This window comes from Babylonia areolata, chromosome 1 (genome assembly GCF_041734735.1).
Source record: "Babylonia areolata isolate BAREFJ2019XMU chromosome 1, ASM4173473v1, whole genome shotgun sequence".
NCBI lineage: Eukaryota > Metazoa > Mollusca > Gastropoda > Neogastropoda > Buccinidae > Babylonia > Babylonia areolata.
Window position 1 is genome coordinate 83,039,613 of NC_134876.1, and position 72,089 is coordinate 83,111,701.

The 72,089-nt window shown below is 39.7% G+C and overlaps 5 protein-coding genes across 6 annotated transcripts in view; 4 read left to right on the forward strand and 1 right to left on the reverse strand.

Annotated features, from left to right (window-relative positions):
- Window positions 1–1,589: 1,589 nt before the first annotated feature.
- On the reverse strand, window positions 1,590–17,338 carry LOC143288442 (cyclin-Y-like protein 1). Its single transcript, XM_076596934.1, has 8 exons — window positions 16,420–17,338; window positions 15,394–15,471; window positions 14,703–14,761; window positions 13,650–13,865; window positions 12,863–12,982; window positions 11,785–11,951; window positions 10,990–11,152; window positions 1,590–9,594 (listed from the first exon to the last, which is right to left on the reverse strand). Exons 1-8 carry the CDS (start codon window positions 16,628–16,630, stop codon window positions 9,472–9,474), a joined length of 1,137 nt encoding a protein of 378 aa, XP_076453049.1. The 5' UTR covers window positions 16,631–17,338; the 3' UTR covers window positions 1,590–9,471.
- A 1,517-nt stretch (window positions 17,339–18,855) lies between these two features.
- Window positions 18,856–21,915, forward strand: LOC143290195 (uncharacterized). The gene is made up of 6 exons (XM_076599550.1): window positions 18,856–18,987; window positions 19,780–19,911; window positions 20,305–20,439; window positions 20,909–21,044; window positions 21,338–21,473; window positions 21,911–21,915. The coding sequence occupies exons 1-6, from the start codon at window positions 18,884–18,886 to the stop codon at window positions 21,913–21,915; spliced, it is 648 nt and encodes a 215-aa protein (XP_076455665.1). The 5' UTR covers window positions 18,856–18,883.
- Window positions 21,916–22,191: 276 nt separating this feature from the next.
- LOC143293863 (uncharacterized) lies at window positions 22,192–29,913 on the forward strand. The gene is made up of 5 exons (XM_076605175.1): window positions 22,192–23,013; window positions 24,551–24,616; window positions 27,685–27,810; window positions 28,602–28,751; window positions 29,517–29,913. Exons 1-5 carry the CDS (start codon window positions 22,193–22,195, stop codon window positions 29,689–29,691), a joined length of 1,338 nt encoding a protein of 445 aa, XP_076461290.1. The 5' UTR covers window position 22,192; the 3' UTR covers window positions 29,692–29,913.
- Window positions 29,585–51,319, forward strand: LOC143293856 (uncharacterized). 2 transcript variants are annotated; one of them, XM_076605151.1, is made up of 11 exons: window positions 29,585–29,639; window positions 30,593–30,671; window positions 31,275–31,488; window positions 36,113–36,274; window positions 39,335–39,691; window positions 40,689–40,826; window positions 41,991–42,374; window positions 43,604–44,214; window positions 45,598–45,664; window positions 46,274–46,406; window positions 49,799–51,319. In XM_076605151.1, exons 2-11 carry the CDS (start codon window positions 30,657–30,659, stop codon window positions 49,908–49,910), a joined length of 2,193 nt encoding a protein of 730 aa, XP_076461266.1. In that variant the 5' UTR covers window positions 29,585–29,639; window positions 30,593–30,656; the 3' UTR covers window positions 49,911–51,319. The 2 variants fall into 2 exon arrangements, with proteins under 2 accessions (XP_076461266.1, XP_076461275.1); XM_076605160.1 differs by lacking the exon at window positions 49,799–51,319 and having other exon boundaries at window positions 45,598–45,624; window positions 46,274–46,357.
- Window positions 51,320–66,760: 15,441 nt separating this feature from the next.
- Window positions 66,761–72,089, forward strand: part of LOC143290282 (uncharacterized) — a 5,715-nt gene continuing 386 nt past the window's right edge. The window contains exons 1-4 of the mRNA XM_076599664.1: window positions 66,761–66,870; window positions 67,911–68,175; window positions 69,485–69,613; window positions 71,216–72,089. The exon at window positions 71,216–72,089 is cut by the window's right edge and continues 386 nt beyond it. Coding sequence (XP_076455779.1) covers window positions 66,782–66,870; window positions 67,911–68,175; window positions 69,485–69,613; window positions 71,216–72,089 — 1,357 coding nt within the window. The 5' untranslated portion in view covers window positions 66,761–66,781. The remainder of the gene's footprint in view (window positions 66,871–67,910; window positions 68,176–69,484; window positions 69,614–71,215) is intronic.

The window sequence follows — 72,089 nt, forward strand, 5'->3', positions numbered from 1 at the left end:
CTGCAAGGATCATACCTCTGTCTGACTGGAGTACTGTCACTGTCATGCTCAGATTTGTTTCTGCTCTTTTTCCACAATAAGAAGTTGGGAGTTTTGTGAGATGCGAATAATGTCATCTTGAGATAACCTGCTTGTGTGCATTTGTTTGGTTATAATCTATTTTTGTTGCTTGCTGATGATGAAGTGTTACCCACATTTGTCTGGATATTATCTATTATTGACAATTTATTTGTATTTGTTGCTTGTTGATTATGAAGCATTAGCCTTGCAAGTTATTATTCCTGAATATTTCTTTCAGTCTGATCTTGTGTTTATATTGGAAGTTGTTTATTCCAAAATGCAAGATTTTTTTAAAAGATCAAAACAAAGAGTAATTAAATAGCATTACTTCTTGCTGTATTTTACCTGAACTAATTGACTGTAATCCCTGTTCTAACCAAGCCTCTTTAAATGCATTGAATGTGCTACATTTTGCTCGTGGCACTTATTAAATGCAGCACACCAGAAATGGTAATGATTTATCTGCTTTCATTCATATATACAATTCTAAAATCCTGTGTATGATAGATGTATACTGACCATTCAGCATATGGATGTAATTGGTTAATGGTGCCAGTTGCCATTGATCAACCATGAAAGGTGGTTGATCCACCACAATTTATCAGTTTGTTTGCCATGTTTTTGTATCAGGTAGATATTGAAGGCAATTGTATGCATGGTTTTGCTAAGAAAAATCTTATGCCTATATCAGAATTTACACTTTAATATTAGTATCAGAATATGAATTCGTAATTTATTATCAGGTGGACATTTCACATTTTGAATCTATTCTCATTTAAGTTTGTCATTTTGATTTTCAATGTTATGTGTGCTCTCTATTAGTAAAAGTTATGAATCAATCCAGATGTTTTTGTACATATTGTATGTATGTGTTTGAGTGAATGGTATGCAGGAATTCTGTGTTTAACACCTTTCTGTGTATGTTTATATGTGAGTAATGTAATTCCTGTGTTGTGTGTGGTAAGCACTTACTGTTTCAAACAATGGCACTCACCAAACCCTCCCCCTGTTACTGCTCTGTCATTTTCAGGGTCCACTGGACTTCAAAATGAAAGAGAAACACAAAGGATGGAACTGATAAGTGCGTCATGCTGTGATTATCTAGCATTATTATTATTGATACTTATATATAGCTCCTGTCCTTGGTCAGAGACCAAGCACTTAGCACTTTTCAAAGTCATTTGCAGAACAGGTGACCGTTTGGGTAGAACTGATTGAGAGCTTCCTTTGGGCGCTATCATTCATTCCTTTTAGTGAGGCTGGCCTCACCTCTGTGTGTGCATGGGCACTACACATACGTATAGAAGTGATGTATTTCTGAGATGTGCCTCAGCGTTAGCTACCTGAAAGTGAAACTGTGAGCACACAGTAAATTGGCCACTGATGACTTGCTGCTGTCTGACTAGTGTCACTCACTGAACAGGGATTTGGAATTGTAATACACTGCTGCTGACATATATATTTATTTGATATTTTTTAAATTAAAAAACCAACAAAAAACAAATTTACAAGACACTGTCCATTTCTTTTGAACAATTTTATTTAACAAGGTACAACTGAAAAATGGCATGAATGAAACAAACTTATGACATACAGGTTCATATTATACACGCATAAATGCACATTTGTTTGTCATCAAAACGTTTGGGTCACACAGGCTTTCACATTTGATGAGCCATGATTTTTTTCCCTTCCAAATCTTTCTACTCATGTCAGTCACACAAACTTTCAGTTTCACACTTATTGCATTTTTCCCCCTTCTCCCTTTTTGCTAGCAGAAACCGGCAGATTTTACCACATTCATGAAACACACAACCCTTGTGACAAACACAAACTCACAAACCTCTATAAAAAAGAAAAACAGTCAAACATAGCCACATCGAGTTAAACTGATCGATACTAGTTAACTGCCCACAGTTGGTAATATAAGAAATACACAGAAATACAGTCTATCTGGTGTCAAGTTCAACTGGTTTTGTAATATATTAATAAAACTGAAGGCAATACCTCTTGCAGTTAAGACAAGCAATAGATCATATGCATTTGCAGAGAAAAAAACAAAACAAAAACATAAAAACTCGTGGTAATTTAGAAACAGGGAAGATCAGTTTTCTGCCTTCCTTCCAAACCAGTCACCTTCAAAAGGTCTAAGGGTAGGGTGGTGCTTTAGCGGGAGTTGCAAATGTGAATGAGCTTTGAAACATACTGAATAATGAACTCTGAAACATACTGAACTCAGTCCCAACACAGTAGCTTGTTTAAAGTAAAACCCTAATAAAAATAAATGCACAAACAGGACATCAAAGATATTTGAGTAAAAAAACAAAAAAACCCAGAAAAAAAACCAAAACACCCAAAAATCAATCTTGCTATGCCCACACCCAGAATTGATCTTGCAGTCTCTTTATTTCCTTGAGCTTTCATCTCCCAGACAATAAGATTTACCTTTCTTCACACTTCTTTGAGCAACAGCCAATGAACATGATCAGTCGATGGTTGCACCTCTTAGAAATTTCCACCAACTGCATTTCTGTAAGAAATAGATCCAGTCCAATTTTGCCTACAACCTGACAGATGTCAAAGCTGGTCAAACAACTTTTGAGACTGGTTGAATAAGTGGGTGTATAGATAGATGTATGTTGTATGGCAAGTATAAAATTACTCATCTGGAAAAGAAGGTGAAGGGATTAATCCTGGTCCACAAGGCGAATCCAACACAAAAGCCTTTTACCGACAAACACTATATACTCCCTCTTCAACAGAAATCCCCCACACTTCTATTCCCTTTGAAAGCTCCCTCCACCCATCCCCCCTTTGACAGACTTATAAAGATGAAAGGATGTGTGTCAAGTTGCTGAAACAAAGACATAGACAAATGGTGAAGCTTTTTTTATTTTTATTTTTTTTATATCAAACAAATGGAGAATAGAAAAAAAAAGGCTTAGATAGAATGCAAACAGGATGGAATTGAATAGTTTTATAATCTGACACTTAATGTACATTGGTACTTGAATGCATGTCTGTGATTGTTAATGCCACAAGCTCCGTGTCAGGAAAGGTTTGAGTGTCAGCCTTCAAAACACGGAAATGTGGCATGATTCAGTGACCAACTGCTTAAAATATATGACAAAGAGTATCAGTACAGAATGCCTCACAGACTGTCAAAACATTGATAAATTATCACCTCCTTCAAACATAGTGTCTGCTCTCTTATATGCAGTGATTTCAAAATCTTCTCTCTCCACAGCTGTCATGGCTTATTGACACAGATAATATTATACATATATGCGAAACATACAACCTTCAAGCTTTGAAAAATAAGAACTTCTTCAGTGGCGCTGTTATTGTAGCAAAATGAATACTTGCTGCACTCTATACTGTCCACATCAATATGCCCCCTTAGAATATAGAAGGGCAAGTAGAAAGACAATACCAGGAACATCAAACTGTGACAAGCAACTTCTGTACAAAGACATATCACATTCAGCTTTTGGCAGCCATATTGATGACAATCTACAGCAACAAAACGAAACAACAAAGATGATCTGTTCCCAATACTGCAATGGAAAATGGTCCACCGAAGCATACAGAAGCAGTAATTCAGCTTCCTTTCTTTTTGTAAGAGCGTATCAACATCAGAAACCCACACACACATAGAGAATCCCTACACAAGCAAACACTTCTGTCACTGCTCTGCATACATGCATACCGTTCATATACACACATTTAGTTAGTGTGTCATTTTACATAACATAAACCAAAGCCTGTGACAAAGTCAGAAACAGTTGATGAAAAAATGTTAATCCACAGATGGCCTGATTAAAAGCTGATTTGCAAGGAAGTTTTACTTTCAAAGACAGTCATTCCGTATCTCAACATGTGACTATCCTGTGAACTACCTGTAAAAATATTAATGAATTTCACCTTTTTCTTTTATTTCCCAGGATGCCACAAGCAGCGCATGTTCCAGATGATAATCTCAACATTTCAAGATGTTATGGTTATCTTGCAACTGTCAAATTTCTTCAAACATGATCACAAGATTACATTTCTAACAAATGTAAAATGATTCATGACTTTATTTGAACCTTGATTAGTACATGTGAAGTGTGGCAAGCAGCAACAGTGACAAAAATACACATATGTGTGTGTATATCTATGTCAGATCATACAATGGCATTCTATCATACAATACATTAACAAATGACTAGCCAATTCACATCAATCTATTACTTAACAAGGCAAATCTTATGCACACTGTCCACATAGTTTCTAAGAAGTACAACCACATGAAATCAAAATTACAAAGCATAATGCTGAGACTCTAAGAAAATACAATATTGCCTCCTATGTCAGCACTCTGTGTGTTACAGCATTACTGTAAGCTGCAGTCTTTAAGGTCCTGCAGCATAAAGAGTACACTCCCTTGAATGTTAAATTTAGTTGTGACGTTCCAGCTACATGCATCCAATAATAATAAACTGCAAAGTATTCAATTGTTTAATTTGCCCTGGGTCTTTTTTTCCCCAAAGCAAATATGACATTTTCAAATCAGTGTGAACCAGTCTGGGCCAAGTAACAAGGACAATATGTGGTCTGCCCTCAGTCTGGGATGCACATGTGTTTTGATGAAAGACTGAAGTGTGTCAGTGATGCTCAACACCCACCATTGTGAAACTGCAGTGAAACCAACAAGACAGCTATATTTCGTAACCATGCCAATAAATAATTTACACAGAATATGAAAATGAAATGAAAAATATTTAATCAAAATAAATCAAGAAAAACAACAACAAAACAAAACGCCAAAAATGACTACAACATGAAACAGTGTTATTACATTGACTCACCTAGTTTACACATGTGAGCCAAAAAGAGACATCCACTTCCCTGCCACCTATCAAGAAGCTAAATTACAGTAGAAATTTTGTCAAATGAGATCAAGTGTGTTGTCAAGTAGTGGAAGCACAATTACTTAAAAACTTTTCACAAATGTCATGTGAAACTAAAAGAATTAAAGAGACAGACTGAAACAGTCTGCTTTTGGATGTGAAAGCTGATAATGGCATTCAATAGAATCACTTTTAGGTATGGATATAGTGCTGGAGCTTAACAGCTGAATATCTTCAGCAATAGACTTGGTTTTGAAAACAAATGAATTACACCCTACAGCCTGACATTGAAGTGGATGTTGAAGTAATGAGCAGAAGAGGGAGCTGGGATCTTTGCATCTACTGGGGACGAATAAAGATGCAGAGGGGTTAAAAACAAGACAGGCAAAGCCAGTGTCGACTCTCAAGTTAAATCCACTACAGAAATAATTGTGTGTACAACCCTACTCATGCCCCCTGTTCCCTCCCCCCACCCAAAATAAAAACACACACATGCACAAAGCAAAAATTATAACAAAAATTCCAAACAATCTGGTTTGGTGTTCGTTAACAGTTTTTCATCACTTTCAGCGTGGAACCTAAGTGATATACCTATATACTCTTTGAAGACTATGAAGATTTGGAGAGAAGTGTGTTAACACTCACACATATAGAAAATGCCAGACCCAAACTTAAACAGTGTGCCGTCAAGCCATACCATCATGCTGCCTTACCAAGTCCCTCAACATACTTTCAGCATAACTGCATGCTAAAAAACATTTCTCTTAAACAGCTAAGAAATTCTTGTGGACGGATTTTATTTTATTTTATTTTATTTTTAAACACACACACCTTTCCTGTTGATCTGACTCATTCCCTCTTGCTTAAAAAAACAAAACAAAAACAAAAACAAAAAAAAAGAGAAAAAAAGAAAAGTGTAAAACCAAACAAAGAAAAAACCACCACCCAAAACATTAACAAATCATTATAATCACCAAACAAAATCACAACCACAGCAAAGGAACACAGCCCATCAGCTACCATGGCAAAGTGATTGGCGTTGTGGACTGATGACTGTGAGGACATTGGTTTGAACCCCATCAGTGGTGGATTTTTTACTGGCCCATGCGCTATGGGCTCCGATGGAGAGACAGGACCACAAACTTGACGGTCATAACTCATCCTCTTTACAGATACGTCTTTAGGAGTGTTGCTCAAATTGCCTGATCTCCTGACCAACACTGCAGGTGTCTGCGTCTCTCAGCCTGGTTGACACCAGCATGTGTTATGATGGTACAGCCATGTCAAGTTGTTCCAAAGCTAAAAAGACCCAAATGGCAGCATCTTCATCACCCCTGTATTCATTCATCATCTATGAAATACAGAAAACAAAATTAATGTTCTTGGGGAAAAAAACTCACCCCCCCCCACCTCCCCCCACAAAAACCCAGAAACCAAGCTCCTTCAAACATGAAGCAAGCATTGAAGCTGTTTTTTTGCGTTTCATGGTGCACTGAAAACTCATAGTTTTCAGCCAACAATATACATCCTGCACACACACTTTAAAATTCAAATGCAAGTACAATCCACGCCTTTTAACCAAGACACCAACAGTAAGCAAATGCTTTATAAAGTAGACTGTTTGAACAAAGAACGTTTTCGACACAAAGCAGAAGGATAAATGCTTGCAGACTGAAAATCCATTTTCCAGAGATCATGATTTAAAATGACATTAAATAACAACAACATTCAACAGTAGAAAGTATAAAGGATTCTACAATTATACATTTACAGCAACAAAAAACAACGTTCTGAAAAAATAAAATCAATACTGGCCCAGTCTCATTCAACCAGGTCACCTCTTACCCCATATCCATCTCTGACTGTGACAGACCTTTCTCTCAGTGTGTTGGAAACCTTGGGATCTTCTTTGAGGAACCACTCTGCACAATCAAATACTTACACCACACTCTGTTCTGTCAGTTATGTAGGCTAGGCAAAATTTGCTTCTTCCTTTCCACTGTTACTGCCATCAAACTCACTGTCTCCTTCATACTATCTGGATTAGACTAATGTAAATCTCTCTTAGCTGGTTGTCCTTGATAAACTAAGTAAACTTCAATGCATTCAGAATCATGCAGCCCGACTCCTGCCCTGTAAACCCAGGCACAAAGTTGCAACATCACTGCTTAGAACAATTTACTGGCTCCTTGTGAAGATGTGAATTCAATACAAAATTCCTTGTCTATTATATATATATACCCATCCTTCTACACATTTAGGTTCTAACAAATCCACAAAAATGCTCTAAGATTCATTTCACTGAAAAACTATGTCCCTCTCTCTCTGCACTCACTCTTCCAGACATTTATACAAACACAAACATTTTACTCTGAAGGAACTCAAGCAACTGTCCCTTTCTTTCGTTAAAAATAACTTTCCAAAATACCTCTCTTTTCATAAAACGCCAGATGCTACCCTGATTTTGGCTTCAAACAAAACTAATTTGAAACCATACAATAAAAAAGGTAACAACTCAAAAAAACAATGAAAATGTAGTCTGACTACAACAGGAATGACAATAAATCGTTTGACATGTTCAAGCCATGATTCCCATTGTTTTTGAAAACAGGGCAGAAAAAGCTTATTTTTTCATGAAACTTCTCTTTGTGATTAAAGGTCCCATAGCCTTGTACAAATGAAGGGGCAGTGAAATCACGTTCACTGACCTCAGCAACGGATGGCGGGGCCCTGTCCTCTGCTCTATTCTTTCCCTAAGTCAGATACCCATTCACATCAGGGTGGAGTGAGGAAAAGGAAATTTTCTATCTAAAATTACGTTTAAATAACATACTTACCGTGACCCAACTAGTGCAGACTCCGGCAGGGGTCTGACATTCCTGCCTGTGCAAACTACTATCCGCCTATGCGGAGAAAACGAAACTACGGCCGATAACCTCCCGGAAGTAGGTAACCTCCCCTTTGTCCTGCTGGTTAGAGCCCTCTTTTGACGGCAGCCATTATGACTCCTGTTCCTGTGCTCTCCATACAGCTAAGTTTTTTTTCGTATTTTCTGTCTGCCAATCTCAAGAGCACATGACCGTGCAGAAACGGAGCCTCAAACCCTAATCACTGGTGAACACTGGATCAGAAATCTAATACCTAACTGATTCTACCATGGCACCTCCCTGTCCCCCAAGTGATAATACATACATATCTCAATAAAAAAAAAAACACACATAAAAGATGACTACAACCTGATTCTGTAAGCTGCATATTAATATCAAGAATCAGTCTGAACACTTCTGTGGGTGATATGTACAGCTAGGATTAACTTCATAACTGATTAATTATGGGCCATTCCTCCCCAGCCAATGATCGACTGATGGACAACAGACCTGTCAGTGATCTCCGTCAGGATTAAAGATAGCTGTAAATCTTAACAACTGCAAGAACTGAAACGGTTATTTCATGCACAAAATAAAACCACTTTATTGTGGTAAATGGAATACCTCTTTGATGGCAATTACTCAGCCATAATCACTTTTATCTTGACTACATCAACAGGCAATGCCCCAACACACTGGAAAATCATAATGAAGCTTGGTGCATATCAAGAACTATACCTATTCTAAGGATGTGTGCGCAGAAGTGTGTTGCATACTAAAAAATAAAAGAAAAAAAGAAAAAAGAAAAAGAAAGCAACATACAACATGGTGAGAAACACTGAAGATTACCAAAGGGTGTTAACCATTGAAGCAAAATTATTCTCAGGCCAAGTGTTGCCCTTTGCTGGACACCAGACGGAAAAGCTTGCAAGAAAGACCAAGGGAGACATGGCGTAGAACAGCTGAAAAAGAAATGAAGAACAGCCATACCTGGAGGAAGCTAGCTATAACAGCACACGGCAGGCAGCTGTAGAATCTCTATGGTAGCAGACTTATGTGCCACAGGGCACAGAGAAGATTAAGTGAGTTAGTTCTCAGGCTGGGTCAAAGCATGGCAAAAACCTCTGCAAAGTTACACACTGACGTCCACACAGACATGTCTAGCTGAACTTGTCACTCTCTCACTGAGTTGATATCGATCATGAAATATGTAACAACACTGTGCAAATCAAACCAACCAGTTCAAACATAAATAGGAAGACCAAATAGTTGCAGGCCATTATTCTAAAACTCCTAATACATCTGCTCAATGTACTCACCAATAGCTGTACAAACTGTGACAAACATTGCACAAATGTGCTTGTAACTTGGTGTAAAAAAAACAAAAAAAACAAAAAAAAAAAAACGGAACAAAAAACTGTACACAACTTGTTCCCATCATCATGTATTCAGCACCTTGACGCAAACTACACTGTTCCTATATACACACAATAAAATCCGTGGAAGTAAAAAAATTTTTCCTAAGTACACAGGTGACGTTGAAGCTGGCTGGCTACTCTACTCAGCAGATCATACAAGGCATCACAGAGCATGTAATGTCTGAAAACATGTATTGGAAGTTTCTCTCCAAAACTGTGCACAAGGAAACAATGTCAGGACAGAACAGCACGAGACCCCCCATGACCTCGTCCCATGAAGCCGTCTAGACTGTAAGAGCGATGCATCCGAGACTTCTGCCAGAACTTCATCTTGTCGTCACAAATCCTGGACATGGCCTGAAACACAAGAACATAGACTGATATGTGTGTGTGTGTGTGTGTGTGTGTGTGTGTGTGTGTGTGTGTGTGTGTAGTGTGTAAGAGTGTGTGTGAGCGTATGTATAGTGTATGTATAGTGTGTGTTTTGTGTGTGTGTGTGAAAGAGTGTGCATCATGTGTAAATGTGTGTGTATTTGTGTGGGGGTGCATGTGCATTTATGTGCACATATGTATCATTTTCTGTTCATGTAACATTTTTTTCCATTCTTGTACATGAGATACTGGATATTACTATTTTTACATTTAAAAAGAAATTTCAATTCTTTCAAGGAAAGAGGGATGCAAGTCCACGATTTCTCACAATCCCATGATTTCTGTCACTTTGAGAGAAATCGGGGATTGCAAGAAATCGTGGAAGTGAGACAAATCATGGGATTGTAAGAAATTGTGGCCGTTCCCCTCCTATCTTTCTCTCAATTGCGAGAAATCATGGAGGGCGCCCCCATGATTTCTTGCAATCCCACGATTCTCTCAAAGTGAGAGAAATCATGGGACTGCGAGAAATGTGGGCTTACAGGGGATGAGGGGTGGGACGGGTTTGACAGAATCCATGAAAGAGAGATAAAAAGGAAAGAGGTTTGCAAAAGCAAACATGAAGTACATTGATCTTTGTTGCAAAACAGAATGTTTTCAAACCACTGTTCAACAACAACAACAAAAATAAAAAGACTCTCACTAATTGGATTTCATATTTGCTGGTCTCACTCTGTTTTCACCAGATGGAATACAGTCCTTGCTAGATAATTTTTCAAAAGTACACACATACACACACACAAGTAGATGCAGAAAGGGACACAGAAACTGGCAACACAGCTCAACAGTTTATTTCATTCAGGTCTATTTCCTCAACTGTGCATGAAAAAGCCATGAATGCAGATGTTCTCCTTCCCACAGAACTATTCTCCAAAGAGAAACGATAGTATATATTGTGTTGCATTGCATTGCACTGGACTGTATTGTTTTTTTAATATTCTATTAGTTTTAGTCACAACAGATACATTTCTCTGTGTGAAATTTCCACTGCTCTACAACACTGCAGCGCCATTTCCCCTCCTTTTTTCTGTCTGCCAGTGTATTCGTTTTCTAATATCAATGTTGATTTTTCTATAAACAACATTTTTCCTGGGTCAACTCTTTTGTTGCTGTGGGTTCTTTACAGGCATCTAAGAGCATGCAACACACAGGACCTTGGTTTATCATTTCATCCGAATGACTTGCACCCAGACCACCACCACTCAAGATCTAGAGGAGGGAAAGTAAATTCTGGCAACTGTGGGATTTGATCTTGCATGTTCAGATTCTTTTGCTTCCTATGTGGCCGCATTACCACCAGGCCACCACTTTGTGTCCTACCTCCAGTTTCAGAGCCCTGTCTTTGCTGAGTGGCTGTGAGGGGATGATGAGGTCATGGGCATCGGCCAGTGAGCGCAGGTGGAAGTAGTACTTGGCGTACACACTGGAGGGCACGTTGATGTTGAACTGCAGCAGTTCCAACACCTGTCGCTCTAGCTCATTCCTGAAAACAAATCAACCTAACTGTTTATCAACGTAAATTTTGAAAAAAAATGATGTCGCCCAAGTAAAATCATAAAACTTACGTCTGTGAAGATCTTTCTATACAAGTCTCCACATTCACCCTTGTGATATTTAGGTTTGTTCAGTGTCCAGAAAATTCAAGTTTTTCTTGGGCATTTTATTTTCCCATAGTTTTCCAACAGAAGGAAATCTCTAAAATACACCATGATCAAGGTATATATATATATATCCATACAGTGAAATGCATATAAAAAATCCTAGGCAGATGTGTACAATCACACCAAAATCACCTACAGACCATTAATGCTTCTTGAATTCCTTATCATTGTTGAAGATGACAGGTTTTCAATCTTCTGGTCATCAAAGACCTTTACAAGAATCTTACACAGCTGAACGAAACAGCTGACACAACAGAAACAACAACAGTACCAGCTTGACAAAACATAACATATTTTCAAAAAACCCCAACTGCCATCTATTAAAAAAACAAAACAATTAAAAGTAAAGACAGAAACAGATTTTTATATGCCTCAGTTGCATGTAAGTCCACAGAGCACTGTTTTGTTCTGTGTTTCTTTTTTTATTTTTTAGAAACAAACTGATGATACATACATATCATCCACCTGGATGTCTTTCAGTATCTGGCAAAAATCAACGTTCCACACGGCTTGATCGTCCCACACTTTGGAAGCCAGAATGATAGCTCCAAGCACTAGACGTTTCCAGTTACTGGGGTCAATATCAATCTCTGCGTAGGTCAGCAGTCGTTCCAGATACACCTGATGCACAATGCAAGCTGTGGTTATCATCACACCTGATCATGAAATCCAGTGACTGTATCATCATTATAATGAACTTGGTTATCTATGAAAACAATGTGAATGTGATAACAAAAATTTCAAAGAAAAAAAATTAAAAACAAAAATCTGAACTTCAGTCATTCTTCTGGTGATGTAGTGAGTTGTAAACTTTATCTTGCTTTCTTCCTCAGATATCTTAGTAAGCCATTTTCATTCAGAAATAGAAGCTAAATAAAGAAGTTAGAGCTCAAAACCTTTCCTTCCTATAATACAATTAACAATATTCCATAAGATGTATGCCAGTAAAAAAAAAAAAGTTCTAAAAATAAAACTCATGGAAAAAGGTATCGTTTGGCTTGATAAAAACATACAGATGCTCAATACTGGATTTCGTAAGTCTCCTTTGAGAATGGTTTATTGAAATAAGTTTAATTCTACCAAAAGTATTTTGCCGAATAAATATAATCTAACATATACATAAAATAAAAAAAAAGAAAAAAAGAAGGAGACCAAGAAAATAATCTCTTAACTTTCATTCTTTTGCCCGTCAACTTAAATCAGTACATCTTCTCCCAATCAAATCTGCCAATGAAATGATTCAGACCAAAGTTGTCAATGATTTATCAAAATTAATGGCACTGGGATCTGCCTCTGAAACATTCAGATACCTACAATCACATGCATTTCACACACTGGAACCACATTTTTTAGCAGGTTTATTTCCATCAGATATATTTTGCTGTGCAATGCTCGGTCCAAATCATTTTCTCTTAGCTTTTGAATTTGATTTTACTGTATGCAATTTCACTTTTTTGGTATCATTTCAAGGGAAAAAACATACACATTAACTGATTAAAGCAAAAAAGTAAACACTAATCACCATGACTTACCAAGGTAACAATGGCACATTCTGCAGTCAGCTGAGCTGCACTGAAGAGGTTTCTAACAAACCGATAGATGATCTTGTGTTCTGGATCCCTCCTGTTATAGTCCTCAGGCACTGGTTCCTTCTACAATGAGAAATAAATTCAGAAATTCAGAAACAAGAGTATGACAGAAACGATATGCTGCAAGTCAGGATAAACGGAGGTGTAAAATTACACTTATGTAAACTGGTGGTTGCCTAATTTTTTCAACAAAAAAGCTATCATTCAAAATCTATAAATGAATTTTCTCTTCTTCACCATCAACACGTCTGGGTAATTCCACAGGTGTGACAAAGCAGTGGTTCACTGAGAGAATATATATAAAATATATCAATTTTTAACTTTCAAGATATGAATCTGTGACAAGACAAAGATACATACATCTAGAAACACAGAAAGTGAGACAGAGAGATAAACAGACACACAGATAAACAAACATATACGCATGCAGACAGAACAAGTTGACAGAACAAACAGATAACTACAGCTGACTATGGATGACATCAGTACAAGTTATGGCAAATGTACTAATGACAGGCAATAGAGTGTTGAAAGGTGGGTCCAGAAAGATCTAGTATTTCTAACATCATTATAAATTGAAATATCTTGTAATATTCTGTTCATTCACAATGAATGTGAAGCCACTGTAATCCTACATTTTCTTAGCACAAGCACACATACTTGTTCAGATATTCTAGACATTTGATTGCAATTAAATGTATTTAACAATGAGAGCTCAATAACAACTTACAGACAATGGATGAAGTTTTTCATCAAAGATATCCAAAATATGACGATCAATGTGGTTGTTTCTTCCAGCTGAGCGATCCCTGTTTCGTATGTGAAAATAGATGGCAAGTGCAACAGTTTTGATCGTGTTCTTCAGGTTAGGTTGTGACACTGTTGAGTCATCAATAAGGATGGTTGAACAGGAGCTGAACTTTTTCAGCTGACCAAATTCATCAACCTGCAAAACAAAAACACACAATTTTCATGTCTGAGAGTGAGATGAAACAAACTCAGCAAAATACCTATGGTCAAACAGGCCAGCTTTTCATTAAAGTTTCAATGAGGATAAAACTAGAAAGTATAAGAACAACTTCATATTCAAAAACTGATCATGCACAAGCACACACGTTTAGTTTAGTTTAAAATCAGAATCAAAATATGTCTGATTATGTGAATATGTCTCTACCATACCAGAAATAAAATGGAAGGCCATAACTTACATTCAGTAATGAAATGGAAGGCCATAACTTACATTCAGTAAGCATGGACATGGCCACTGTTAGTTTCATAAGGATTAAGGGGATATCGAACATGGTCAGTTTTCAGGCTGGGTGTCTAAAAGGGCACAAATCCACTCTCTCTCTACACATGCACACCAACAAATAAAAGCTCAGTACTAATATCATTATGTCAGAGGCACAGCAGTATCTATCATCTGTGGATGTATTTTGCAGTCATCTGATGTGAAATGCACTTACCAGTAATGAATTAATCACCAAATTGTATTCCATATTATTTTTATCTCTAACATTGAACTAAAGACTAAAAGAGTGCATGATAAAGACTCATTCTGATAGCAGTGTTCAATCTTAATTCTTATTCAGGAGAAAGAATTATATTTCTTTCTTTTTTTTTTTTTTTTTTTTTTACACATTTCCTCTTTCCTTTTTTTTTGTCAATGATACATCTTTGTTCAGAACAATTTAAAGCATTTCCCCTCTAGTAATGTGATACATATACATATACATCTGATATATATACAGTTTGCACATTCATCAATCAAAATAATGCTTACAAATTGAGGATGCCCTTCTGGAGACATGATCATCTGACTTCTCCGCCGCATCTTGTTATCTAGATACACAACAGAAATTGAATATGTAGAACATGTTAACTGGACCACTATAAAAACAAACAAAAAAAAAAACTTTGAAAGGATCTGCTTCTGATCAGTCACTGGTCACTGACAAATTCTACATGAAAAGACACGAGAATCAGGTGACTGACTGTGCAGTTTTACCTTTATACACATACATGTACGAAGAATTAGCTGACCTGAATCTTATTCCAATTTCTTTTGACTGTTTCATTCCAAAAGATTTTCCTTTTTTTTTTAATTACCAAATATTCATTAATTCAGACATTTTGCTATCACAAGTTTCATGCTTTTCATCTAGCATGATTACACAAAATCTATCTTTTCATGTAATTTTAGGTTTACCATTAGCAGGAATAATAACATAACACAAATAGAGGGATTATGAGATTTGTAATGGTACAGTATTATTCATGACTTGGTGGTGGTTGTTTTTTGCTGTTGTTTTTTTAATTACATAACAAACCATAGTAAATGTACTCCAACCTTCTATTCACATGTAAGTTATAATGCAGCTTCAAAGGACAATTAACTGTGACAAAAAAAGAGCAATACAACAACACCTACAAAAGATTCTATCATACTAAGAAGTGATGACAAGAGCACTTACTCCTTTGTATTTCACTCTCAGATCTTGCTGAAAATAATGGTTTGGCAACCGGGTTGTTTGAGGGATCAAAATCCATGTCTGAAAAGCGAAACCAAGGAACGACATGAATGAAAAATCTTTATTTTCAATCATCACTCACCTTCTTAAAAAAAATCGACATATGAGCACATTTTAATCATCAAATCACACTCACAGCCCTGTAAATTCATTCTGCTATAGTGTATAGAAGAAAAGAGAAAAGGGAGTTCACAGCAAAAGAGAGTGAGCCAGAGAGAGGGTTGAAAGGGTGGGAGGGCTTGAGTTGGAATGGTTGATGTGTCTTTACTTCACTAACAGTGCTTGTATACTGGTTTAGCCCTGCAGAAAATTTTGCACGTAAATAATACACTGGAAACATCAAAGCACATGCTTTTTTTCTGCATTTGTGGGATACACCTCCCATCTTCACAGGTAGACATGGGTGGTGGGGTAGAGATGGCAATTAAAGTGATTTGTTCACATGTGATGTATCATTTATGTATTGTGATTATTTGTATGCAACAATTAGTACAGAAACATATTGTTTCCTTCTGATTTCTCTTCTGATTCACAGAAAAGACAGATGCATGTGTTTGTGTTTGTGTGTGTGTGTGTGTGTGTGTGTGTGCATAAATCATATTAGACAAAACAACATTTTATATAATTTCTAGATTGAAAGAGAATGAATGCATCAGAGACAAAACGAATGAGAGAGAGAGAGAGAGAGAGAGAGAGAGAGAGAGAGAGAGAGACAGACAGACAGAGAGACAGAGAGAGAGAGAAGGTGGAAGAATGTCATGTGTTATGTAAGCATGTGTACACAACTGTGTGCATACATGTATACATATGAAATAGGAATCCATGTGCATATGAGTGTGTGCTTATACATGTGTAACTGTCAGCAGGTCTGTATGTGTACTGATATATGTTCATGTATGGACACACACATATACACATCTAGCAAATAATATATCATGACACACTTCCCAATATTTTTAATCTTATTACCTTCAGGTTCACGCTCACTGATGTGCTGAGGAACAGAGAGCGAGCCAATGCTGTGCTGAGACTGCTGCATCTCCCCATGGTGTTGTGCAGTCTGCTGGCCATCCTCCTCTTGAAGTTGCTGTGGCGTCTGATAGTGATAGGTGTCCTGTTTCTTTTTACTGCCCCGGTTCTTTGGACTTTGATAAATGCAACATGACTGACTGTTCCCCATCTTGAAGTATAAGATATCACCTTAGATTAAAAGTGAATGGGTGATTTTTTCTTCCATGTGACACAGCAGCTGTTTGTGCACGACTGGTGTGTTTTGTTCAATGGTTAAATATACTTAAGTGGTGCAGCTAAACTATCCTGGCTCTTTTCTGTCTACAGCTGCTTTAACTGAATTTCTCCAGACACATTTTTAAGTGTCCTATCACTTAGTATCTAAACATGCCTGTGTCTCTTCACTCTGACTACCACTGGCAAATCTCACTGAATATTCCATCGCACACCAACCATCCACCACACTAATGACAGTGGTTATATCTTTTTGTTGTTGTTTCGTCAGTGTGTGGAATTGTTCAGACATGCATTCAGTTCACTCGTACTCGTAAAACGTCGCACAGTTCTGTTCCATTTCTTCCAGCATAACACATTTGAGCTTCAAAGATAGTTATTAAGATAAATCATTATTACTTTAAAAAGTTATTTGCTATTTCCAGACTGTCCTGTGCAGAAGTTTCGTCTGAACAAAGACTAAAAAAAGCCTTCAAGTGGTGGTTATTTCTGGATAAAGTTTGCGTCTAAAAAGCAATCGGTAGGGGAAAATACCGAGAAAAATGTGTATCAATGCTTTCAATTTACCTTGCTGAAAAATTACCCTTCTAACAGATTTCACAAACAATGAACTCAGTCCGAAAGACAATTAGGCATGTCTCGAATCATAGCAGACACCATTTCTCGTATCAGACTGCCTTGGCCCGGTCAGAAAACGGAAGTGCTGAAGAAATAATCTGTGAAATTTGTTTTCATTGGCTGAGGGGGAAAAAAAAAGAAGTTAAAGTGCCTGTTTTTTCCGGCCGGGTGTCCCGCGAAAGTTCGTCTGCTGTAAGCAGCTGTTGAGATCAGTACGATGCGTTCACAACGTCGAAGTGGCAGAAAGTAAGAAAATGACATGAACAGTTAATTGGCATTTTTCTTCTTCCCCTTTTGATAAGTGTTTTTGATAAAGATGTGTGCGTTTAATGCAGTTGACAAATATATACAGTTTTCTTTCCGTAACTGAACTTGAACCATCCCGTTCCCACTGGTGCTCACTGTCTGGGCACTTGAATGTTATATTTGATAAAAAAAAAAAAAAAAAAAAAAAAAAAAAAAGAGAAAAAAAAAAAAGAAAAGAAAAGAAAAAAGAGACAGAAATATAATTGAGCACAAAATACACCAGTTTTCAAGATTTAATATAAACTGGACTGACCGCGTGATTTTGTACACATTATGATACCACACGAAAACATGTTGACAAACTTTTCAGTGTTTTTATTTGTATTAAGCACAATGCGAAAGTGGGCTTTTTTTCACATTTCTTCCCCTCTACTCTTCTGTGTGACTGGCGTCTTGGTTGTGAACACTACTCATTCCGTCACGTGGGAAATAATGTGGATATTGCCAGAATATGTTGGTACTAGACTCAAAATAAATGTTTTTAATTTGTTCCACTCCGACCCCACTGAGCATCTTGAGCAGGCCGATTCTATGTGGATAAGCCACCAGTACAAAAAAGAGAGTCTTCTGGATAAGCCACCAGTTAAAAAAAAAAAGTGAGTAGCTCCACATCCTGAGTTTGCATTCAGAAGGATATGAGTTCGAAGCACAGACATTTAAGAAAAACAAGTTTATCCAGACGCAGACTTAAGACATGTCTTGTTTTTGGTTGCAAAGTATATGTTTTGGTTGCAAAGTATGTGAATCCCAGGAGTGGCTGTTGGAGTAATGCCACTCGAATGGTGCTGACACTAGGGCAGCAAAAGTATATAAATAAAGTGTAATATGAACTGTATGTTAGAAATGACAACTTCAGTTTGCAAAGATATTAAAATATTTTCTTATTGTGCATGTTCTTGAGTTTTGATAATGATCTGACTATAATTTACATTGCAGACCTGTTATTCCAGGTTTTAGACACGCAATGCAAATGTAACTTCAGTGCCATTTTTCCTTTGGAGATCTGACCATGTCTTCACTGGTGAAAATGCCTGTCTGTACCTTGGAACATTTATTTGTGGTGATTTCTTGATTTTGTTGCAGAAGAGGAGGGTGTGTAGTTTTTGTTTGTTTTTGGTTTCAGGTAAGTGCAAGACATTAGTATACCATTAATTGTTGTGACATCTTTTTGTGCCAGGAATCGAGGATAACAATGCAAAACGAGAGGAAGATGACAATTTGTCCTGCAACAACAGACTGTCAGGCCACATCTGGTGGCGTAACAATGAATGGACTAGATGAAGTTCCAGAAACACTGTCATTGCCTTCTGCTCGCTTGCCTGACAATGGAAAACATCCAGAGCGGCCTCCTGGCTTTGGGACAGCAATGTAGGTTTTCTGACAGTTTGAATGGAAAGATAAATGTGGTTTGTTTGCACACACACACACATGATCACACACACATGATCACACACACACACACACACACACACACACACACACACACACACACACACACACACACACACTCTGCCCCCCCTCATCCTCCTCCCCCTCTTCGCCTCCACCCCCACCCCTAACACACTCATACACACAGAGATATTCTCCTTGTCTGCTTGTCTCTTATTGTTTCTGACACAGTATGTCCACTTGAGTGAGGATTTCTTATTGTTATAAATTTCCATTCACTTATGGATGTGTGTGTGTGTGAGGTTTCATGGTGCACAACAGTTCTGTTGATTTCAATTGCATTAAATGAATGGTGCCAGCACCTGTTACTTTTTCAGTCAATGAATCGTATGTATTTTCTTGTCAAAGATGTACATATTTTAGTCATGTGTGTGGCATTTTGATGACACATAGATACATACTATACAAAAACAACTGTTCAATGTTTTTAGTTTGTTGTCGGGCAGACTTTTATTTTTGGTTCAGTATTGCCTGATAGTTTCGTCCTTTTTCCAAGCATACTCATACTGCCTGCTCACACTTCAGTTTTGATTTTGACAATGAAAGTGATGTTTCTAATTTATGAATTTTAAGTTTCTGGATACAAACAGTGGTTTAAAAACTGTTTTGTTTTCCATTACCTATCTGTGGTTGAATGACATAATTTAATTTGATATGCTTTGACGCATGTTTTGACTATTTTTGTTCAAATTATTGTTACTTTATGTGCAGAGACCATCTGGACAAGACAAGACACATCACTGAGAACAGGGATTCATCTGTGGATTTGAAAAAGGATTCTGACCTCACTAGTTTGACTGTTGATACAAATTACTGGAACTGGAATGGAGATCATCCACTGCGGTAAAAGACAGAACATTCTGGCTTGGGTTTTTGTTTTGTTTTTTGTCCTGTTTTCCTTTCACATTTGTATTCATTTATGTGATCACGTACTTCCAGTCTTTCCATCAAACTGGCTTCAGTGCATATGTATTGCTACGGTGGAAATGATGAACAGTCCTGGATGGGTTAACCTGGCTATCATGCTGGACTGCTGACAAACAGTTATCACTGGTCATGTGCAGAAGACAGAACTTCCATTTTATCTGTGGAATATGATAGATGTCATAGTTACCAGCTCAGGTACTTTTAAGAGGTGATTGATACATATGTTAATATATTGCTCTGTGAATTTCCTTCCGCAGGCAATCATGTTTTGTTTCATTTGTGAAATAAATACCACTGATTATGTTTCAGATTTGAAAACTTTGGCATGTCCTGTTACATGAATTCAGTTCTTCAGTCACTGTTATGTCTGAAAACATTCACAGCGGATCTTCTCAAGGTACATAAATGCCACCAGACGACTGTCAGCCAGGAGTCCTTGACAGTGTATGTTTTTTGTAAGTTTTTAAATCCTTAGTGAATGCATGCACTAAGTCTTTGTTGGCATGTATTTGTAGGAAAGTTTGCATGCATACATGCATCACATGCTCATGAATACATGCACACGTCCATGTACTTATTGATAATAGTGCACTTGTATGGTGCTTTTAAACATCTGAAAGTGATCTTCATTGACACGTCAGTCATACACAGACCACAGAAGAGCATGCACACAAACCTGGGACTATGTTTTTACTTTTTGTTTTTCTCTTTTCAGAAGAGTTCAACCCAAGGACACTTCCTTGAGCCTCAAGTGATTTGTATTTTCAGACACACTTACGAATTAGTGAGGTAGCCACGAGAACCAAGAACTAATTCTTGAGTTTCGGTGTTTATCCTGAGACACAGTATTAAGAGAACCACCATTGTTACATATGGAATACAGGACTGATTTCATGGTATGACTGTGTGGCAGGACGATCACAGAGCTGATCATGAAGAGGCAGCAGCAGCATGAAGTGGTGTCTCTAAGAGACTTGAGCCCCATGCTGAAGCAAGTTCTGAGGGCAGTGTCCACCCCGGGCAAGATCTTCACCCACTACGTGCAGCAGGTAACAGATACTGATGACAATACAGCAGAATTTGAACATTGACTTAATGGTTTTATTCTAATGCAGCGGAATCAGCATCTCTTCCATATGCACTTGAAAAGGAAACAAAAAATAAACCATGCATGCATTCATACATGTGCACAATCACAACAAAAAACAGACCACTTGCCACACAGAAATCGCACACACTGTACAGGAAACACGAACGCATGCACAACACAACAGAAAACAGACAAAATGCAACACACCAAACACACATACACACACAACCTTTTTTTTGTGTGTGTTTCCAGGATGCCCATGAATTTCTGAACTGTGTGCTTGAGAAGTTGAATGAGGAAGCCAAACAACTGGACAAGGAGGCTGAAGGAAGAGAAGGAACTTGTGTCAAAACTGTGGAACATTCTGAAGGTTGCCAAGAAAAGGAAAGTATAGGAAGTGAAGTTCCACAGCTTGCAGATTCAGAGGAAAAGGAGGACATTTCAACTGATATGGACACAAGAGACCGCATATCAAAAAAAGCATTTCTGACTCCAGCTGAGAAGACTAGTATTTCTGAACAAGAAAGAAAACTTCCCAGTTCACAGAAATCAGATATCAAGACAGACACCATGCATACAGCAAGCGTCAAGATAGACGATAGTACAGGTCCTGAGCTGAGAGAGGCAGGGGGAAATGGTGAAATTGAATTATCAGACATGTCTTTTCAGAGTAGAAAAAGGATAGGCTCAGTCAGATCTGAGACAGGGGGAAATGGTGAAACTGAATTATCAGACATGTCTTTTCAGAGTAGAAAAAGGATAGGCTCAGTCAGATCTGAGACAGGGGTTAATGGTGAAATTGAATTATCAGACATGTCTTTTCAGAGTAGAAAAAGGATAGGCTCAGTCGGATCTGAGATAGGGGGAAATGGTGAAATGAAATTATCAGACATGTCTTTTCAGAGTAGAAAAAGGATAGGCTCAGTCGGATCTGAGATAGGGGGAAATGGTGAAATGAAATTATCAGACATGTCTTTTCAGAGTAGAAAAAGGATAGGCTCAGTTGTATCTGTTGATGTGAATCCCAGAAAAGTCCAGCGTAACGGTGGTGAAACTTGTCTGGAGAGTTCTTGGACATCCTCATCTCATAATCTTTTTGTTCCTGGCATGCCAGATGTTGTGCCAGTGAATGACAAGGATGAAATATCTGTGAAAGGGAAAAGCTTGGAGAACAACACATCTACAGTTACTTTGAACAAAGAAAGACCTTTGGTAGATTTTGATGCAAACAATAACAAAAATACTGCTTCAGCTGAGGTGATAAATTATGTTCATGAACAGCAGCCAACTATCAGTATAACAGAACCCCAAGATGTTCCTTCTTGGGACAACTGCACATCAGCATGTGCCCTGGGACATCATTCAGAGGGTGATACAAAGGACAGTGTCACATTTTCTGTAGACAAAGTGGGCATGGACAAGATGCCAACCAGAGAGCATGTTTCTCAATCTGCTAAGGTAACCACAGAGTCTAGAAAGAAAACAGTGCGTTTTTCAGTTGTCCGTACCAGGACTGAAGACCGTGGAACTGTGGAAGATGAAAAGGGATCTTTTGAAGAGCAAATGGAAGTTCCTTCTAAGGATAAACAAGAACCCTCTGAAATTAACATGGAAACTTCAGCAGAAGAGAGTTCTGTAGATGATGAGAACCTGGAAAATGAAGGTGAGACATCCAGGGACTGTGCAGATAACTTTATAAAGAAGTGTAGTTATTCTAGTGAAGGTGCAGAATGTAAGAAACTGTGTTCCAATGAGCCTGAGGACTGTGTGAGTGGACAAGCTGAACCCAATGCAGAAGACAAGTCTGTTCTCACAGGAGATAATGCTGTTGCTGCAGGTAAATCTTCAGTGAAACCAGGGAGAGATCTGCACAACCCGATCAGTGTCAACTTTGAATTTGAAGTGGTGCAGACCATGGAGTGTCTCAGGTTAGACTTTTCATCCATATTCTGTCATGTTCACTTTAAAAAAAAGTTACATTACAGGAGAAAAGAGAAATTTTGTTAACATTTCTTTTATTTATATATATGGAGAGGTATGGTGGGCAGGTGGATACAGCACACGCCTTGAAAGTCGGTCCTGGGTTTGATTTAGGCAAGAACCATGATCTACCCCTCCCCCACCCAACCCCACAAGATATCAGTGATATATGTGCTCGTCCAGTGATATATGTGCTCATCCACATGGACCCATTTGCAGCATACATTTAGTGCATGTAAAAAAAAATCCATGACAACAAGAGCTGACTTGGGCAAAATTTATATCAACTTTATTAGTAAACAAATATACGACAGAGGAAAAAGAAGAAAAATGAGTGACACTTCACTGTAGTGGCATACTATCCATTTGGAGAGCAGCCCATATTTCACAGAGATCAATCAGTTGTGATCAGAAAACCATTAGTAAATCTCTTATATCTGAAGCTGGTGTAATTCATTGAATAACACTGACAACAGTAAAATTTCATGTCATAAAAGTATTTAAATTACTCATGACGTCTGAAGCTTGTATAATTCATTGAATAACACTAACAAGAGTAAAAGCTTATGTCATAAAAGTATCTTTAACAAATAAATGATTGAACTAGGTAATTGACACAACATTGTGCAAGAATTGCTTGTGTGCAAATGTGACATTTGTGTACATGCTTTGAGGTTCACTAGCAATGGAATGTACAAAATTTATGAACACTAAATTAGATTGTATTGAAATGATTTTCAACTTCTTTGGAAAAAGGTGATAGGTGGGGGGCTCTGAGAGAGGGCTGAAATGAGAATATATATACAAATACAAATCACATATAATGTCAATTTTATTTTATTGGTTTTCAATTACCAGTTCAGTTACTTTGATATTTATTTTTCAGTTGAATGTATTTTATTCTTGTGAAAATAGGTTGTGAATTAGCTGCGTTTTAGCAGTTGTGAACAGATTTAAGTTTTATTAGGTTACTGTTATGATTTATTATGAGCTTCCAGCTCTGTTGCCTGTTGAAAAGCAATGAGCCATCAGTGAATTTCATGGTGGTTTTGATAAATCATACATCACTGTCATCTAGCTTAGCCAGTGCAAGGAAGAACATAGTTCACACATGATAGTCCAGCCCCCATGACAGCTGTTTGTAAAGTGGGAATATAGAAGAGGGGGTATGGGCAGGTTATCCACAATTTCAGCAACAGACTATGCACAGCATAATTATTATATATACATAAACAGATAGTATATGGATATGTCTATCATTTGATTGGATGCAGTTTATACTCAGTTTCTTTTCAAGGGTATACTACCTTTCAAGCTTCTAGATATCTCTTTAAATTCACCTGAAAGTATTGGTTGGTTTGTGCATGATGCTTTTCTTTTCTGTCATTTTTGACAGGAAAAAAAATGGACTACAACTGGGCTTTAAACAGTGAGATTAAGGAAAAAAACTTGTTCATGACATTGACCATGAGTAAATCTGTGCAGTTGCCATGCCTTAACACGGATGACAGAACGCTTCACTTGCCTTATGCTGGACATTCCAGAGAAAATGTAAGTTGGTCATTTGCAGATGCCAGTCTCCCAAACATGTACTGAAAGGCAATTAAGGAAATATAAACCAAAGTCTTTACTAGAAAGGGGTACCCTTATATGAAGCTTGTTTTTAAAGAAAATTATTTATTTATTTATTTATTTAATTTTTTTTTTTTTAGGGAAATCAGACATTTTCTTCATCAGGGATGACTGGTCTATACTGAGACCATTCTTATTTTGTTACGGCTGTAATGTACCTTGTATTTGGTTATGTCCACTTTTATCTGTTAATGATTCTAAGCTGACTCTGCTGTTGTATGTTTCTGTATGTCTGTGGAGTTTTTCCTTGTGTTTTCTGTCATTGTCACTTGTCCTTTTGGTTCGTCGCCTTTTATCTTCTGACTTCATCTTCAGAACTGCAGCTTGTTTTTTTTTGTTTTTTGTTTTTTGTTTTTGTTTTTTTTGTTGCTGTCTTGGGTTTATTCTTCCATCCTGCAGATACATTTAATCTTCTTCCTCTCGTTCTTCCACTGGTTGTTGCCAGGTGTCCTCTTTTCATCGTACTGCGTTCTTCTGTCCATCTCCTCTTCTTTGATTTCTTCACATTAGGTGGCAGGCCAGGGAGGGTGTCTGGTCATTCATGTATTGCCATTAGTATGTGAATGTGCACGCATGTGTAAAGTTGTGTGTGTGAATGTGTGGGATGAATGAGTGCGCGCGTGCGCCTGTATGTGTGTGTCTGACATATCCTATTTTTGTTTGCCATCATTTTTCCCTTTTTGTCCCTAAATCTACTTTATTTCCTTGTATATAATGTTTATCTCAGTATCAAATATAAGTTCTAGTGTTTACATTTTCCATATTTGAACTTCGGAGCTTGTTAGTCGTGCTATTAGTAAGACATGATTAGTTTGGTTTGAGATTTGTTTTCAGTGTAAAGGAGCTGGGAAGTCCAAAAACAGCAACTTTTTCACTAATGTTGATCTGCTGCTCAAAATGTGTTGAGATATATTGTTGTACCATTTTCCAAAAAGATCACAATTTTGGACAGTGATAAAAGGCGTGTTCAGTGAAGTCAACCTCTTGACACCACATGCATTTGTTTGAATTTGCTACCCCCATTTTATGCAACATAATGTTGGTTGGGTAAATATTATGAATAAACTTAAAATGAAGAAGTCTTAGTCTTGTTTCTTTGATACAGTCACGAGCTGTGTTAAAGTAATCGTTTATATTTATATCTAGCTTTCCTTTTTCAGAACTGACTTGCGCATATGTCATGGTTTTGTTTTTTGTTTATCATTTCTCTGATCGTTTTATTATGTAATGTACTCATGAACCCTCTGTCTGTGTTGATTTCATGTCCAACTGTGTATTGTGTATGGTCTCTATTCATTTGGGCTTTCCATGCATTTGGTTTAGCATTGATCAGGGCATTGTACTCCAACGGAAGGCCAGCGTGAGAACCAACCATGTCTTTTATTTGTTTGTATGTCATTAGGTTTCCAGTTGTCCACAAATCTTGTTGTTAGTTTATTCTGGTCATAGAATTAAGGAGGGGACTCTGCTGATTGGTACTTCCCTTATGTTCATAATAGATGGCGATACTTTCCCAAAAAGAAAGCTGAAAAACAGAAAAGAAAAAAGAGAATTGAAAGCAAAAGAGTGATGCTGTGCTTCGGGGTACTTTGACAGAATTTGCATGAGGATTGTTGTGTATTGTGTAACACGAACGTTTTGTTGATATCAGTGCTTGTTTGTTATTGTTTTTTTACATGCAGATCTGATGGAAACTTGTGTATCCAAAATGTACATGTTTCAATAAAGATACTAAAATGAGGTCATCATTACTATGACAGTGTGCTTAAAAAAAAGAAGAAGAAAAATATAAAGAGCGCTCCCAAGGCATTTTCCAGTATAAAAAAAGGATAGTTTTTGATTCACCTCCATGATGAACACTCAAATTACTTAACCTTCAACTTATTTCATAGGCTTAATAGACCCATTTTTGTCTTTAAAAGATCGCACAAAAAATAATCATATTGACACTAGATTTCATGTATTTCTCAAATTCTATATGGGGATTGTTTTTGCTGACCTCTCTGTTGTTGAGACTAAGCAGTAAATAAACATGTCTTGTAAATAGCAACTCCGACTTTCTAAAGAACAACATAACACTCTCCATTCTTGTTGTGCATGTCACTGACCCACACTTTCTGAAGCATTACAGCTGAACTGTTTTGTTAGCAAGTATGGCTCTGACAGACCTATGATGTAGGAATGAGTGAGTGAGTGACGAAGCACAGTGAAGGTTAACCGACTTAGTACTGTCAGTTTACTCCCCTGACTTCCCACAGGCGGCCCTTTTGTATGGGTTCATACAAAAAACCCACTAAGAAAATAATGTTGCAAGTTATGAACTGAAATTTTTTAAACTTATCGGTGACACAAAGAGTTTTGGACAAAGCATAAAATTCCATCCCTTATGCTATCTTCCTGAGAGATGATGGAAGCATTCATAATTTTTGTTTGAAATTTGCACACACTGATGATTTGTAAATGAATCTAAGAAAGCACTGAGTCTGAAACAGTTTGAACTCTTGTCGTTATATAGCCCCGATTGGGCTCCTTCATCAGAAACAGTTGTCTGCCTTGTGACTGGGAAGAAAAGGGCCAGTTGCTGTTGTTGACATGCACTGTTCATTTGAATCCGTCATATTGAAAATGACTCTCCTGCTCACAAAGACAGCAACACACAGCATTTATTGGTCACAGTGGATAGCGGAAATATCAGTTAAGATATTTTTAGCTTATGACGTCGTTATGTATATAAAGTCCCAATCTAAAAATTCAGAATTGATAAAACCCTGATTGGGCTCCGTCGTCTAAAACAGTTGTAAACAGTAGGACCTCGATCAGGGCCCATCGTCCAGAGAGAGTTAACAAAAATATGAATGAGCCATCATAGCAACTTGCATTTTCTGTTTTAGTTTCGTTTCTCTTTTCTTTCATGTGAATTGGGTTGTGTAGGAATTGCCAAAGAGAGAGGGAGGTGTGCACTAATATCAATTTCTATTGCTTTCCAGTGATGGTGCATCACTTCAAGATGCAGTTGAGGGCTTTTTCAAGAAAGAGGAAGTAGACTTCAAATGTGACCATTGTCAACAGCACCAGAAAGCTGAAGTTTCAAGAAAATTTCAAAGCCTTCCCAGGTAATTTTCAGTGCGTTCCTTTTAGCATGCAGAACTGTATTTCAAAAAGTAAATTCTGTTGCACATGAATTATTGATAGCAGTAATTCCTTGTAGTAGAATAACCAGTCCATGCTGGTATGCTTTTGGTTGAGTTTAATCGCACATAAAGTTATCACAGTAGTTTTCCATACTTGAGTGTTTCCATGTCATATTTGAAGACAGACTGGATGGATCTGTGTTTGATAATGCACCGTGGAATTTTGTTTCAATGATTTTTTGCTCACACACAGGACACATGCACACACACACACACACACACACAAACACAAACACACACATACACACACACACACACGCACACACACACACACACACACACACACACACACACACACACACACACACACACAAACACACACAAAGTACATATCACAGCATGTAGGCTGGTTGGATAGTGCTGACAGGTAGTATGCCGTCAACCTCCTTTTAATGTTTACATGACAAGGCTGATAATGATCTCGGCATGATGAGAAAAAAGAACACAATAAAAAGGCGCTGACTGAATTTTACAGTAAATTGGAGTATGTGAAGGCATAGTTGCCATCAACTTTGTTCTTCATTTGCTTGTTAGCTAAGGATGTTTCATTTTCAAGTGGATTTTTCTCCAAATAAGAAAAATAATATTCCATATATCTCAACATTCTAATTCTAAGACAGTATAAGTTTGGGGGAAGGAGGGAGGCAATAGAGGGTGTAAAGCACTGATGATTTTTTTTCTTACAGATTGTGTTTAATCTTTCCCTTGTACAGGGTACTGATTGTGTACCTCAAACGCTACAATGAGCTGATGGAAAAAGTGCTAACTCCCATAAGGCTGCCTCCCAGGATTTCTTTGCGAGACTTCTGTTGTCGTAACCATGAACCACCACCCTCTTTTCACATAGACCGGTCCTGGTTCAGGTATGGATACATGTCTACACCTGTATGGTTCAGAATATCATTTTCTTTGCTTTTATGTATTCTCTGTGGCCTGTTTTACATTGACAACATGATTTCTGTAAAATGTTCTGTAGCTGATTGTTTGCTTGTAGTGTTCCACTTTTTCACTGCTGAAATGGCCTGTGTGGTCATCTGGGCTGTAAGCAACAAGAGATAAAGACAAACTGTTGTTTGTCTGTTGCTTGTGTTTTAAATCCTACCAAACATGGTCTACATAAGGACTAATCTTTCACATGCTCTGCATCAGTATGTATGTAGGGACAAAATTGTGATTGTTTTGTAAAATTTCTTTGAAGACAGCAGGCAACTGGGTGCTTAAAGGGTAGAATGTGATGGTTTGACACACTGGGAAAGGTAGTGGTTGAAAAAACAATTTTCTTTTCCCATCTTTTGTATGGTGTTACACCTGTGCATCAGTGGACATACAGAAAACAGTATTTATGTTCTTTTCTACTTCCCATCTTTAAAAAAAAAAAAAAAAAAAAAAGGGTGGGGGAGGAGGGGGTAGGGGTGGGGGAGTCATTCTTCAGTCTTCTCCATCAAAATTCTCTGGCATTTAAGTTTTTATTGTTTTGACAGTTTTGACTGGCTTTGTTTTTTGTGTTGTTAAAGATTATTGTTGGCCACATGTAAATTGTTTGTGTTATTTATGACTCGCTATATATGTATTTACTGCTGTTTGTGAGTGGCTGCCTTACTGTTGTTGATGATGATTGGCTGTTTCAGATCTGTGAAGTGTCCAGTGACCAACCATTTGCCATTCAGGATACTTAAACCACATGAATTTGTTCCTGAATCTCTGAAAACATATCCAGAAGTAGAAAAGGGTTGTGATGGACTTGGAGACTGGTGTGTGGTGATTTACATATTCTCTCAGGCATATCTGCTTTTTTTACTTTGAATAATGATAATTCTAATGAAACATATTCAGCGCTTTTTCCCATATACAGCTCAGAGCTCTTTACATGCGTAAAACCAAATAAACTGTAAATGACAAAATAATCAGTTGACACTCAATGCAGACATAACACCACTGATCAAACTCACTTGCATGTACATGCATGCTCACACGCATGCACACGTGTGTGCGCGCACACACACACAGACGCACGCACACACACGCATGCACGCACACCCCCACACCCCCACACCCACACCCGCACCCACATCCCCTCCCCCCGACCCACACCCAACCCCTCCCCCCCGCACCCCTCCCCCCGCAACCCCCCCCCACACACACACCCTAGTCTGCCACCCCCACCCATACCCACACACACACACGCAGTCTCATACACATACACAAAACATTCATGGCATGGATGAACAGCAGTTTGGTAGTGTTTAGATAGATAGGTCTTTAGAGAAGATTTGAAAGAGGCTGTGAAAGAGGAGTGTCTAATGTTAAATAGAAGCATATTCCAGATTTTGGACCTTGAAAGGAAAGAGTACACTGACCAAAGAAATTTGTTATGACAGATGGAACACAGAGGATACAGTTATCGAAGAAGAGCAGATTTTGAGATGGGGTAGTGAAGAAGAATGTAAGAGATTCACTGCCAGTGACAGAGTTTGAATGAAATCCTGGACTGAACAGAAAGCCAAGTGTATATTTTAGTGTGTGTGCACACATGTGCACATGCAAATGCACTCGCACTGAGCTGAGTATGCCTGGACACGCATAGAATGCATTCACATGTACATATACTTTGGCAATGAAATGTTTATGGTCTGTGTTTAATTGCTCAGACATGCTTTTTTTATGTTGTCATTATTGGTGAAAAGAGGAGCCAAACTAATTTCAGATCAAAGTGGTGTTGCAGTTTAACTTTTGAAAACTGTGCTGATGATCCACCCAAGGAGGCAGCCATGCCAGCCACTGAGGTAATGGTGCAGGTAGTGAGGTGTGCCTGTCTGTGTGGATGAGCAGAGATTGGCATGTTTTCTTATCATTTGGCACTTATCAGGCAAACAGTCATCTGGCCCAGTGCTCAGTTTATATCACAGATTGACATAAGCTTACAGCAAAATGAGAGCTGTATGATCAATGGTTTCTTCATTGCAGCTTAGTCTTTAGTGAAGGACTATGAGGCAAGATTACACTGGTTTTTAGAGCTTCAGCTTTGGGGGCCGGTTAGCCTTTGGGAACCAACCCAACACTGACTATCCTGAAACCCTCATGGCCGAGGGAGTGGGAATGTAACTTGGGCAAGACGCTCTCCACTATAATCAAATTCTACAGAATTCTACATATGCAATGCATGTGTTGAATGCTTGCATGATAGGTATTATTGGCAGTGATGGGAGCTGTAATGTCTTCAGAACAGGGAAGTGGTCGATAATGTTGGCAGTGAAAAGGAAGAGGACCAGCAAAATGCAGAGTATCAAGTTTGAGCAGTGTGTTTGCATTTGTATGCTGTATGACCTGACTGTGTTCATGTTGAGCTGCAACACTTCCTGGACTCTTCTGTTTCTTCCTGATCCCAGATCCCCTCTGTGAAACCCAATCATCCTGACAGAAGACCCACATCTGCTGAACCAGACACCATTGTTCATCTCTTTAACCCGATCATTCCTGGACAGAACGAAAACCAACCCTACCACACAAACACTCCCACAGTGGTCCAAGATACCATGGAAAAGGGGACATCTGCGAATACCATGGGAAAGATGCTATTCAGCAAGACTTTAACAGATCCAGGTGAGATTACTCTTGTTCATTTGGGTGTCTGTTTTGTTATTCACTGATCTGACGAGAGTGTGGTATTATAGCTCTGACTTAAGTGTGGGCATCACTAGCATAGTTCTCACTGTAGCATGGTATGACTTACATTGTTCTTCCTGAAGTTTGGGTATCACTAGCATTTGTTCTTACCTTTGGGCATCACTAGCATTGTTCTGACTTTAGTATGGGTATCGCTGACATTGCTCTATAATGTGCGCATCACTAGCATTGTTCTGACTGTAGTGTGGGCACCACTTAGCTTGCTCTGATTGTACTATGGCATCGCTAACATTCTAACATTGTTCTGACTTTAGTATGGGTATCACTAGCATTGTTCTGTTATGTGCACATCATTTGTGTAGCTCTGACTGTAGTGTGGCATCACTTGCATTGTTCTGACTGTAGTGTGGGCATCACTAACATTGTTCTGACTGTAGTGTGAATCTCACTAGCATTATTCTTACTTTTGTGTGAAAATTACTGGCATAGTTCTGACTGTAGTGTGGGTATCACTAGCATTTGTTCTGACTTAAGTATGGGTAACACTAGCATTGTTCTATCATGTGTGCATCACTAGCATTGTTCTGACTCTAGTGTGAGCATCACTAGCATTGTTTTGACTGAAGTGTAGGCATCACTAGCATTATTCTGGTGTAGTGTGGGCATCACTAGCATTGCTCTGATGTAGTGTGGACATCACTAGCATTGTTCTGACTGCAATGCGGGCATCACTAGCATTGTTCTGACTTTAGTATGGGTATCACTAGTATGGGTATCACTAGTGTTTGTTCCGACTTTAGTATGGGTATCACTAGCATTGTTCTGTTATGTGCACATCACTTGCATAGCTCCGACTGTAGTGTGGCATCACCAGCATTGTTCTGGTGTCGTGTGGGCATCACTAGCATTGTTCTGACTGTAGTATGGGTATCACTAGCATTGTTTTGACTGGGCATCACTAGCGTTGCTCTGGTGTAGTGTGGCTTCACTAGCATTGTTCTGGTGTAGTGTGGGCATCACTAGCATTGTTTTGACTGGAATGTGGGCATCACTAGCGTTGCTCTGATGTAGTGTGGGCATCACTAGCATTGCTCTGATGTAGTGTGGCATCACTAGCATTGTTCTGACTGTAGTGCTGGCATCACTAGCATTGTTCTGACTGTAGTGTGGGCATCACTAGCATTGTTCTGACTGTAGTGCTGGCATCACTAGCATTGTTCTGACTGTAGTGTGAGCATCACTAGCATTGTTCTGGTGTAGTGTGGCATCACTAGCATTGTTCTGACTGTAGTGTGAGCATCACTAGCATTGTTCTGACTGTAGTGTGGGCATCACTAGCATTGTTCTGACTGAAGTGTAGGCATCATTAGCATCGTTCTGGTGTAGTGTGGGCATCACTAGCATTGTTCTGACTGTAGTATGGGCATCATTAGCATTGCTTTGACTGAAGTGTAGGCATCACTAGCATTGTTCTGACTGTAGTGTGAGCATCACTAGCATTGTTCTCTTTCCAGTTCAGTCAGGAACCTCGGCGTTGTCCTTGACAACACACTGTCCATGCAAAAATTTATCAGTCAGACATGTCAATCCTGCTACTGTCAACTGCGGCGCATCGGCTCCATCTGGAAATATCTGTCCATTGACACAACATCTAGACTTGTCATTTCTCTCATTCTCTCTCACCTTGACTACTGTAACTCTCTATTGTCTGGTTTGCCTGGTTCATCCATTCAGTCCCTTCAGCGCATACAAAACTCTGCTGCCCGACTCGTCCTCAGAAAGAAAAGATCTGAGTACATCACTCCTCTTTTGCAACATCTCCACTGGCTCCCTGTCTCACACTGAGTAAAGTAAAAGATCAGCACTCTATGTTACAAATGTATTCACAATCAGCCCCTTCCTATCTGTGTGGCTGCCTTCACCTCTACACTCCATCTCGCTCACTACGATCAGCTTCGGATCCACTCCATTTACGCATACCCAGATTCAAACTCTTGACTGTTGGCCGCCGTTCTTTCTCTGTCTCTGGACCTTGCAATTGGAATGAACTTCCTCTTTCGCTTCGCCAAGTCTCCACACTCAGCTCTTTCAAGTCTGGCTTTAAAACCCACCTCTTCCCAAAATAGCCTCCCTTCCCTGCCTCTTCCCTGTCTTCAGTTTCTCCAGTTTTAGAGTTATGCGTGCGTGAAAATGACTGGTGTGAAAGCGCTTAGATTTGTCTATGCGCAAGATTCAGCGCTATATACATACCATTATTATTATTATTATGTATTGTGGCATCACTAGCATTGTTCTGACTAGTGTGAGCATCACTAGCATTGTTCTGACTGTAATGTGGGCATCACTAACATTGTTCTGACTGTAGTGTGAGCATCACTAGCATTGTTCTGGTGCAGTGTGAGCATCACTAGCATTGTTCTGACTGTAGTGTGGGCATCACTAGCATTGTTCTGACTGTAGTGTGGGCATCACTAGCATTGTTCTGACTGTAGTGTGAGCATCACTAGCATTGTTCTGACTGTAGTGTGGGCATCACTAGCATTGTTCTGACTGTAGTGTGGGCATCATTAGCATTGTTCTGATGTAGTGTGAGCATCACTAGCATTGTTCTGATTCTAGTTTGAGCATTGCGAGCATTGTTTTTGACTTGTATGTGAGCATCACTAACATTGTTCTGATTCTGGTGTGAGCATCACTAGCGTCATGCTGACTGTAGTGTGGGCATCACTACCATTGTGCTGACAGCAGTGTGGGCATCGCTACCATTGTGCTGACAGCAGTGTGGATATCACAAGCATTGTTCTGACTGTAGTGTGGGCATCACTAGCATTATAATGACAGCAGTGTAGATATCACAGCATTGTTCTGACTTGATTGTGGGCATCACTAAAATTGTTCTTGTATACTATCACTAGCATTGTTGTGACATGAATATAGCAGCACTGGTATTGTTCTGACCAGTGTGCCATCACTGGCATTGTTCTCACTGTGGTGCGTCATCAACAGCATTGTTATGAGTGTGCCATCACTGGCATTGTTCTCACTGTGGTGCGTCATCAACAGCATTGTTATGAGTGTGCCATCACTGGCATTGTTCTCACTGTGGTGTGTCATCAATAGCATTGTTATGAGTGTGCCATCACTGGCATTGTTCTGATATGGGTGTGTCATCAACAGCATTGTTATGAGTGTGCCATCACTGGCATTGTTCTCACTGTGGTGCGTCATCAACAGCATTGTTATGAGTGTGCCATCACTGGCATTGTTCTCACTGTGGTGTGTCATCAACAGCATTGTTATGAGTGTGCCATCACTGGCATTGTTCTGATATGGGTGTGTCATCAACAGCATTGTTATGAGTGTGCCATCTCTGGCATTGTTCTCACTGTGGTGTGTCATCAATAGCATTGTTATGAGTGTGCCATCACTGGCATTGTTCTCATTGTGGTGTGTCATCAACATCATTGTTATGAGTGTGCCATCACTGGCTTTGTTCTGATATGGGTATGTCATCAATAGCATTGTTATGAGTGTGCCATCACTAGCAATGTTCTGATATGGGTATGCCATTATTGGCAGTTCTGACTATAGTGAGAGATACAGACACCAGCAGTAGTGGTAAGGAAATTTGAGCAACACCCCCAAAGGCACATCCATGAAGTGGATGAATCTCAACTGTGTGGCCCCATTTGGGACCATAGCACACCAGCTTCAGGGTAATAGCCAGCTGTGGACAAAAAAACCCAACAAAAAACAAAAACAAACCCAACCGACCTCAGGTGGGGATAGAACCCACATCAGGGAGAGCAATGGTTTTTATTCTGCTCTGAAGGATGTACCACAGTGATATACCACAGACCAGTTGTTGGTGTGTTGATCGGTGTCCTTGTTAATACTTTAGATGTAGAACTCAAGTTTGAGTTGTTGCTTGGGTCAATAAAAAGAACATTAGATTTGAAAATCACATTGCCAAGTATATACAATATTACATTTGATAATCAAATTGTAAAACAAAATACAGGATGTTGTATCTTTGCACATGAAGACAGGGTTTATTTTTGCAATGGTATTGTGATTAGAAGTCTAACATATGTGTAACAGACTTTACATGCATAATGAAAGTAACAGTGGCCGTACTTGTTTCATTGAAAAGAAAGAAAATAAGAGAAGGAAAAGAATGGCTGTGTTGCACTGTATGTTGCTAGTAATCATTGGGACTTTTTCCTGGCAAGTCTATACATTTTATTTTTATGATTTAGTAGATTTGTTTGCTCACTATGACGGTACATATGAAATTCTGTTTTGTTAGTAACGGCCAACATACCATTGAAGATAGAATGCGTTAGGTCTGGTTAGTTGATGTTCTCTTTTAGTAATGTGTTTTGCATGTTAGATGACAATTTCCATGTGAACATCCTGTCATAAGATGCACTGTTCGCTTCAGCCATGATGTGGAGTGAATGTGATGATGACATTACAAAGGTACTGGACACTTTCAACACAACTGCTCCTCATGCTGAGGACAGAAATAATTATATTAATTGGACTAGCAGTTCATACCAGACATTCATTAATAAGAATATAGATTATGTTTTATCAGAGCAAAGTCATCCAAGTTCCCGGGACCAAAGCTCTCTTCTCACCGTCAATGACGGCACCAGTGAGGAGAGGAAAAGTGCAGTGGAGGGCAGAGAACAAGGTGAACCAGGCCAGGAGATAGGTGACAGTGTGGGGTGCAACGAGGACAAAGCTTCTCTGAAAGGTGCTGTTATAAAACAAATATAGATTCTGTGTTAATGTTTTTGGATGTAATGATCTGTCAAATCATGAATCTGTGGGAAATCAACAACATACGGATGGGAATTGAACATACTCTTAAGTCATCTCTGGGACACATGCTGAGCATGAATGTATGAGCTAATAGCAACAAGAAGTTATCCATGGCCATATAAATCAACAATATTGTTGCCCAGAATTGATATTCTCTGATGGGTGCATGCAGAATAAATGATTAAAACCTATTACTGTTTTCCTGATGCATCACGATTGTCTGCCCTAATTGTCTTGATCAAAGGTGAGCACTTTTGGGGTATGGTGCATGTACATGCAGGACAGTTTCATGTTTCCTTTGCCCATCAAACACAGGTATGGACTGCAGAATCTCTAGCTTGCATATTTGATATTCTGCGTGTATACATACATGTTCAGTCCCAGCAGGTCTGCATATGTAGTGGTCTGGGAGAGCATCAGTAGTTTTTCGCTTGTTTTGTTTGAAAGTGCCCCATAATTTGGGACATTTTTGTTTTCTTTACTGTGAGAGTGAATAATGGTGATGGGATGACAGTACTGCTGTGTGGGTCCATTTTGGTTTGGGGCTATTTTGCAATGCTATACTCTAATGATATATCCTGACTTCAGCAAGGATTGAGATACAGACATCTGCAGTTGTCACAACCCATAAGGGGTTGCCCATGTACCCCGGCACCTTCCCATACTAACACCCTGACAACACAAACACAGAGACACAGGAAAGTTCAGTTCGGTTCTTTACTGTAGTTCCACTTTGAAACAAGTTCAGACACACAAAATTAAACCCTTAACTACAGCACCACTCTCCTTCAGTTTTGTGGTAACACAATGTAATTGTCAAGGTAGGCTAAAGCAACTGTGGCACCAGTTTTTTGCAATGTCAGTTCACTTGAACCTGAGTCAAACCCATCTGTGGACGACCAGTGTTAATGAACCCAACTGAGGCCTGAAATCATATGCCTGCCAAAGTGAAGAGGGTAGCAGAGGATGGGATACATTGGACAAGGAAGTTGTTGGGAATATGGAGGTTGGAGAGTGAGTGGGAGTGAGGGAATTTGGGGTGAACAGGGCAGAAGGGGAATGAGGACCACTGCAGAGACGAATCCTGGAGTTCGGTTGGGGTGATGGCAGACATGGAAAACCCACGGGAAAAGTCTGTAACAAGACTCCCATGTCTCTGTAGACTATGCTCCTTTACACATTATGAAAGAGTAGCCCCCTTCCCCTTCTTTGAGCGATACACTAAACACAAAGTAGGGGAGTGACTGGATATTCCATCATATGCAGTCTCTTTCACACAAAAGCTACTAATGCAAAAAGTACAGAAACCGTCTGTTATAGTTTCTCCAATAATGAAAAAGTCCAACAGGATCCGAACGAGACATTTACCCTAAATAACAGTTCGTCAATATTTATCATCCTGGTTTCGAACTACAGAAACAAAACTAAATGTGGCAATATTACAATCTCCTAATCACATTTCCAACACCACAAAAATGCTTTTGAAAATTTAGATTGCAAGTAGACACTGTTTCCATCATAAAGAAAATAAATTCGAAACAAGAACTGGAGCTGACACAACCTTATTAATTCCACCAAATATCTAGAAATCAAAGAGTACTGGATTTAAAAGATTTCCATTAAAACACCTCCCTCAACCGTGTACGCACCCAAATCCTAAGTCACATAATGCCAACAAATGTCACAAGTTACAACACTAACACCATGAAGATAAACTAACTATACAACTTCTCCGTCACATGTCACCAGGAAACAGGCACACCTCTGGCCCAGGTTAAAGCACACAGAACACAGACCCACACAGAGGAAGAAGGGGATCACACAAGAATTGAACTCCACAACTCGGTCAAAGAGCAGCTCACTTGCTGGCTCGGCGACCTGTCTCCTACCAATGCTCAGCTCCAAAAGCAAAGCAAAATCCTTCCTTCCAACATATGAACTCCTCTTAAGAGTTCAGAACAAAAAGGAATAGGACATGCCAGACACACATCACAAGAAATTCACATGCATTAGTTCAGCATATAACTTAGCACACAAGAGAATGACGGAGCAAAACGGAGGTGGGAAAAGAGGGAGAGAGGAGGGAGAAAGGGGGAAGGGAGAGGAACAAATGAACACGCGCACAATTGAAAACCATGAGCCATGACAGCAGTGTTAGTCAGGAAATGTGAGCCGCACTGCCAAGGACGCATCCATGAAGTGGATGACCCACATCTTTGTGGTCCCAATCTTCCCATTTCAGCCCATAGTACACTCAACATTGGGTAGGAACTAGGCACTGGCTGAAAAAAAAAAAAAAAAGGACCTCAGATGGGGATAGAACCCACGTCAGGGGAGAGCAGTAGTTTTTATTTTGATCTGAAGGATGTTGTAGTTTTGTTCGTAATATATAAGAGCAGCTGTTTGTGTTGGTCTGTGTCAATACTTTAGATGCAGAACTCCATTGGGTTGCTTGGGTCAATAGAAATATTACATTTGAAAATCAAATTGTGAAACCACATACAGATGTTGTATCTGTGCATATTGAAGACCGGGTTTATTTTGGCACTGATGTTGTTATAAGTTTAACATATTTCTAACAGAGTTTACATGTACAGTGAAAGTAACAGTGGCCTTACTTTTTATCCCCCCCGCCCCCAAAAAAGTGTATATGTGCTGCAGACTATATTGTTTGTAATCTTCTTTGAGTCTTGCTTTCTTGAAAAGTCTGCAGATCCGATGTTAATGATTTACTATGTTTGCCTGATGTTTGAATATGGTAACTAGTATTACATGAAATTCTGTTTTGTATGCAAAAATCAACATACTTTTGAATATAGAATGCGCCATATCAAGTCAGTTAATGTTCTCTTTTAGTCTTTTTCTTCAGTCTAATATCAACATCTTAGATGAACAGACTATAAATAAATAAACGGTAAACAATCTTTTTCTGTGAGAATGGTGGCGAGTCCAACATCAAAAATAATTTTCTTTTTTGTGTTTTGCATGTTAGATGGCAACATGAGTTTGAAAGACCTGTTCGCACAATTGGCTTCAGCCAGTATGCAGAGCGAATGCAGTGATGACACTCCAGAGGTTCTGGACATTTCCAGCAGAACATCTCCTCCTGCTGAGAACAATAGTAATGATGTTGATATGACAAGCAATCTATTCACCACATATACCAACTCATCTGCTCCTCCTGCCGAGGGCAATGATAATGATGATTGGATGAGCAATTTGTTCACCACATATATCAGCACAGCTGCTTCACCTGCTGAGGGCAATAAGGATGTTGACTGGACGAGCAATCCATTCAACATTGATGTCCAGTCATTCAGGAAAGACGCAGCCGAGGGCAGAAAACAAGGTGAGCCAGGCCAGGAGAGAGGTGACTGTGAGGTGCAGTGAGGACAAAGCTTCTCTGAAAGTTTTTTGATGTAATGATTTGTCAAATGATCAGTCTTTGGGATAATCGACACACAGATGGGAAATGAACTTAATCCCTAGTCATCACACAGGTATGTGTGGAACAGATAATCTCTAGTCATCACACAGGTATGTGTGGAACAGATAATCTTTAGTCATCACACAGGTATGTGTGGAACAGATACTGAGCATCCATGTATGAGCCAGTGGCAACAAGAAGTTTAATTGTGGCCATTTACTGTTGCCTACAATTGTTATTCTCTGGTGGGTCTGCTGATTGCATACAGAATAAATGATTAAAACCCAGCAGCATTTCCCTAATGTATAATGATTTTCTGTCTAATCATCTTGTTCAAAGGTAAGCAGTATTGGGGAATGGTGCATGCCGCACTGTTTCATGTTTCTGCAAGAACTCAGTTGGATTGCTTGGGTCAGTAGAAAGAACAGCAGATTTTGAAAAAAAAAAAAAAGATTACCAAGCTATGTACAACATTAGATCTGAAAATCAAATTGTAAAACAACATACAGGATGTTGTGTCTGTGCATATTGAAGACATGGTTTATTTTTGCACTGATAGTGCAAAAAGAAGTCAAACAGATTTTATAGACACAGTGAAAGTAACAGTGGTCATACTTGTTTTATGAAAACAAACAAACAAACAAAAAGAAGTGTATATTTCTAGTCATCTTTGAAACTGCTTTCTTGACAAGTTTGCAGACTTGATGTTGTTGATTTGGTTGATGTTTAAATGTAGACCTGTACTAGAATGACAGCATCATATTCAATTTTATATTGTATGTAACAACCAACAATTTGTTGAAGATAGAATGCACCAAGTCTGGTCACTTGATGTTCTCCTCAGTCTTCCAATTTCTGTGTAGAATGGTGGCTTATTTGAATAACCAAAAAATAATTTTTTATTGGTTTTGCATGTTAGATGGCGTCATCCATGTGAAGGACCTGTCAAAAGAAGCACAGGTGGTTTTGTGCACACTGCGGGGCATGCATGGTGATGACATTGCAAAGAATGTGGACACTTTAGAGATGGGAGAGGCAGTGGACAGTGGAAATTTTGGTGAGTCAAGCCAGGAGAGAAGTAATGTGGGGTGCAGTGAGGTTAAAGCTCCACAGAAGCTCTTAGATTTTAGGCCTATAGGAAACATTGTTCTTTTGTGTATTTGTATGTATTAAAAAAAAAAGGTGTGTGTGTGTGTGTGGGTGGGGTGGGGTGGGGGGGTCTTTTATGTATTTGTGTGCAATTAAAGAAAAGGGGGGGGGGGGCGTTTGTGTGCAATTATAAAAAACAAAAAAACAAAAACGGGAGGGTGTGTGTGGGGGAGGGGTGATATTGACCCCGGCAGAATAATGAAACATTAGCAATTCCTGCACTGTTCCTGGGGTTGCAAATAACAATTTGTCAGCTTCAGGGGGTTTTGCCCCCTACACCCACCAGTAGGACATTACCGTTGCACCCCATCAGGGGCCTTTCATGACCCCCTGAACTCCCAGCGACAGTAAGCTTTTGTGTTTCAGTCCCTCTCACATCCCTGTAAGTTACTGTGAAACATTGCTAAGAAACAGAATATGCCATATGAATATTGTGTAAGCCAGCCACTGTGGCAGAGTGGTTAGCATCACAGACTGATGAGTGGGAGGATGCTGTTTCAAGTCCCATCGGAGGTAGGGATTTTTGGGCCCCCTGGCTAGTGTCTGACTCGAGAGTCCTATACGTCTTTGATACAGGTTTCTGTATCTCTCGAGCCGGGTCAGTCCCAGGATACATTATGAAAGGAATATTGTATCTGTGAATACTGAAAACAGTTTGTTTTTACACTGATATTGTGAAAAAAAGTCTTACATATTCGTAACAGATTTCACACTCATAATGAAAATAACAACGGCGCTACTTGTTTTATTTAAAAAAATAATTTTAAAAATACTGAAGGAAAAGAACATCTGTGGCTTTATGTATACTACTGGTAACCTTTGAGACTGCTTTCTTGACAAGTCTGCAGATTTGATATTAATGATTTTGTCAGTTTGTTTGATGACTACATGTGGGCACGAGTATTATATGAAATTTTGTTTTGTATGTAACAACCAACATGCTATTGAGGACAGAATGCATTGGGTCTGATCACTTGATGTTTTCTTTTAGTCTTTCTTTTTTCCGTGTAGTATTGTGGTTCTTCCAACAACAGCAAAATAACAATGCTTTTTTATGTGTTTTGCATGTTAGATGGCATCATCAGTATGAACGAACTGTCAGAGGATGAACAGCTGAGGTTAGCCTTGATGGAGAGCTTGAGTGATGAGTACATTCCCAAGATTCTGGACATCTCAGAGAGGAGAGAGGCAGTGGAAGGAGGAGCACATGGTGAGCCAGGCCAGGAGAAAAATGATGGTTGCAGCGAGGACATAACTCCACTGAAAGGTGCTGTTAGAAACAGCGAGACTAGAGAAACAGAGTACCCTGAAGAATTGGAAGAGACAGAAGATGAATTCATCTTTCAGGTGGAGCTTGAGACACAGCCAGGTAGCTGCAGTGACAGTGACATGGATGAAGCAGACAGTGGGGGCAGAGAGGATGGTGGATGTTCAGAACCGGCTGACAAATCCGAAGGTATTATTTTTACGAACTGGCAAACTGTCACTCGTTTTTCTGTCTGTTTCTGTCTGTCTCTCTCTGTCTCTGTCTCCCTGTCTCTCTCTCTTACTTGCACTCTGTCTTTCACACACAAATTTGTATCCAGAGATATGAGAAGAAAAACTTTTCTTTTTTTAAATTTTATCCCATTACTCTTCCCTGAGAGAACAACTTGAACTTATACAGAGCAATTTGATGTGGGGGGAGGGTGTTACTAATTTAAAATTTCCCATTTTGAATGTAGGTTTTTATTGACATGTGTGGTTGGTGCTGAGAGTTGAAAGTGAATTTTCAGTTACTGTGATACGGTTTTTGGTTATTGTGATACTGGGAATGGTTTTAATGATTGTGATAGGGTTTTAAAGTATTGTGATGTGATTATTTAGGCTTTTTCTTGTGATATGTGTGATGAGTGTGTGTGTGTGTGTGTGTGTGTGTGTGTGTGAATTTTGTGCTTGAGTGTTTTGTTGGCTGACAGTAGAGGGCTGTGCATGTAAGTTTTCCTCTTTTTTTTTCATTTTAGTGTTTAAACGCATGTTTTAAATGTTGGTATTTACATTGTACAGCGCAGTTGAGCATGTTTTACATGGAAAGACGGTTTATAGATTAAATTATTATTATCATATTATTATTAAAAGGCCAGCCCAAGAAAGACAACAGACATGCTTGTAGAAGCGGGGAGGAAGAGGGGAAATTAGGGACTTTGATAACAGCTTACTTTTTTTTCTCCAGATGTGTGTAGTCTTGGTAGTTATTAGTTCAGTCACACACATACACTGGATACCAGCGCTTCATCTTTGTGGGTTTTTGTTTTGTTTGTTTGTTTGTTTGTCTTTTGTTTGAAAATTCACAATGATATAGCAATCTTTTATGAAATCAAGAGACATGAAATTACCCAGCTAGGACATACTTTATTGTTTAATCACCTCAAAATCTGTGTCATTTCAAAAAGTGCTTTCAATAGAAAGCTCATGCAGTTTCCAGTTTCCTTTCAATACTTTTGACCAAAAATGTAGCCAGACTTTAAAAAAAAAATGTTGTTCCTCGCTATTTTCACCGAAAATTTCCTGGCAGAGGCCCTGCAGCAGGAGTTAGGTTTCCCTGGCAGCAAGCAGGTTAATGTACCTGCACTCTCTCTCTCTATGCCTGCTGTCTTTATGTTTTAAGGTCCATTTTAGATTAAAATAAGGATTGTTCTGTTGCAGGTGGTAGCATGAACAACATTTATTTGGACTTACCTGAGGAAGAGCTGATCAAGAAAGCCATTTTGCTGAGCCTAGAACAGACAAGGATTGCTGAACCATCATCTATGTATGAAGCATTCACAGCACCAGCGTCACCTGTATGGGATGACCTCATGCCACAGGGTCCAGAAATTAATCAGGATCTGATTCTTAATTCCTTGGCTTCTGACTCACCAACAAAACCAGAACCAGCAAGTGAAGGGATCTATGAGTCGGGTTCAGCCAAACCTATGCCGAATGAAGTTAGTGATTTTGAGGATCAGCTACACGGTTTCCTTTCTCTCACAAGCTATCCAACTCCACTGATTTCACCAGTTTTTGATGAACCTGACCAGAGTTCTCTTAAAGAGTCTAGTTTATCCCCAGCCTACCCACTATCTCCTCCTGTCTCACCCACAGTTGATGAAAATGGGAGAAGAGAGAACAGGGAAAATCCTGTTACCAGATGGATGGAGGAAAACTTGGATTGCAACAGACTTGAGGCAAATGGGTTCCCTGTGAGCAAAGTTGATGGTGACGAGAAAGGAGAAAGTCACAGCCTTGACTGTGGTGAACCACTGACAGGAGACCAGGTGAGAATTGTTGGAGGAAATATTCAGTATGAAGTTAGTATTCACCACAATGACTATACCCTTGATTAGATGTAACATGTAAGTTTTGTCTTGTTTTTAAACAAAAACAAATGAAAAAAGACCAAAAACCAACAACAGAACATGCAGACACATTCACCATCCTATATTGTTGTTGAACATTGTATTGTTGCGGAGGAAGAATGAATACACTTTGCATACATGTGTGCACCCTAACATGAACACACTCATACACACAAACACAGAATGTATGCATGATACATAAGAGATGTGGGTATTGAACTATTTTTAAACATTGAAAATTCACTGAGGAAAAAAAACCAGATGCATAATGAAGATGCTTTTTTTTCCCCATTGAATTGACTGTGGACTCTGTCATCACTTAATGATTGAAAGGGCTTGGATAGTTTATGGGTATGTCGATGGCTGAGGAGGCCAATGAGTGCTTGGAAGGTGCATCCTCATGAGCATTGCTGGCACATGCTTTCCTGGCCTGTCCTTTCTTGTTTTCCTCACAAACTTTATGGGTAATACACACACACGCGCGCGTGCACACACGCACGAATGCACGCACGCACGCGCACACACACACACACACACACACACATGAGTGCGCGCGTACACACACACACACACACACTCATAGAATGATTTTATGTATGTTTGTATCATGCTTTACAGTCTGTGTGCACTGTGATCAGTGGTTTCTCCACTGCAGTGGGAAGAAGCTTAGTCTTTTGTGAAAGACTGTGACTCTCAAAACCAAGAGGCATCATAGCACTGGCTCTTTGCATTGCAGCTTTGGGGGCTAGCTGGCCTTTGGGAACTATTCCAACGCCGACTATCGTAAAACCCTCTTGGCCGAGAGAGTGGAAATGTGACTTGGGCACAACACTCTCTGCTACAATCAAATTCTTGCCCATATAATCAGGACAGTAGTTTCCTCCTCTACTGTCCTGACACAACTATCACACATTCTGCGTGTAGATGTGCATGCACATACGCACAGAATGTAAGCATGATAACGTGCATCAGTTCATTCCAGGTGCAGAATGACAGCTGATTTTCAATCCCAACTTGGAAACGAATGCTGTGTCGTACGGGATGGACACATGAGGTGGCTTTAAAGGGGGCTCAGGATCAGCAGCATGATGTTAGATCACTGAAACATGAAAGATTGGGCAAACTTAGAACAAACAATGACGACGATGATAACAAGTTGAAATGCGGTATGCTGCTTGTCACCAGTATTTCATTCTTTTCGTTCGTTATGCTTTAAAAAATTATACTGTGATTGATATCAGCTGAGATGTTTGACAGTGCTCTGATTTCATGGCAGTGTAAGAGTTGTGTAACATTGTGCAGGAAGGCACCTCACAGGATTATCGACTGGTGAGCATTTTGAACCACTATGGATGGTCTTGCAACAGTGGTAAACATGGTCTTTTTTCTTCCTTTGTGTTGTATGTGTCTCTTTGTTGTTGTTTTGTTCATATGTTTTTTTATGTTTTTTGCTCAAACAAGATGATTAGAAATTCATTCAGGCTTGAGTATAAAAGAATGTTCTCTACTTAACAGAGCAGATGTAAGTTCAGGTTTTACAGGTTTGTGTTATTTTTGAGCATGTGGGGGATGGGGGAGAAGGAGAATGCATTACCTTCTATGTGTGAAAGGAAAGAATGGTTCCTCATGAATAACAATTTGGCATAATTAGCTTTTTGATACATTTACTGCACTGGTTCATTTAGTAAAGGCAAACAAAAGGCTTCAGATATGGAATATATATTTTTTGTTATTGTTTTTTTTTTTATAAATCATTTTTAAGTGGAAGTATGGTTTTCATTAAGATGTAAAGTGGGAGATATGCTTTCAAGATCACCTTCATAGTCAACAAGATGTATACCTTTCTCTCTCTTTCTCTGTCTGTCTGTCTGCTGCTCTGTGTGCCTATCTCTTGGTCTCTCTGTTTTTCTCTTTATCTTTTGTTTTTCTTTTTTTCTTCATGATGGAAGAAATGTTAAATGCTTGTTTTTTTTACCAGGACATTACTGTTCAGATGTGATGGAGAAGGGGAAATGGTACACTTGTGACGACACAGATGTGAACGAAGCTGATGAGAATGACCTGCTTGAGCAACGAAAGAAAAGTGGATACATTTTTTTCTACATCCATTCGTAAGTCATACCATATTGTCTCAATTTTTGTCCTGATTGTGATACCGGTATCCACCCAGATGTAATGTCACACAGATCATGTGTTATCCAGCATGAAAACGTGTGAATTGGAGCTGATAGATAGGGAAAAGGATGGTGAAAATGCATGTACACAGTCATGACAAGTCACTTTTTTTTCAAGTGTGGAAATGCAGTCCTTGTTCAGTATGGCCGTATTTTACATATGTGTTTGTTTTGGGTTTGTTTTTTTTTGCTCTGAAATTAAGCCCAATGAACATATTTGTCTTTTGATTTAGCCTTTTTGTGTATTTATCTGTGTTAACACACAAAAAGAGAGATAAAACCTACACATGTACATGTTTACTTTGTGTACATACAAATGCTTATTGATTTTGGAAAAAAAAGTTTTCATTAAAAAACAAACAAAAAACCCCACCGTTCAGTATATTCAGTACTGTCATTTTCAGCCTGTAAGGCACTTCTGTTGTTTTTTTGTGTGTGTAAACAAAGTGAGTCTGTTTTAACCTGGTGTTCGGTTGTCTGTGTGTGTGTGTGTGCATGTCTGTGTGTCCCTGTGTCCGTGGTAAACTTTAACATTGACATTTTCTCTGCAAATACTTTGTCAGTTGACACCAAATTAGGCATAAAAATAGGAAAAATTCAGTTCTTTCCAGTCATCTTGTTTAAAACAATATTGCACCTCTGGGATGGGCACAAAAAAATAAAAAAAGAAGCCAAATTATATGCAAACTGCATTTACTGTTATATTTATATTTTTTGTATTCTCTAAACTTGGCACTTTGATCTGATGTTCTGACACAACAACAAGAGCAGTCATTATTATCATTTTTTGTTCAAACAGGAACTTTTGCTAAGCATGGAAGTTTTATTTATTTTGCAAACGTTTTGGTGCAGATAGTAAAAAAGGGAAATTAATCTGTAATTAATGCTAGGGGACTTAATTTGCTTTAAACTGATCTTTCTCATCTTAAACATTACATTTTGAAATTATATGGGCAAAAATCAATTGCGTACACATATTTATACACATTCAAAGCGCGTGCTCATATTCTTCGCGAACGCGAATGATGCCATTTTGTTTCAAGTTGTTGACCTGCCCGGTCAATCCTATATTCAATGGACAATACACGATAAGATGTGATGGAAAGTTGGAGAAGGAGACTGTTAAATATTTATTCAGAGAAAGATTTGTGAATGCCTCATCACTTACTGGATTATGCCCCAAACTGCCATAAAAATATCCGCAGAATCAGTCGGAGTTCACAGTTAAAAATTGTAAACCATGCGAGTTAATACCCTTGAACTGATCACGATTAAACGCAAAAATTTCCAGTCTTAGCTTTTCTCAAAATGAAGTCCTTTTCACTTCTTACGACGTTTAGAAGTACTTGTACTTGGCTCTACATGTTATTAGTTTAACAAAATACTAAATTTTCATATCAACTTTAAAACTATAAAACTAGAATGAACATAAAAGAGAAATTGAATCGACCGTGTCGTACTACATTCCCGGCGGGTGTAACTAAACTTGTACATCTATCTAGATCTAGTGAAAACGGCTAAATGTTGCAGTGTGATTGCAGCGATAGCCATTAAAAAGAATTTTTTATTGCCCTTAAAGATTTTTTGAATGCCCAAGATACACCAGAATAATATGATTTAAACAGCGTTCTCACTGCGAATACCGCAATTGATTTATTGCCCTTTAAAAAAGTATGTTCAAATGTTAAATTTTAGAACGTCAGTTAAGGAGCCACGATAGTGTAATGGATAAGGCAGTTTCTTCTCACCCGAACATGCGGGGTTCGAATCTGGTTAGGATTTTTATTTTTTTATCTTTTTTAACCCGAAGCTTTATGATTAATGCAGAACACATTTTAACGATTAGATTTTTTTTTTTTTAAGGGTATTACAAGTGAGTCTTGAAGGCCTTGCCTCTCTTGTTTTACATTTGGTATCAACGGCACTGTTCTAAACTGGTTCAAATCTTATCTCACTGGTCGATTCCAGTCTGTCATTGTGAATAATTTCCAGTCTGAACCCGTTAAAATCGAACATGGAGTCCCACAGGGATCTGTTTTAGGCCCAGTGCGCTTCGCACTGTACACTGCTCCTCTCAGTGAAATTATCAACCTCCATAATGTCAGTCATCATTCTTATGCAGATGACACTCAACTCCAGAAGAGGGATACCCCTGAAAAACTGTTGTTGCTCTTGCAAGAAACATCCAACTGCTTCTTTGACATTCAAAACTGGATGACTTTAAATAAGTTACAATTGAACGTGGACAAAACTCAAACAACATAGGAACTAAACAAAAACTCTCTTCCATCAGAACTGACACAATCAAACTTGGCAGTACATCGATCCCTCTTTCCAGTTAAAAGTCAGGAACCTCAGCATTGTCCTTGACAACACACTGTCCATGCAAAAATTTATCAGTCAGACATGTCAGTCCTGCTACTGTCAATTGTGGCGCATCAGTTCCATCTGGAAATATCTGTCCATTGACACAACATCTAGACTTGTCGTTTCTCTCATTCTCTCTCGCCTTGACTACCGTAACTCTCTATTGTCTGGTTTGTCTGGTTCATCCATTCAGTCCCTTCAGCACATACAAAACTCTGCTGCCCAACTTGTCAACAAGAAAAGATCTGAGCACATCACTCCTCTTTTGCAACATCTCCACTGGCTCCTGGTCTCACACAGAATAAAGTACAAGATCAGCACTCTGTGTTATAAATGTAGTCACAAATCTGCCCCTTCCTATCTCTGTGGCTGCTTTCACCTCTACTCTCCATCTTGCTCACAACGATCGGCTTTGGATCCACTCTGTTTACACATACCAAGATTCAAACACTTGACTGTTTGCCACCATTCTTTCTCTGTCTCTGGACCTTGCAATTGGAATGAACTTCCTCTTTTGCTTCGTCAAGTCTCCACACTCAGCTCTTTCAAGTCAGGCCTTCCCTGCTTCTTCCTTGTCTTTAGTTTCTCCAGTTTTAGAGTTATGCATGCGTGTGAATGGTGCGTAAGCGCTTTGATTTGTCTCTGCACAAGATTCAGTGCTATATAAATACCATTATTATTATTATTATTTGTTGCAGCTACTTTCTTCTTCTTTTTCTTTTTAAATGAGGTTAAGTATTGCACAGTATAAATCTTGTTTTAAAACCCTTCAGATGGCCATCACAGTGAACTTGGCTGAAAACAATGTGACTTAATTTGAAAAAATTATCTTTCTCTCCCCTCTTTTTTTTCTCCCCTCTTCCCCCATGCCTCCCTGTCCTTTTATTTTCTCCCTCTCTGACCCTGCCATGTCTTTTAGGTTGTTGGCCAATAATCATGTGGTACACCTGTTTCACTTCCAGGAGAATTTACAAGGATTTGCAAGACTGTCAGGTGACAAGCTCAGCCAATCAAGGAGCAGTTGAAACTGGAATAGAGTGGAGACAGCCTTGTGCATTCACAAGCTACATTTAAAAGGATTTACAAGGCTATCAGAGAAGGAGCCATTCAAGCTGGTCAAACTGTGGATGAGAATGGGGAAGACAGTGGGCGTTCAGATGAAGATGTACTGTTTGGGGCTTGGCATGCTTTATGAAAGCACTCGTGTCTTGTCATGAAGATTTAAAATGTATTGCCCCATTTTCTTTTATTACTTTTTTTTCCAAACATGTTTTTTGTAAGCTGTTTCCTTTATGTAATAATCACTTGATCAGACACTATCAAAATCAATTATATAACTGAAGGCTTGAACAATTTAAGCGTCATTTATTTCATTCATTTGAAGAAAGAAGATTGTCACAGAAAAAAAGTTTTGAGTATCCTGCCACTCCTATCCACAATATGAATGTTATAGATGGTGTGATAATGTGCCCATTGTGGGTGTGATAATGTGCCCATTGTGTGTGTGTGCTCTGTGTATGTGGTGTCTAGCCTGACCCTGTCTTCCATAACTTCGTAATGGAGTCTTACTATAACAGTTGGTTGTGTTGTACAGACTGAAAATGCTTCCTTCTGAGATATGAAAGCAGCAGTCTGCCCCTTTTATTTGCAACATTTGAGCATAATTGAGGCACTTTGTCATTTTAAGGCCATTGTTTTAATAGTCTGGGATCTTGATTCCTGGTGTATTTATAATTGATCTATGTATAAAAAGCCATGGAAAGACTGGAGAATAAACTTTAAGATTCCAGTGCTATTTTTCTCTTTCATTCTTTGTATATAATTATTGGATCATGCTAAAACAGATGGTGCAGGTAATTTTCTCATAGGGAAGTGTGTTTGTGTTTTACTGTATTGTTTTATGGACGTTTTAGATGAAATGTGTGCATGTGTGTATATATGTGACTTTTAAGTAAAATCTAAATATTCTCTGTGGTGAAAAATCCCCCCCCCCCCCACCCAGAATGATAGGGAATGAATGCGACATGAACATGTTTATCATGGACATGATTTTAATAGAATCCACAGATCACTGGTTCTGAACTCTCATTTTTTCATTCCAGTTTTATCATTTATTTCAAAGGATGATGATATACAGCAGACAAAAAGTAAGTTTATCCACTGATGCCTTAGTAGACGTAAAAGAACAAAAGCCTTATGGATATTGTTCAATCACAAGTTTTGTTTCTTTTACAGAATGCTAATATACCCCCAAATATTGAAAGAAAGCCCCCATCTCTGCCCAGAGATGGTGCATTTGTGTGTTTGTGTGTGTGTGTGTGTGTGTTTGCATGAGTGCAGTATTTCAAAAGTCTAATTCTGTTGATTTTCTCAATTTTACTCTGGGACTGGACCAAGATTTTTCCTTCTTGGTCCATTTGGCTGCTGTATATTAAAGATGCAAAATATTGTTACTGTAATATTTTACTTGTATTTTATTTCGAGTCTCAATAAAATATTTCTTTCCACTTTGAATGGTCTGTCTTTTTAATTTATTTTTTAGTATTTATTTTTTTGCTGCGCCTTTGTGCCATACCAGACACAGCTACACCTTGATTGGAACAGTTGTAGTACCTACATCATCACTGGACTGTCACAGGTTGGTGTGAGGCCACATGCCACAGGACAGACTACACAGGAAAAATTTCTTCATTGCACTGAACACCAATCCTCATACATCCCTCCGACAATTCCTTGCATCTAAAGGTTTTGACAACCGGCATGGAAGTGAAGGTGAATCAAAACATTAGAGCAGGACATGAAAGGCTTTTGAATATGGGACTTTTTTCTGCATTTCTGATTGGCAACCATCTATCTTGTGAAACGATTATAGCACCATGGCCAGTCAAAATCTGCCCTTTTGAGAGCAGCATCTTTATTTTTAAGGCGATGGATGGCAACAATAACAATATACTGTAATGGAGATGCACAATATATATACCACCATCAACCAAACCTAAGAAATACAGTGCCAGTCAGGAAATTCAAACTGCGCTTTTGAAGATGCACTCACGAAGCAGGGTAGTGTACTTGACTCACCGTGTGGTCCCAGTCTTCCTAAAAGATCCCACAGCACACTGATTTCTGGATATGGGCATGCAGAGGCAGCTTATTTTATATTTGGATATCTATTGTCCAGCTTTTGGCTCTTATGGAAGTCCATCAAAAACAATGAAGATGTCAGTGACTCCACAGATAATGCAGTACAATGGCATCCACACAAATGTAGCTGCAGGCAATAGCAGATGATAGGTATTGTCTCTTTTTGTTGGATTGACTCTTCTAGTCAAGGTCCTGACGATGCCTCTCAAACGCTAGAACTCCCTTGTACACAGCCAGTCACTAGGCGCTGTGATCATCGGCAAGGGTTTCCTACCTGGGGATGGGAATGCAACAAGCCCCAAGGGAAGCTTTCAGGTAGTCATTGAAGTGTTTCAGTGGTCTTGCAATCTTCTTCCAGCTAAATATATATTTATATATTGGGATAACTATTGTCCAGCTCGTACAGCATGATACACCAGGGACTGGTTGGGTGGACCTCAATATGGACCTTTAGGTCACTATGGCTGCAGAATAGGTTTGACCTTGATGCTTTAATTGTTGTTTATGCATTTGTGACTAGGTTTTAAGAGTGCAAATTCTTGTAGGACCTGTCATAAACCTGGTTTAAATGAGAACAAGGACATTAATAAATGTCAAATGTTATAAATTGATGACGTTAAAAATGTAGATTGATCAAGCAACCATTTGGACCCTCTCCTCACCATACATACACTCACACACACATGCACATGCACGCACGCACACTCACATTTCCCAACATTTCTGCTTTTTACCCCATCTTAAAAAGATGTCTAAAAAATACAATGAACGATTGGTGTTCGGTATTGTGGTAGTGGGAAGGACTGTTTTAAGCACGGAGCACTGATGTGATGTGCCCAAACAGTTCCATGAACATTCTTGCAGTCAGCAGATAATCTGTCAGAAGAAAATGTTCTGCCAAAAGGATGAAGTACTACTGGTGTGCTTATAGGTATACATTAGTCTGTACCTGTTACAAATCCACGAACACCTGTGTAGGAAATCCATGCAAACGGTTTGAGTCCTACCAGCGTCCAAACATACAGGCACACGCACACACGCGTTTGCCGTCTTTCGGGACGGCACAAGTGCCAGCAAGGAAGATGAAAGACGTCTGCTGATTAATGTTTAATGCTTGGATCTCCTTCAGGGATAAGGAACATTGGCAGTAAATGCTGACACTCCCCCAAACTAAGCCCATGTGGCACTCCATGTGGCAATGTCACTTCCTATGTTATTGTGGATTAATTTGAACCACATATAGTTCGTTCCTCGAGAGTTGGACTAAAAGGACGGTTCAAAAGAAGGGAGGGGGGCGGGGGGGGGGGGGGAAGAAAACACATTATAAGACGGAGACAATTAAGAAGGCAACGACGGTGAATCGTTAAGTCTTTAACGCCGGGGGTTTATATACAGATCAGACACACCTGGCTGAGCCATGAAAATCCGAAATCGCAGCATGTACTAATCTCGACCAGTAGCCTAGCCCAAATCCCTGCATTTCACCAGATCCAGACCGAGGCAATGCCACCAGGCGGCAATGGCTGGATAAGCAGCACTGGCTAGAGATCGGAGGATTAGCGACTAGCAAACGAAATCACGGGTCATTGGATTAACTGCTTGCTAAGTTACGAACCACGAAACCAGGTCGTCAACGTTGTTCTACGGCCGTGTTATCATTTGGGTAACAAAGTTGAGTACACCCTATCGTGACGGCAGTTAAAATTTGATGAAGTCACTATGGATTCGCGGTCAGCATGCATGTGAAGTTTGTTATGTTAGCTGCTGATCATTAATCGGGCACGTCTGCGGGTCCGTCTTTCTTTGACAACTGCATGCTTGGGGGAGATCATTCCCTCTTGCAGTCATGGTGGTATCCAATGAAAGGTGGGTTCCTTGTTTGACTTGACAAAAGGTTCTCGTTTCAAACATTTAAATTTGGGTGGTTTATCTTTCATGAAAACGACTTGATTATTAATTAATTTTGATGTCATTATTTTCGTATGTTTGTCGATTTAAATGCCAAGCTGGCTAGTTTTTGTCACCGCTAAGATGGCCATATTGGTTTAGATCACGCTTACTATTTTATTTTATTTTATTTTTTTAGCGTGGATGTGTATGGCCTGAGGGTTAGGGATGAGCAGCAAGAGAGTAATGGCAACAAATGAAATTGTACGGACACTGGGACAAAAGGGGAGAAAGAAGGAGTGCAAGATGTACTTCGACGTCATTCAAGCCAATGAAATCGATACTTATGAGTATGGTGTGTGTGTGTGTGTGTGTGTGTGTGTGTGTGTGTGTGTGTGTTTAATCGAGACTTTTGAGTTTGTTGTTTATGTGTGCTTGTGATCGAGCGTGTGTGTATGTGTGCATGTGCGTGTTCTTATAATGTACATTTTGCATCTAGGGGTAGCGCCTGGGAGCTCACTTAACACATCATCCTGCACAATAAACCAATGTCAACAGGAAGCAATGACGCACTCCCAACCCTACAACCACTATCAACACTACCATCAGTGATCCACCAAACCCAGACAACGCTGAGGAGAACCTCGGCTACCACCCGACTCCCCCACGGGCAGTCCCTTCCTAGGATCTAGGCGGCCAGGCGCCGTGTCCCCTCCCTAGAGCCCCAGTCATGGCGGGGCCATTCGAGGCCGCTCCCTACAAGATGGCCTCCGGGAGACAGGAGGCGGAGGACGGTGAGGACAGGCAGGGCAGCGGTCACACCATCCCTGAGAACGCTGAGATCAACGACACGGAATGGCCCCTGGAGAAGACCTTGCCGATGCCTCGGGGATATACCACCATCGGCATGAAGAGGTCAGTGCTGGTGCTCTTTTTAATGTTTCTTTCTTCTCTTGTCCTCACTGTGTACTGTGTTTCTTTCGCCTCCCAACCCTCCTACCCAACTCTGTAGCGTCAATATGCCTTGTTCGTTGATTTTTTTTTTTTTTTTAAATTAGCGATCCGGAAACAACAGGGGTGTGTGGGACGTTGTATTGTGCGGAGTGGCTGGAAAATTCAAGTGATACGTGTATACATACACTCGCCTACAGGCACAAACATTTCCCAACATTGCCACTAGAGAACAGAAAAAATGTGAGAAAAATATCTGCGGATGGATTGCTCAGATTCAAAATGTGACAAACTTAGTTTGTATTGCTTGCGCCAAAATATTATTTAGGCTACATATATGACATCGCCAACTGGAAATGTTATTATTTTGATTTCCACCGAATTTGCTTCTCTGTCCATTAAACGAATTTGAATGTTTTACTCATATAAAGGCTGCATCACGTCGGTTATTTTTTCTTCCTTCAGAATATGTACATGAACACGACACGTAATAACTGGAAGATATAAACTGCTCAACAAAATTTTAATGTTTGTTCACATAAGTGATAACTATAATCACACCATAGGCTATTTTGAAATTGTAAACTGCAGAACAAAGTCCAAAATAAACAGAAATTATCATGGCCGATAAAGAAGAGCTCGGGGAAAACAAAAAAACAAACATAAAAAAAGCACAGAAATCGCAAACATGGAGACAAATTGGGGTTTTTTTTCATTCTGTTCTTCAGTATCTTGATCATTCAAACTTCAGCCACGTCTTGCAGCACAACCCGACCTCTTTGAATAATTGTGATACTTTTCTTTTGTTTTTGACGCAGACCGAGCACAACCAATTCCACACTTCTGCTTCTTACCATGACGGTAATATCCTAGTGACCGGGCCTGCATGGCAATGTCACTGTTGCTGACTGACACTCTATGGTTGTGCTGCTTTCCACAGTTCAGTCATCCTCTAATTCTGATTGTCAACAGCGTGTATGGTTTGCATTTGTTAACGGCGTACAGGAAACGACTAATACGACTGAAACAGAAAAGAGTCGACGGCATCCTGTCCGTGATGTACTCGTGTGAGACATTAAATGTAAACTACTTTCTGTCGTGTATTCATTACGTTCTAACTTTAACTATTCTGACTTTGGTAATCTGACTCGGAGAACTAGCTCTTTGCAACACTGAGAGGGAAAACTTACCAGTCTTTAAAACACGAGTTTTTGTACTGCAAGAACAACTTGTGAGGTTCTTGTGTGAAGTGAGCATACAACTAAGGTCATGTGACGTTAAGGAAGACCGCGGAGAAAACTTATGTTTCTGTGATTAATTCAGTTAAACCCTCGTGAATGGAGACTGATAATTAAACACGCCAACAAGACCTGTGAAACTTACACATAGGCCTAATACCATTTTGCTCAAAGACAACTAACGTTCGTTACATAATTTTATGCTAAAAGGCATCCGTTTGAACCATTCATTCGTTTTACTGAGAAACTAACACTTTCTTATTAATAATCTACTGACGCATGATCAAATATCATCATTTCAGTCAATAATTTACTGACGCATGAAATAAATAACAACACGACCAAACAGAAAAACACAGCAAAGATGCCTGTGATGACAATCATAATGAAAACAATGTAACAATTACATCTTGATCTGTTGATGATGATAAGTGATTACCATAAAAAAAATCACCATCTTTTCAATTAAACAATGTATATTAATCAGTATGCTCTCTCTCTCTCTCTCTCTCTCTCTCTCTCTCTAATCAAATGATTGCCTCTTTATGCAAGCTCCTCAAACATTCTGACAAAATTAATTCTGCAGTTGTCCATATCCCTGGAGAACAGTCATCGCCGGGACACACCATGAAAGGAGTCTCTAAGTCCGTACACTTCTGTCACGTTGTCTCAAACAGAAATATGTCTTCATCGTACTGCATTAGCAACACTGATCATCATGAAAGTAAGAAAAAAGTCTCGAATTTTGTGACTCTCCCTGTCCTCGTTTTCTCGTACACTTGTCAGTCCTTGTCAGTGCAGTGGGCAGATTCATGGGGACCGTGTTGAAGGGGCGAGGTGTTAGTCTCCGCTCCAAAGAGAACGATTTGTGGCTAAATGATTGATGTTACCAGCAGGGAACTTAGTAGGTTACGAAGTAAAACCCTGCATGCGTTCGATGAGAACAGGCGCAGCCAGACCTCACAGAGGTGATTCAGGAGTGCAGAGTCTCCTATGATGTTTGACCTCATGGCGAACTGACGTTCTTACCTGCCTGTGGACCGTACTGCGACGGAACGAGACTTGGCGTGGCAGTTTGTGGAGGAGAGGAAACGAGCGCGCAGTCAGATCACTCCTCTGTTACTAGTAACCATGTAATCCAGTGCTACCTGCCGCATATGGGGCAGATGGGGCTCGTTAATCCTGGCTGGTAACACATCCACGTGAAGGGAAACACTGATTTCAAACTTATGTTGCCTTGCGGCCATACCCACCCATAGGAAAGACTCCAGAAATCAACCCCGAGCAAAGAAACCGGAACCGTAGTTCCCATGAGGCAGCATGAGCCTGTGTACAGCAACGACCTGTCAACTCCTGCGACAGTGCTGGAACCAAGTGTATCGGTTTCTGTTTTTCCGTTAGACTATTTCAGTGACATGGAGAGGGCAGGGTAACAGCTTGTCCTCTTTTTTTCCACCTGCCCAGGCTTTGTGCACTGAAGAGAAAATGAGCGGTGTGAGAATCGTGTCACTGGAAGGTATGATCAACGAGTGGCCGAGAAAGGACCTGAAGGACTACAATATTTCTAAACAGAAAAAAAGTGCAGAAAACTAGTACGTATCTCAAATCTGACGATGCATGAAAATGTAGCGACACTGGTTTCACACTGTCATCAGCCTTTGATGCGTACAGCTGTATCACATCAGGGACGTGTGATGATGTAATTGTCTGCGTGCAAGACAGCCACAAAAGGTCCAATGCGATAGATGACATGTCTGTCTGTAAAGCCCATTGAATCACTAATTTGACTGTTTACGATTATTTGATTTATGTTATTACTAATTAATTTCGGTTTTATTTGTTTAAAGTCTAACGTTAACGGTGGTAACAAGTTAGAGAAGTGTGGATTGAAATATAAGACAGTTGAGCTAGCTTGACAATGAAGCCAGTTTACCTGTTAAGCTCGGTGATTGACTAATCTGATGTAAGTTTTTGAGACCTGATGGATGTTCATGTAAACAATCGTAACATGTTGTTTTAACAGGGTCAGTAAAGTGTTGACGGTAATGTAACATGGTGTGTCAGGATCCTGTGGTGGACTAATGCAGCATGGTTGGTTAAGTCCTCCAAACTGACAAGTGCAATATGGTTTGTTCATGACAATCGTAACACGATTTGTTAGTGACAACTATAACACGATTTGTTAATGACAAATATAACACCATTTGTTAATGATAAAAGTAACATGGTTTGTTAAGTACTCATAACTGACATTTGAAAGTTTGTTTAAGAACTCAGTGACTGACAAATGTAACGTAGTGTTTTTTAAAATTGTGCAGTTTACTAATCTATCGCCTATAAGTATCAGAAGCGAAGTAAATTTTGCGATGAATATTGTTAAGCATTCCAAAACATATCATTGTGCATTATGAATCCGCTAACCCGCATGGTAATCCCTTTGTGTTCAATGCTCTAATCCACTGACGGTGTATGTATACGACCATTCCGATGGCATTCTTGAGTGCATAATGGTATACATAGAAACCATTTATTTTTATCTTCCGCGGCTTCCAGTAATTTATTATACATCACGTGTTGTTGTTTTAGGATAAAGCTATAATTCATTGTAAAGTTACCAATGTATGTATCCTTCAAAGATGCATCTCGTGTGCTTAAGATATAGCAGTTCCACGCAGTGAGGGCAGTAGAAATAGCTTAAACAGTTCAGTAATGAAAGTCGAAATGCTGAACGTCAAGTTATTCACTAACTTTAAGTCTGCATTTTGCGGATGTATCATGGCATATTCGTTCATCCACACCTGCACCTAACTTGTTTTATATAAAGCCAACCAATTCACGCATCAGTTAACATGATGTTTTTTGTGTTTTTTAATCGTCACTTACGTCATTTACATTTACATGCAACGCTTGAAAGTTTCGGCAGAACTAACTGAATGTGTTTGTGTCAGTATGACGTTCATAAAAATGCACAATAATATATGATTACAAACTATTTCATGATATTTGTTAAGTGCCGCGTATTGAATTATACTATTTTTATATTACTGAACCTCGTTCACAATCCCTCCTCCCTCCCTCACTTCCTGCTTTTCAAACCAGTTTCTTCCTAAATCCCCGTGTGACATTGTTGGTTTTTGTTGTTTTCTGTGTATTGCCTGCAATGAGCTGAGCTTGTCCTTCGTGTGCTTGTTGCGTGGGTGAGGTGTAAAACCCAAATTCTTCTGATAACCCAACAGCTAAATAAGAATCTGAATTCGGATTAAAAAGGTGTCGTGTCAGAATCAGTTAGGCGATGGACTTCTGATGCAGTGTTCACTAATGATCAGGGGTTCCAAGCCCAGTTTCGGTGTGGGGTTGTATCCTTAGGAAAGGCACTTTACTCCAATATTCCTCACTCAGTCCAGGTGTGAATGGGTACCTGACATCGGTTGGAGAAGGTTAATTAAAACGGCGGAAGGAGAGAATTAGGCCTCGCCTTCCAATGCCGAGCCTAAGACGTAGTGGATACGGGCTCACTGCACCGATGGCCGTGAAAGGGTATGGAACCTTTAACATTTTGATCTTCCCCAAATCCAAATGCACAGATCAAGTTTAAAAAGCGCAAGTGTATGGTGTGCGTTTGTGTGTGGGTCTGGGGCGGGAGTGGGGTAGGAGCCGAATGTGTTTCAGGTGCATGCGTATATCTTCAGTGCATTGCATTTGTCATGGAAAGGAACTTAGAGCAGATGAACGTTTCAGTGTCTGACTGTTGCAGACTTTATCAAACAAGCAAACTATTCAGGGCCTGATTAACAACGACAATTTTATTTCCATATAAATATTTTTTCTTCTGAATGTCCGAAGTTTCGAAGGAAGAGAATTAATTTGACGACACTGTAGAAACCATTTTTGGCAGAGGGCTATCGTATCGACTTCACGAACCGTAATTTTCTTGTCGGGTTGTTTGCTCATACTGATAACCGACAAAATAACACCCATTTCCGTGCGCTGATAACCGATAAAATAGTTATTTATTCTGGTGCAGCTTGGTACTCATTATGACTTAACCGTGAAAAAGTAAAGTGAAAAAAAGTGTGTGTGTGTGTGTGTGTGTGTGTGTGTGTGTGTGTGTGTGAAACCCACGACGTCTGCTAATAAAACCTCAACGTTTTTTGACGTGTATTCTTAAAGCTGTGCATAAAAAAAATAGAAAAAAAAAGGTCTGTCGCATTTTGTTGCTTTGTGTATATTTTCTGCTTATCGGTGCATTTTTTCTCCTGTTTATTCATCTATTTGTTTGCCTAATTTGCGTTTTTAATCTTAACTTTCTTATCATTCTACCGAAACTTTGATAATCAATTACTCAAATTCTGATTCTTGTTTGGCTCTTTTCTCACTTTTTTCTTATTTGGTTCTTTACTAATCATTTATTTGTAACTTATTTGTGACTTCCTGAGACGGCACTTACAGGGCAACGCGACTCACGAATCTTCAATAATTCTGTTTTCATTTGGAAATCGCACACTGTTTTCATTCGGAAATCGCACACTGTTTGCTACAGAGATCGGTCTCTGTTTCATACGGAAATCACACAAACTGTTTCGAAGTACCCGAGTGACTCCACTGCTTTCACTGACAGTAATTCTGTTGTCGATTTCTTGTCATGCACTGATCCATTGTAAAAGGAAGTTTGTGCATGATACTTTTCCGCTCTGTAGACCTCGTGTTGAATGCAGGACCAAAGGGCAAGACAGGAAATGTGTTAGCTATGGAAAAAAAATACACACACACACACACATATATATAGATAGATATATAGATAGATCTATTCCATATATTTTTTCCTATCTTTATCAAGCTCTCGTGCTCATCTATTAGGACTGTTGCGCTGAATGATGACAGTGTAGATGACTGTATTGGTCAGGGGGAAGGAGGAGATAACCAGCCCCCGGGCTGACCCGGGTCTGTCACGGTCGGTCAGCATGATCTACACGTCCAGGCCTGTGATCATCAAGTCTCCCGACCCACAGTCCCAGAACGGACTGTCCAAGATTGAGGTCAGCATCTGGGTCCATTTCCAAGGAAAATTTTTTTTTTATTTTTTAATTTTTTTAATTTTTACAAAGAACAGTGTCAGACAAGATAAGATTTACCGCTGTTTTCTCCAAAAGAGAATTAAGATCATCTGCCAAAATGGATACATGACGAATTAAAGAAAGACTATTGAAAGGTTGTTAGAGAAAGGAGAATGAAAAATGACGTGGTTATCAACATTGCTTCCAAAACTCCCCAAGAGCTGACGTGCAGACACTGAAAAAAGAAAAGAAAAAACAACAGCAATAAACCCTTGTCTGAGTTAAACGAACAGACTATTGGATTCGCGTCAATGTTCGAGTCCATTTATAACAGAGAATCTGCCATTTTGTAAAGCCAAATTACACACAGTCTAAGTGTTTGGTGATGCTCTTGATTATAGATACCAATTTCAGTGGTATTGTTTCAAGAGATACCTAAAAAAAAGGAAAAAAAAAAGAAAAAAAGAAGAAGTCAGTTTTGTTGATCGAGATGAGGGATATTGTAAGTTTATTTATTGTTGAAAAATTACAGAAGCAAACATATAACACAGACTTTATTATTGTTGTTGAGAGTGTCTTTGACATAAAACAAATTCGATCAGGAACTTACTAAAAATATCTTTGAATGTTTTTGACACACAAGCATCCACCAGAACAGGAACTTAATCAAAATATCATTGAACATCTTTGAATGTCTTTGACACACAAATATTCACCACAAATGCAGTCAAGCAGTATCGTCGTAGATGAAATGACCACTTTGAGATTAAACGACGCTTGTGGTGGTAAAAATTAGTCGTTCAGCCTCCTCGCTGCCTGTCCCCAGATATTACCAGGGGGAGATGAGCCAGGTCTTGGAGTCTACCAGAACGTGATCGAGTTTGTCCCGGTACTGCTCACGAGTGGCAGCTTGTACACCGCTAACTTGCTATAGCACCATTCATAGCTTTAGGGAGGTGGGGGGTAATTGAGAGGACATGCAGTTCGCAGCGATAAAACTTTCTAAGATGTGTTGTTTTGGGTTTTTTTTTTTTCATGTCGGATCACATAACCCTTCGTGTGATTTGGACAGTACTTTCTTTGAACGCGATCATTGCCCTTGTTTGTGTTTTAGAAAAAAAGCAACAACTTCGTGTTGTCTTTCTTCTTCTCGTTCGTTTGATAGACAACTTCAAGTTGTCTTAGATTAAGGAAGACATCGGTTATCAATTTACCTCGAAGACCATGATATAAGCTATATGACTTTGTATATAGGGTATTTATTCACATCAACGTTTGTGTATAAAATAAAAATGTCGGTGGCAAATAAATGCCCCGATTTTTTTATGTTTGTTGCGGAATTTTGGAGGAAAAAAAAGAGTTACAGTAGAAATGTTTATATTGGTAACATATGTGTTAAAATCAACAACGGGTCTCCAGCAGCAATTAATGAATTGCCAAACAGACCTTCCCCCCATGTCCATGTCAGTCTTAGACCTCCGTCCGTAGTCGAAGTTAAGATACAATTATGAGCCCAAGAAGTCCCAGTATGCGATCTTTTGCAATAATTAATGCTGATTTTCCGTAACTTAGCCTTGTGGTAATGTTGATTGAACTATCATTTGGCGTGCGTGCTTGCTTGAGTGACCTTAACCAGGAAGATGCTAACAATTTCAGCACAGCTGTGTGACTGAGTGTTATATTTTTATCACAGCTTGCAACCACTGTGTGTATCCCTCGCCAAAGCTCACCGAAATAGACAACACAACTTGCTTATTAATCCCTAGCATTGACTCGATGTTCTGCAAACGTGATATCGTTTGCTCAGTCGAAAGGTTTAAGCCTGTACCATGGCTATCTGTGTGTGTGTGTGTGTGTGTGTGTGTGTGTGTGTGTGTGTGTGTGTGTGTGTGAGAGAGAGAGAGAGAGAGAGAGAGAGAGAGAGAGAGAGAACCGTTTCTGTTGTTGAGTAGGTATTCAGGGGAATGATGTACGCTATCAGTAAATACAATGGATAATCCGTCATCTTTATATTTTCCTGCTGCACGAAAAAATCAGTCATCAGTTCAGTGATATTTGAAACGCTGGTCTTGAAAAACTGTTTGATTCATAATTCTGATACAATAATACAGTATGTGGTCATACTTTTGTATTATCTGTTTGGTGTTGTGTAAATACCCCTTTATGAAACATGTTCCATGTTTGCGCAACGGGCTAAATCGATTTCTTTGGAATGTGGTTTAATGAAAATAAGATCATTAGGCAACGAACTTTGGTTTTACAGAAACTTATAATGTTCCCCATAATAAAACATGTGTATGTGGACTTGTTACCGGAGTGCTTGTATGTGGCAGGTGTTGTTTAGCCCGAGTAGGGCGTTTGATTGTATGCATATGTGTATGTGCGTGCGTGTGTAAGCTCGCGCATGTGAGTGAGTGAGAGAATGCGAATGCGAATACGAATACGATTTTTTTTTGAGAGAGAGAGAGAGAGAGAGAGAGAGAGAGAGAGAGAGAGAGAGAGAGAGAGAGAATTTACTGTTGTGTTATGTGTTACTGTATGAAGTAACATACTGAAGCAACATTTAATGTAAAATATTTTTCCGCGTTATTCATTTACTTGTTTTATTTATGGTACAATCTCTTTCTGTCCTGCTTGCCTTTTTCTGACTTTTTTCTTTCCTTTTTATATCATATTTTATATCAAGAATTTTATCTAGTTCGCCGTTGTTGTTACTCACATATTGATTGCATAACTTCATTTCTTATCTTATTTTCAAAATGTGATTATTTGGCCACTGCACTTGCAAGCATCAATTTTACGTAGTCGCTTTGCAACTGTCATTACGTGAGTGTTTTACTGTAAAGGCGTACCTACAATTGCAGAATTAACTGTATCAAATCAATGATGTGTTAGCTAAGTTGTTTTTCGGTCATCTTGGTCTTTCTGCCTGTCTGTTGCTCAGTCTGTCTGTCTGTCTATCTATCTCTCGCTCACAAACCGTCACACGAACACACGCACGTGCATACACTTAACACAACCCCTCTCATATATTCAGTCACAATGCACAGACAGACACCCAGACACACAGACACACACAGACACCCAGACACAGACACAGACACAGACACAGACACACACACACACACACACACACACACACACACACACACACACACACACACACACACACACACACACATGCGTACTCGTTGCATCATGATACATTCTGTACTTGATTAATGGCTGGTCAGTCCGTCAGTCGGTTATTATGTCAGTGAGCAACGTTGTAAATGAATTGTTGTCTCCTTCTCTGGCTGTGTGTGCGTGCGTGCGTGCGCGCGCGTATGTGTGTCTGTGTGTGTGTGTGTGTGAGTGTGTGTATGTGTACGCTCGCGCACGCGTGTGTTTGAATATCTATATTTATAAACCATCTTGTGATTTCTTCCTTTCATAATATTTCATATATATCATTGTTGCATCTTTATAAGCCGAATGGTGAGTGACTCGGTTCCATTTCCATTGAGCCACCTGCTGGAACTCTTTCCTTTCTGTTTGCCACATTGTGAACTTCCTCCCCCCTCTCTCTCCCCCTCTCTCTCTGTCTCTCTCTGTCTCTTTTTCATTGCTGTATCTTTATAAGCCGAATGGTGAGTGACTCGGTTCCATTTCCACTGAGCCACCTGCTGGTATTTTTCCCTTTCTGTTTGCCACCTTGTGAACTTCCCTCTTCTCTTTCTCTCTCGCTCTCTCTCTCTCTCTATATATATATATATATCATTGCTGTATAAGGCGTATAATGAGTGACTCGGCTCCAGTTCCATCGAGCCACCTGTTGGCTCTCTTTTATTTCTCTTTGTCATCTTGTGAACTTTCTCCCCACCCCCACCCCCCGCCCCCTTGTCCCTCTCTCTCTCTCTCTCAAAAAAAAAAAAAAAAAAAAAAAAAAAGGAAAAAGAAACAAAGAAAGAAGGAAAAAAAAAGCCGTGATCAATGGGTGACTGCATGTGTTTGGTTCTCCCTGCTCCCCTCAACCCCCCAAAGACGAAGAAAGAAGAGCGGCCCGCTCCCCCTCCGGAACCGAAACCGGACGAGCGTTTCAGCGCTCTGCTGAGGGCCCGGACCACCATGAACTTCGCCCCCGCCCCCAGCACCACTCCCAGAAAGACCCAGTTCGACCCTCTGCTGCAGTGTCCCGAGTGCAAAAGACGCCTGGTGGAGCCCAAGGTGCGTCGTGGTGAAATTTGAATTGACTTAAAAACAACAACAACAACAAACAAAAAAAAAACCCAAAAAACAACAACCAACCAAACAAAAACAAACAAAACCTAGCCAAGCTGTTGTTTTTCATGCATGTTGGTTTCAGTTTGTGTTTCAGGAATATGTAGTAGCTTTGTGTGAAGTCTGTGGCTTTGTAGGCTCGTATACGGTACGCCATCATTCACGAAAGAATAATAGTTTTGTTGTGTTGTTTTACGTTTCGTCGCAGCAGATTTCTCTCTCTCTCTCTCTCTCTGTGAAATTATATACGGAATGGCTACTCTCTTAGGGGAGAGCGCGTCGCCTCAGTGCGGACCCATCTTTTTTTTTCTTGTCGTTTTCCTCTTTTTTCTGTCTTCAAACATATTTGTTTTACGAACAAAGTGGTGTTTTTTTTTTTCCACAGAATTTACCTGGGACAGCCGTTTTGTTTCTGTGGGTTCTTTTACACGGAGCCTCGGTGTGTTGTCTTTCTGTTTGATTAATATTTGTTTCTCTTTGCTTCATTTAGATTTTTCAAAAACCCAGAGGGCTGGAATGGGGAAACACACACACACACACACACACACACACACACACACACACACACACACACACACACACACCACAAATACATGCACACGCAAGCGTGCTCGCGCGCGCGCGCGCACACACACACACACACACGCGCGCGTGCGCAATCAAGCAAGCATGCACGCACGCACGCACACACGCACATCTCTCTCTCTCTCTAACACACACGCCACACGACAATATCTGACACCAGTTGTTTTTTCCCCAGCTTTATTTGTACAGGCGCGCAGTGTCAGACTTTGTTAAGTGTTGGTTCTGATTCAGTGTTAACCAGTGATCAGGGTTCGAGGTTCCGTTTCAGCATGGCGTTGTGTCCTTGGGAAACGCCTTTACTTCGATTTTCCCCACTCCACCTCCCAGATGTGAATGGGTACCTGACTTCGGTTGGGGGAGGTGAAAACGACGGAAGGAGATGATGGGGCCCAGCCTTCTTACTACCTAGCCCTAGACAGGGATGACATGCATTAACTGCCCTGATGGCCGTGAATTGTTATGGGATATTTTACCTTCTTCTTCCGCGTTCATCGGCTGCAATTCCCACGTTCACCCCGTACGTAAGAGTGAGCTTTTATGTGTATGACCGTTTTTATCCCTCCATGTAGCCAGCCATACTCCGTTCCTCGTAGGTGTGCATGTTGGGAATGGCGTTCTTGTGTCCGTAACTCACCGAAAGCTGACATGGATTACAAGATCGTTAATGTGCGTATTTGCTCTTCTGCATGCACAGGGAGAGGGGGGTCAGGCATTTAAACCTTTTTTTAAACCCCTCATTGTTCAGGTGGCCTGCTGTCGCCGCATGTGCCAGACGTGTCTGCAGAAGGAGATCGACACCACGTCCCGTGACGGCCTGCTGTGGTGTAAGATGTGCAGCAGCACCATTCTCATCCCGGACCCCAAGCAGCCAAAACACAACTGGGCCCGACAGTTCGACACTGACCCTTTCCTCACCAAGTAATATACACGGCTGGTTTGCCACAGGCAGTCTTAGCACATACACACCTGTAAAGCGTTGACTGAATATGTATTAAAGAAACGTAAAGTGTAATTGTCCATAATGTCATTACTCTGGAGAAGACTCACCTATCCTGTATTTTGACCGTGGAAACACCACAGATGACCTAACAACATGAGAACACACACACACACACACACACACACACACACACACACACACACACACACACACACACACAAAATGCACATATCTTATTTTGTTTTGTTTTCGTACAACATAATTGGCGAGTGAGGAAAACAAGTGCAGGTCACATATAAAACAACACTTCCGTAATTTGAAAAGAACTTTGCCAAGATTAGAAAAAAGACATAAAAAGAATTGTAAAATGTAACCCTTGAAAGACTGCAATTGGGGACCATTTGAATTCTCTCCGTGGGAGAGAGAGCCAATTGTATGCCTGATATGACCGCTGTTTCGTCCCACCCATGGCCTCCACATATCTCGGCATTGGCAGTGAACTATCATCCCTTATGGGAAAGTGATCCAGAGATGTTAATCATAGTTTAGTGGTGTTCTCAATCATACAGTCATATTCAGGCTCGTAGCAGGGGAAAGTCGCAATCTAATATATGTATATTTTTTTCTCTGTGGCTGCCTTCACCTCTGCACCCCATCTCGCCCTCTACGATCGGCTTTGGATCCACGCTGTTTACGCATACCCAGATTCAAACACTTCGCTGTTGGCCGCCGTTCTTAATCTGTTGACCTTGCATTTGGAATGGGTTTCCTCTTTCGCTTCGTCAGGTCTCCGCACCCAGCTCTTTCAAGTCTGGCCTTGAGTAAAACCCACCTTTTCCCAAAAGTAGCCTCCCTCCCCTAGCCTCTTCCTTGTCTTCAGTTTCCCCAGTTTATAGTTATGTAAGCATGCGTGTGAATGACTGGTGTGAAAGTGCTTTGATTTGTCCCTGCACAAGATTCAGCGCAATATAAATACTTATGATTATTAATGTTTGTTTTTTGTTGTTTTTTTTCTCAGTCTGCGAGAAGCGGTGTTGCAGCTGGAGGGCAAGAGGTTGTGCTTCGTATGCAGCTCCCGCAACGCCAAAGTGGATGCCTGCAACTACTGCTTCGACTGCGCCACCTACTTCTGCAACCCGTGCACGGAGTCTCACCGCCACATGCCCAATCAGAAGAATCACCGCGTCAAGAAAGTGGACGACATCTCCGCGGGGGAGCTGATGAAGACGAAGAAGCGCTTCTGCCGGACTCACGAAGGCGTCACTTTGGACCTGTTCTGCAATGTTAGTGTGTTGTGCTGTGTTGGGTGGAAATCTCTCCTTTTGTCTTGGTTTTGTTTTCTTTAGTTGCGTCCTGTTTTTGTTTTATTGATTGTGTGATTGATTTGCTTATTTATGTGTGTGATTGATTTGCTTATTTATGTATCTATTTATTTATCATTTATTCATTCATCTATTTATTTCTCATATGTTTCTTTATTTCTTTGTTGTTTCTTTTTTTACATGTATAATTCTGTCTTTCTTTCTTTCTTTAATTATTTTCATTTGTTTACTTATTTGTTATTTTGTTCGTTTATCTATCAGTTTATTTATGTATTTTGTTTGTGAATGGTCTGTCAAAAATCGTACAGAATTTCTTTATTTTATTCTTTTGATGTTCCACCGCCCATGTCATTTCAATGACGTTACATTCTCAAGGTTCGTTCAAGCCAAAAAAGCAACAACAACTACAACAACAAAAACAAATACACACACAAAAAAAACAACAACAACAAAACAGGAAAGCAACAGCAAGCCAAAGCTTGGTCGTAGAGCCACGCTTGAGAAAGCTTTCCACAACGGCAGCACAACAAAGTGGAGACTATTGCTATATCAGTCAAGAAATCAGGCAGCTGTGGGTTCAGACACAAACTCTCCACATTCAAGAAAAAAGTACGGGAGAGGGAACGGGAGGTTTGAGTGGGTACTGTGCGCAATGGAAGTGTTACTCTATTGATAACACACACGCGCGTGCGCTCACACGCACGCACACACACACACACACACACACACACACACACACACACACACACACACACACACGTCTAATATCACTTAATGTGGATTGACATTAAATGAAATTGTGTGTGTGTGTGTGTGTGTGTGTGTGTGTGTGTGTGTGTGTGTGTGTGCATTTGTTCGTTTGTGTGAGTGTGTGCGCACGTGTTGGTGCGGACGAGTTCAGTCGCTGTGTTTGGCCTTCCGGTTTTTATTTCAGTTATATGCCTTCTGCGTATCTCTGGCTTTTCATATTTTATTGTATTTCCATTTCATTTCATTGTATTTTACTGTTTTACACAATCTGGGATGGGCACTCGAGGCCTGATCAGCGCGTTCGGCGGTCATTTACCTGTTGGTTATATTGCGGATTTGGTATTGCGAATATTGATCTGTCCGCACACTCTGACACCACATTAAAACTGAAACTGTGGGAAACACACACACACACACACACACACACACACACACACACACACACACACAGAGAGAGAGAGAGAGAGAGAGAGAGAGCAGTATCATATCAACGAAGTGCACATTGTTATGGTTTCAACAGGACCACAAAACGGCGATGTGTCAGGAGTGCGCAATCAGTGTCCACCAGAACTGTGGGTCCATCACCACTGTGGCCAAACTGGCCACCGAGAAGAAAGAAAAGCTGAAGACTGCAGAAAAAGTCCTAGAGGTGATGATGATAATGATAATGATAATATAATGATGAAAATGTACATTTATATAGCGCCCTTTCCATCTAAGAGCTCAGGGCGCTTTACATGAAAGAAAATATTACAAATTACATAAATCATTCATGACCACTCTTTCTCAAAACCCCTCCCTCCACCCCACATTCCCTCTCCCACTCTTCATGCTTCCAAAGTGAGCTGACATGACGGTGTTGGAGAAGAAGGAAGCTGAGAGTGTTTATAGATAGGTTTTAAAAAAAAGATGAGTTTTAACATGTTCCCTGTCTACATGACTGGTTAAAAAAAATAGCGCTTTCAATAGAAAACTAAGCCAATTTCCCTTTAAAAAAAAAAGAAAAAAAAAGTATACTTTTGACACACAAGTAATCTACATGACAGTTTATACAAAACAGTGCTTTCAATAGAAAACTAAGTCAGTTTCCATTTTAAAAAAAGTATACTTTTGACATCCAAATAATGTACTGATAGAATTGACACCCATTTCCACTGAAACCTCCCTGGGACAGGTCCTACAACAGATGCTGTTTTCCTGGCAGCGAACAAGTTAACATCTTGGTCAGTGTACAAAATGGGTTAAAATTGAACATATTATAATGCTATGTATGGGTAGGTTAACAAAGTGAGTGTTTGACATAGCGCATCAGATGAATGAAAGTTGATTGTTATGCATCTACGGTACGCATGGGTGAGTCAAGAAACATGGTTATTATTGGATACGATATACAGCTCTTGGTGAAAAGTACAGAAGTTGTTTAATATTGAATATTTAGTACTGTGCACAAAGAAGAACAAACAAGCTATGTTATTATTGAATATTTAATAGTTTGCCGTGAATTTAATTCACGAATTTGACTTTTATTGAATATCTAGTATTGTGTTTGGGCATGATTTGATATTTTGTTATCATTCAATATTTGTAACAATGCCCAGTGACGAATTCATAAATTTGGTTATTACCGATTAAAAATAGTTTACGGTAAAGGTTTTTGATGTAGGGATTTGTGTTTATTTTTACTTTTTTTGTGGTGTGGACATACTCATTTTCTCCTATTTCGTTGATTGGTTAGCTGTCTGAATGTGATATAACTGATTAAGATATGTCAATGCCTGGATTAGGTGTGACGTTTTGTTCATTGTCATTATGATCTTGTATGCGTTTTATCAGTCTTTAGTGGATGTAGATACAGTGTCCGGTTCACCTCGCATATATTGATTTGGTTTTGTTCTTGGGAAGTTGGCATCTCTGTTCCTTGCTAGCTGTTTGTTGTTTGATCAGTGTCGACCGGAATATCAGCAGCATGATAGCACGTCTGGTTGGCTGCTTACGCTCTCATTCTTCTTCTTCTTTTTTTCAGTTTTTTTTGTTTTTTGTTTTTTGCCTATTTGCGTGTTTCGTTGGATAACTTAATTAAGTTGGCTGGTTGGCTCATCAGTTGAAGAATTGGCTGGCCGAGTTGTTAGTGAAATGTACGGTTAGTTGGTTGGAATTAGCTGAGAGTTTGCTAAATGGAAGAATTTTTTCGTCTCTTACAATTTCTATTTCTATGCATAACAAGGTTTGTGAATTTGTTCGACTCTCGCAGGTAGGCCTCAGCAAGTGTGAACACAACACGAAACGTATCCAGGCGGAGACAGCCGAGATCGAGCAAATCAAGCAACAGACGAAGAAGGAAATTGAAAGTTCTTTCGACCAAGTCATCGAAGCTCTGCAGTCAAGGAAATCGAAGCTGCAGAGAGATATCGATGATCATTTTTCCCAGGATCAGCCAGAAATCGCCAATACGAAGAAGAGACAGGAAAATCTGATGTCGTCTATGAAAGCCAAGACGGAATTTTTACAGCAGCTGATGCAGCATGCCTCTGACTTCGACATCCTTCAGTGCGCTGACAGCTTCTTCACCTCGGCTGAGAGTATAACTTCCCAGAACGCCACTTTGGTGGAAACGCCACGCCCAAAGGTGGTGGTGAAGATTGATGACAAAGCCGTGAAGAACTTTGTGGAGCTTGTATCCATTCTGGGCGCTGAGGCCGGCAGCACCCAGGTCAAAGGCATCCTGCTGAAGAAGATCACCACCAGACTGAAGGGGGACCAGTTCACGCCAGACATCCGAGACATCTTCCTTGCGGACGTGGGTCACATCGTGGCGGTGGACAACAAGAACACCTGTGTCAAGTCCATTCAGATCAACGGAGAGTCCTTCATCACCAAGCGCCTGGAGCTGAACTCGGAGCCGTGGGGAGGCACTAAGCTGCAGCAGTCCATGATCGCCGTGACGGGTCTGAAGGTGATCTACATCATCACGCTGTCCGATGGGCTGTCACTGCAGTCCGCGGTGAAGACACGCAAAGACTACTGGGGGGTGTGCGCCATCTCGCCCATCAACCTGGCCTGCAGCTGCAAGTACCCACCAGGTGTGGACATCGTGGACATCACGGGCCGACGTCTTCGGAGCATCG

Excerpts from the sequence above, each read along its gene's own strand:
- LOC143293863 (XM_076605175.1), top strand. The coding sequence starts at position 22,193 with ATGCCAGATGTTGTGCCAGTGAATGACAAGGATGAAATATCTGTGAAA. Across the intron at positions 23,014-24,550 it reads CAGACCATGGAGTGTCTCAG|TTGCCATGCCTTAACACGGA; the intron begins GTTAGACTTTTC and ends AAATCTGTGCAG. Across the intron at positions 28,752-29,516 it reads ATAGACCGGTCCTGGTTCAG|ATCTGTGAAGTGTCCAGTGA; the intron begins GTATGGATACAT and ends TGGCTGTTTCAG.
- LOC143288442 (XM_076596934.1), bottom strand. The coding sequence starts at position 16,630 with ATGGGGAACAGTCAGTCATGTTGCATTTATCAAAGTCCAAAGAACCGG. Across the intron at positions 14,762-15,393 it reads TGAGAGTGAAATACAAAGGA|ATAACAAGATGCGGCGGAGA; the intron begins GTAAGTGCTCTT and ends TTGTGTATCTAG. Across the intron at positions 9,595-10,989 it reads ACAGGGCTCTGAAACTGGAG|GCCATGTCCAGGATTTGTGA; the intron begins GTAGGACACAAA and ends CTTGTGTTTCAG.
- LOC143290195 (XM_076599550.1), top strand. The coding sequence starts at position 18,884 with ATGAATGGACTAGATGAAGTTCCAGAAACACTGTCATTGCCTTCTGCT. Across the intron at positions 18,988-19,779 it reads CCTGGCTTTGGGACAGCAAT|AGACCATCTGGACAAGACAA; the intron begins GTAGGTTTTCTG and ends CTTTATGTGCAG. Across the intron at positions 20,440-20,908 it reads AGCCAGGAGTCCTTGACAGT|GACGATCACAGAGCTGATCA; the intron begins GTATGTTTTTTG and ends ACTGTGTGGCAG.
- LOC143293856 (XM_076605151.1), top strand. Across the intron at positions 40,827-41,990 it reads AGTGGACAGTGGAAATTTTG|ATGGCATCATCAGTATGAAC; the intron begins GTGAGTCAAGCC and ends TTTGCATGTTAG. Across the intron at positions 42,375-43,603 it reads ACCGGCTGACAAATCCGAAG|GTGGTAGCATGAACAACATT; the intron begins GTATTATTTTTA and ends GTTCTGTTGCAG.